The sequence below is a fragment of the Bubalus bubalis genome, chromosome 19, assembly GCF_019923935.1.
Source record: "Bubalus bubalis isolate 160015118507 breed Murrah chromosome 19, NDDB_SH_1, whole genome shotgun sequence".
Classification (NCBI taxonomy): Eukaryota; Metazoa; Chordata; class Mammalia; order Artiodactyla; family Bovidae; genus Bubalus; species Bubalus bubalis.
The window spans coordinates 38,117,388-38,176,520 of NC_059175.1; the positions used below are offsets into that span (position 1 = coordinate 38,117,388).

At 40.0% G+C, this 59,133-nt stretch overlaps 1 protein-coding gene across 4 annotated transcripts; it reads right to left on the minus strand.

Annotated features, from left to right (window-relative positions):
* Nucleotides 1-333: 333 nt before the first annotated feature.
* Nucleotides 334-36,426, minus strand: IL7R (interleukin 7 receptor). Of its 4 annotated transcripts, none has more exons than XM_025270614.2 (8): nt 36,284-36,426; nt 26,959-27,097; nt 14,956-15,113; nt 9,427-9,584; nt 7,200-7,368; nt 5,415-5,508; nt 4,424-4,499; nt 334-4,018 (listed from the first exon to the last, which is right to left on the minus strand). In XM_025270614.2, exons 2-8 carry the CDS (start codon nt 27,006-27,008, stop codon nt 3,515-3,517), a joined length of 1,209 nt encoding a protein of 402 aa, XP_025126399.1. In that variant the 5' UTR covers nt 27,009-27,097; nt 36,284-36,426; the 3' UTR covers nt 334-3,514. The 4 variants fall into 4 exon arrangements, with proteins under 4 accessions (XP_025126399.1, XP_006074960.1, XP_025126398.1 ...); XM_006074898.3 differs by lacking the exon at nt 36,284-36,426 and adding an exon at nt 31,923-32,082; XM_025270613.2 differs by lacking the exon at nt 36,284-36,426 and adding an exon at nt 31,923-32,062 and having other exon boundaries at nt 26,959-27,113.
* Between the last annotated feature and the right edge of the window lie 22,707 nt (nt 36,427-59,133).

Here is a 59,133-nt window from a genome sequence, read left to right on the forward strand (position 1 = left end):
GGCATCAGATGTCATGAGCTTTGTTTTCTGAATGTTGAGCTTTAAGCCAACATTTTCACTCTCTTCTTTCACTTTCATCAAGAGGCTTTTTAGTTCCTCTTCACTTTCTGCCATAAGGGTGGTGTCATCTGCATATTTGAGGTTATTGCAGATCCTCAACAAATTGCTAATTCATTAATTTACAAATGAATGGCTTAACTGATGAAAAAAGTTTCCTATGAAAACCCCAGGCCATAAAATGACAGCAAATAAGTCTCCAGTGGCTGAGGAGAAGTGTGGCCCATTCTAGTTAGCCTTCTATTCCTATTTCAGGAAGACAAGGGCAGACACAGAGAATTCTGTAGCATTTAATTAAACACATGATTGTAACACACATTGGATACATGTAATATACTTAGCAGCTCTGCAGAATGTTTGTAATGCATGTGGAAGTACACAGTCAAATCAGAGACTTTCAGTGTAGTGAACAATGGATATTTCATAGAATACCTTTAAAGAAAAACCACTAGACTGGCAGAAATGCCATCCAATCTGCATCATTCTAGCTATCTGATCACATATGCTCACCATCTTCCTGGCCAGTTCCAAGTCTTGTAGTCTCTCTTGAAATGCTCTAAAAACACAAGTACGTACATCAGAAACAGGCCACACCTGACTTTTCTGAAGCCAATTTCCCTGAAAATCAGAATGAAGGTAAAATGTCTGTTGAATAAGCCAGGGTCTTCTAGCTTCAGATATGGTTTAATTTAATTTAATTTAATTGACCAATTTTGCTGCCTAATTATCAATTCTCATTTCATGCTGTAAAAACTAACACTTTACATCTCTGATTTTTACACTGTCTCTGACCAGGAGTTTTTCTGTCTTAATGAAATCCCAAAGAGGGTTGGTCAGAGCAAATTTGTCATCTTACATTATACATTGTCCCTGAGTACATAATCAAGCATTAGCAGCAGTTATGATTATAAGAGTATGATACATAGATTTTATATAACTCTGGTAACAGAGACATTCACACACTGAATTCAAATGATAATCTACATCAAACAACATTAAAACATTTTAAAGCTGGAGGGAACTTGATCTTCCTTGAGACCTATCCCTTTCTTTCTTTGAGAGGTGATTTATTTACATGAGGGATACAAAATTAGGCCTTCCAGTCCTGACTTGACATGTAAGGTTGAGTAACTTACCTGTCCTGTCCATGTACCAGTTTTCACATAAGGCAAGATAATGATAATAAGTAAATAGGACCTCTGTGACTAAGGTGCAAGAGGGCTAGCTTGTGAGGTTTCCTGTGATAACCTGTTCCTTGAGACTTGGTTCACATTTCTCCAGAAGGTAAAGACCCCACATCTACCTGTTGGCAAATGTCTCCTGCTCACATGCCAGGCAGATTCTGCTTTTCCTCCACACAGATGGGCACCACTTCTTGTGGCATTTTCCCTGAAAATGTGCCTTCCAACATGGCACTTTAAACATACCTCCATTACAGCATTTTGTGTTATTATAACCACTCATTTTTTTAAGCTACCTTTTATTAGGTATTTAACAGCAGGGTCCCAATCTTGTCTTTGATCACTGTGGCTGGCAGAGAGCAAGCTTTCCATAAATACATACCAAGAAAACTAAATGGATAATGCTTATGGAAGTGCTTTGAAAAATCACAAAAGCACTGAGAAAATCTAAGGGATTATGGGACTATAGTCACTACTACTGATTCAGAGAAAAGGCCTTGGAAGGCACAATTGTGCACTGATCTGATTATCATTAGGGATCTAAGCCAAAGATAAGGTCTATTAGTCCACTATTTAAAACTCCCTTCAGAGACATCACAAAATAAAACCAACACAAAAATTAAAAAAAATTAAAAACACTTAGTCTCCTACCCAAACAAACTGAAAACAGAACAACAACAACAAAAAAGCAAAATGTAAACAACAACAAGGACCAACTCCCAAACAACAACATTGATCTTAGACCGGTGTCCTTCTTGGTCTGTGTACACCCAGCGTCAGTGTTGTGTTGGTGGTAGTCTAGGGATCTGTTAAAAGGGATCAACTGCACTCCCCTGAGCTGAGAGTGCTCTGCTGTCTTGGCTTGATACAGTCTCTAATTATTTATCTGGACCAAGAAATGCAAGAGGACACACATCATATATTCTCTAAACCTTCAAGAACATGGCCACAATTGGCTCATGTGCAGCATGGGCTTGTAATTCCTTCTCCCTGAAGTTTTTGGCAACATTCATACTGGTAGAAATTGGGGACAGCAGATGTATTTGGGTTGGGGAGTCTCTATACACAGAGGAGAGTTTGCCCAGGCTTGTTGCTCAAATACACCAGTGTTCAGAGTCAGTAAGAGGTTCTTCCATTATCAAAGGAGGCCATTGGGTGGGAGGAACAAGAGGGTCCTAACAGTAAGTAACAATAGAAATTCTGGGCTTCTAGTTGATTCTCTTTTAAGCACTTGTTAAGAAAAATGGAATAAAATGGGCTTTGTAGCTTTTTGTAGACATGGCCAGTTGTGGTGCTTCATACATCATGAGACCATTCCTCCCCACCATCTTCCTTGTAGCTCTTTTAGTTCCAGAGACCATAGGTCCCCATTTTCCTGGGACATTTCAGTTTACAATTATTGTCCTGGAGTGATAACTTACAACTTTCCTTTTCACTTGCAAAAGTGACCCAGTTTGGACAATACATTATACCAGGGGTCCCTGACCTCCATAATCTAATGCTTGATGATCTGAAGTGGAGCTGATGTGATCATAACAGAAATAAAGTGCAAAATAAGTGCAATGCACTTGAATCATCCTGAAACCATTCCCACCCCCACCGCATCATCCTTGGACAAACTGTCTTCCATGAATCCAGTTTCTGGTGCCAAAGAGGTTGGAGACAACCACATTATAGAGTGACCAGGATCTAGGTGAAGCTTGGCACTGGAGAGTAGGACAGTCCCTGACGGAGGAAGGCATGTGACTTGGAAGAGACTCCAGTTAGACTCCTGGGCAGCAAATCTTGATTCTACCTCTTGCTGAGTGGGGAACATGGACAGATTAATTTAAGCCACAGTTGCATCATCTGTGACACAGGGAATGATGCTAATTGAGCTCACTTCCCAGGAGTACTCTGAGGATGCAGAGAGACAAGATGTGCAGAGCGTGTAGCACAGGACTGTGGACATAGTGAGTCCTGATCATGGTATCTAACACTCTGTTCTCCGTTCCCTCTTTCTTCCCTTGCTCCCTTTCTGTCCTCCCCAACCCTCTGTCATTTCCTCCATCCTTTCTTTCCCTCTTTCCCTTTTTTCCTTTCTGAAAGAAATGAATCATTGCATTGCCTGAAGCAGAATGCCCCTGTCTCCTGCCTCCTACCACAGAAGTGCTGCTTCAGAATCCTGTGACCACATAGAGGGGTCACATTCAATTTGTTTGTTTGTGCTGTGGGGGAGAGTGGGACTCAGTTATCTTCATTCATCATGATGGTTCTGATCTTGGGTTTCTTACAACTCACTGGTTTTGGTAGAAGCTGGACATGGTGACATAGGCTTCTTCTTGACTTGATCCCAAGGAAGTGAGGATGGGCTGCCCCTGGGCAACAGGGTTCAATGTCAGGATTCCGGGTTGGAATGGAAATGGAGGGGGCAGGGAGCTGTTTGTAGTTCCAGGTCCGAGGAGCAGGTCCTGGTACACTAGAGGTCTACTCTTGCCACCTTCCCTGCCATTAGGAGACCTGGAGGAGAGGAGCCCAGGGGCATCACACACACTGGCATTCCCAGCCAGGCATCTGAATGGTGACTCTCCTCTGAAAATTTTAGGGGTAATGCCTGCTTGCTCGGAGGGCCAGCTGGGACCCTGCATCCCGGCTCTGAACCTCTGCTTCTCACTCTCCTCTGGCTGTGGAGGAAGAGGGTCTTGCAGGAAGCCTTCTGCTTCATCTTTAGCTTGAATGCCATCCACCTTATGAATCTGGCAGTCCAGGAAACTTTCAGGATTGAAACTCACATTCAAATTCTGCATCAAAAAAGAGAGAAGACATTAAGACTGCACCAGACAGATATATCACCAAATGATCTGTTCAGGAAAAGAGCTAAAGAACTTTCTGACAAGGGTTTGACATGGAATGTCAGAGAACTACCCACGTTCTAGCTGCCTCTGCCTCTGGAGGTGTTGTGACATTTCAGCATCTAAAGTGACCACTTGCCATGCCCTCCATCCCTGGGGGAGCCCAGGAAATTCTGAGACTTGTATTGCATTTTAGCTTCCTACTTCCAGAAACCAGCTGCTGGCATCATCTGAGGGACCCTAGTTATGTGATGCACGAAAGACCAGCACCTGAAGTCAGCCTGTCCGCATCCTACAATGTCATTCTTGGCTATTGGCTTTTGACAGAGTGACAGAAGTATCAGAAGCACTCACTTTTTTCGGTTTCTTGCACAGTTGTTCCAGAGTCTTCTTATGATCAGGGAGACTGGGCCATATAATAGGCTTAATTCTGAAATAAGAGGACATTGACAATAAAATGAAGGAGTAGGGAGCAGACACATGAATCTTCCCACTTATTCTGAGCTAGCAGTCAGAAGAACAGATTTTTTCCCTTGGCTCTGCCACACTATGTGGATGACCTTGGACAAATGACCTGCTTTCTCTGGGCCTCAGTGTCACATTGGTCCATGGAGAGGTTGGACCAGAGACCGTGGTCACTGATCTACTCTGTGAACAAGACAACAATGATATACCCCTGGGAATGAGCCCCAGAGAAAAGGGACAATGAGACTCAGCAATGGTGTAGCTATGAAAGTAAAATATGATCTGCTCATCTACTTTCCACAATAGGCATTGTCATTTTACTCTTCTCTTCACTGGCAGCAACTCCTCTGTGCTGATTTTGGTGGAAGAGAGACATATTTTCTAAGTTGCCCAGGGAAATTGCTTTAGGTTGGTACTTTCCAAACTGGAGTATCTTGGGGATGTGTGACACTCTGAGGACATCTTGCCAAGACATTAATAACCTGATGGGTTGTGTCTAAATGATGAAACAAGCATGGCCTTCTCATGGGGCAGAAGGCAAAAGGGCCTTGAGTTTGTGTGCTGAAGACTTCAAAAACATCTGCCTTTCCCAGGGTGCCTTCACTTGCACAAGCATTCTGGAGGGATGGCTCTTAGTCTCTTAGGACACTTTAGTGGAAAAGTTTGAGGGGAGGGCTTGTCTTGTGTTCAGTTGATATATTTTTACCTCTTGTGAAATTAACTATGGAAATTCACCAGTGCCTGAGGACGAGGATGGGTACTGTAATTCCTGAAATACCTTATTTCCCTTTGTAGTTTTCTTACCCATAAACAGGATTAGAGCTCTGTCTGAAATCCCAAATAACCATAAACACTCTCTTGATTAGTAAGAGAAATTCACCTTTTTTTCCATAACACACAGGCCAGAGTGACCATCAGAGCCACAGAGAAGAAGCTCAGAATGCTGATAGTTAGTAACACAGGATCCGTCTCCCCTGGAAGGCAAGGACAAATCTTGGTTAGTAGTTGTTAAGCATGTGATGGGGAAGACTTTCAGGATGCTTTGAATTTATTGAATAACTTGAGCCCATTTAATATTTCTTAAAAGTTGCTTTTCAGTAAAGAGGATGATGTACTAGCTTTTATGGGGGAATTTTAGCTTCAGTAAGTGGCACTGTTGCTGAAATTCAGCCTCTGTTTACTGGTGCTGAATAGAAACACGGAGTGTTTTGGGTGAATTAGAAAAGATAGATTTTATTGTTTTGCCAGGCAAATGGGGTCACAGTGGGCTAATGCCCTCAAGACTATGTGACCTGCCTTGAATGGGAGAATGAGAAGTCTTATAGTATTCAAAGAGCAGAACATGATCAGCTTGTGGACATTCTTCTGATTGGTTGGTGATGAGGTAATGGGGAGTCAGCATCACAACCTTCTGGTTCCAATCAGTCTAGGATCTATGTTCTGGAAGTTGGCAGTTTTCATCTGGTGGAGATCTGTTTCCTGTTAAAAAACAACTTGGGAATGTGTGTCAGGTCTTTACCTGTATCTTTCAGGAAACTGTGAGTTGCCAATTCTGCTGTGTGGTGGATTTGTAACCTAAATTGTTTCCAGTTCACCAGTTCAGTGGCTTCCCAGGTGGCTCAGTGGTAAAGAATCTGCCTGCCAATGCAGGAGACATGGGTTCAATCCCTGTGTTGGGAAGATTCCCTGAGGAGGAAATGGCTACCCACTCTAGTATTCTTGCCTGGAAAATCCTATGGACAGAGGCGCCTGGCGGGTTACAGTCCATAGGTTCACAAAGAGTGGGACACGACTGAGCGTTCATGCACATCCCAGCCCAACAGCTATTTTATGTTTCTACATCTTTACATGTGCCAATTGTTAACTCTTGAGTCAGTCTTTTACTTCAAAAGACAAGGACACAGGGGCTTGTACACGGTTTCAGCACTGACTTAGGTGACCAGGTCCAGAACAGCTGTTACTTGAAATTTAAAAGGGACTCAGCATTAAAGATAGAAGCACCCCCTGCCTGACTCCCACCATCATGAGAAAGAAGCTACAAGCAAGGGATAATAAGGGGATGCTCTTCCCTACAGTGGCTTCAGAAATTCCCAGGGTGATGAGAGGAGGCTAGTATGGCAGAGTGGTTCCGCTCACCCACCAAAGGGAAGGTATATGGGGGGGGGGTGCTTTGGGTCCCCAGTGGTCTGCCTGAGCTGTGTTCTTTGGTTCTTGTGGATGTTCTCAGTTCTTAGACCCCTGGGATATCTTCATTCTTCTAGAAAAAGAGGCATGGGAAAGCCACATCAGCCTACCAGTCTGCCATCTGCAAAGGTATTCCCTAGAAGGGCCTTAGAGATATGGGGCATTGGGATCCCAGTCTGAACTGGTAAAACTAGAGGCAGTGGTGGTGTTTTTGTTCAGAACAAGAGGCTCCCAGGAGCTCCTAGGCACAGTAGAGTCCTGACAGCCTGTATCAGCTGAGCAGCTACTAACAGTCCTACTCCCACTCTGTCTGCATTCTTCACAAAGGGGCAAAGACGGCAAGTCATTTTTCAAAGAAAGTGTAAGAATGCCCTCTGGGAGTCCTAACTTGTGGGTTCATTTCATGTTTCTGGCTCTCACTGTCGCTCACACACTTTGACAGGTAAAGTACCAGGGGGAACAAGTTCTAGTCATGTCTCACCTGTGCCATTGGTCTCCGGAGTTCTAAAGTGGAAACTTGGACTCCATTCACTCCAGAAGCCTTCAAAATAGTTGGCGTAAGGGATGGACCGAACTTTAATCTCATACATGGCATTGGGTTGTAGTTTTCTCTGTAGGAGTGTCAGCTTGGTACTGGTTAAATTCACACGCTGAGGAGCAAAAAAGGCACTACATTTTTAAGGTAGAAAAAGAGGCGCTGGCCATGTCTCCCAAATCATTTCGAGCTGAGTGTCTTATGTCATGTGGGCACTCTCTTGAGGCTGTCTCACATTAGTTAGACAAGGGCTCTGATGTGGTGGGGTCAGCAGCAGAACTGGGGCAGAGCGAGCATGTGAGCTCACAAATGATGCTGCAGGTGGTCAAGGAGGGCAGTGAGGCAATGGGTCTCTATATCTTTATTCAGGTGAGTTGGGCTCTCCCACTCAGGTATCAGTCACTCCCAGGCTCCCACCTTACTTTCTACACTCCAGTATCTTCTTTTTCTTTCTCTCCCTTTTCATATCCCAAGGAGAGATGAAAGGGAATGGTAAGATTAGTGAGCAAGAATCATTTTCCTCTGGAGAGATGTAATTTTTCATCATGAACAAATACAGAGACACAGTCTTTCCAACACCTCCTATCATCCTTAAGAGGAAAAAGTGCTCTATCAATTTGATGGGGACGAAGTAATGCCCATTGTTATTTACTTTTATATTTATTGGATTGTTAGTTTTTTTTATACTGATTTAAATTATATATTTCCTATTTCATGAGACATTTCCAATTTTCTTACTAATTTTTCTATCCTTATTTGTCCTTTTCTCAATATTTTATAAGACATCTTTATATTTTTAAGAATACTAACCATCTGTCAGTTGTATGTGTGGTAATTTAAACCTAATTTCTAATTTACTTTACAATTTTGATTATTGTATGTGCTGATATTTATAAACACTTATTTTTATGTAGTTACATGTTTCCATGTTGTGCTTTCTTTTACTGCTTTTATGCTTAGAATGTTCTTCTTCATCTTAGGATTATATAAACATTTATCTGTAAACTTTTTAGCCTGTTTGGAGTTTCACTTTTACATGATTTCTTTAAATCATCTTCTATTTTAATTTTTTTGTTATATGGGGCAAGTTAAGCATTAAACTTAATTTTTCCCAGTTAACTGATCGTCCTGGTACCATTTATTCAGAATTATTCCTTTCTCTGCTTTCCCACTGATGCAATTTTCAGATAAACGCCAGAAGGGGACAGGCTCGAGGGCTCCTACTAGTTTGTGTGTGTATGTGTCAATGGAGAAAGAAGGAGGTCTGGGGTGGGCATTACACTTATGTAAGTAGCTTATAGTATCAAATTGCAAACACAAAAGACTGATCATGGCCTGAGAAAAGAAAATAGTATGGATAAGTAGGATCTCTTCCCCCCTGAGAAAGCAACTGTTATCTGTCTTTTGTCAGTGTGGTACAAAAAGGATGAGAGTTAAGCCAGTGACTCCAGAGGAACCTGAAGGCCTGAGATCTTCTAATTCTCTTCCATTTTCTCCTCAATACAGATTGTGGAGCCAGTCAGACCATTCCAACTGCAGCGACCCATGGAGTCTAAATAACCCTCCAGCTTATAAGGATGAAAATTAAGCTGTTACTTCAAGAATTTAAGAACTCAGACTTGAGAAAATTGAAGGACATATTGCATCTCCTCTCCTACTTACTTCAGGCTGTTTCCACAACTCCATCAAACCAGATTGTGGCTACAACGTGGTGACTTGTCTTTCTTTTTATTTTTTTGCCTGGTTTGCCTGTAAGAGTTGTGCTAAATGTGATTCTTTTTCAGGCTCCCAAATAGAGAGGATGAATGTGGTCTCAATACATAATGGTTAATCGTTAAGAAAAATTATAAAGACAAAAAATAGGGCAAAAAAAAAATGAGAGCTAGGACAAGAATGAGCCAGAGAAGATTCAGGTTTTGTGAAGCCTAAACCTTTTACACTTTGGGGATATTTTTTAAATAAAAGGTTCATTTCAAGCATAAAATTTCTAGGGACCTTTCTCAGGAAAAGGTACCTCTGAGATTGTAAAATACATAGCATTAAGAAGTTCCTATTTTATAGTTTTATATATTTTATAGTTTTATGTACTTGATACATATAACTTACTTATTAAGATACTTTTATAAACATCTGCATAAATTTTACAATGCATAAATGTAATTGACCTACATACCATCCAATTATTTTCATTTTTTTCCTGACGGTAGGCTACCTCATGTATTAATACTTTCACATACTTCTTCTGCAAGTGTGATGTATTAAATGTCACCACAAAGTCATTAGCTCCCTCACGATAGACGACTCTGACGTCAAAAGGAGCCTCAGGTTTAACTGGAAAGGAAAAAGAAATAAGGTCATTCTATAGGGTAATCAAGGAAACAATTAAAATTTTTAAAGTTCATCTACTCTGAAAATCACATTCCTTTCTTGGGTCAGTAAAAAACATTTCTTATTCTTCCCGGTTCAAAGCATGACTCCCTTGCAGTTGGGTGTGAAGGATGTGGGTGGAAGTGATGTGTACCATCCCCCATCCTGATCCAGAAACCCCACATGCATGACTACCTGCTGGATCCCCCTCCGCTACTTGGCGTCATAGGTGGAAGAGAGTGGAGCCACAGGATGAAGGAATCCTGAATGTCGCTTGAAGGAGCACCTCTCACAGGTTAGAAACACCCATTTTGGCTCTCACATCAGCAAGAAAAAAACTCTATTGGAGAAATCTGTTTTAGGGCTTATTAGTTACAGTTGCTGGTACTGATTTTACACTAAAACACGTTCTCTTCCCCTTTTGAGTACTAGAGAACTTGTTACCAACTACCCCAAAGCAGGAGTATTTGAACTTTGAGTATTTATTATTCCAATGAAACTGGGGGCCTTATACACCTAATCTCAGCTACATGGAAGCTGGGTGTTTGCATCCCAGCCCTGGCTCATAACTTTCAGTGTGACTTCAGGCTGCCCACTCCTTCAGTCTTGTTTGCATTAGCTCTAAGTTCCTCTCTGGCTTCTTCCTTCTGCATACCTGCCTAGGATCACAGGCATTAGATATGAAATGTTGTTGGAGGAAGAGGTATTATTTCAGGCTGAACAAATTCTGAGAAAAGTACTGAAATCCTAGGAGTGCATGTGTGTCATGCTACCTCCCACCCTTGACGTGGGGCTTCCCTATCTTGACCTCTTTGCTGGTCTTTCACCAATGCCTGGGAAATTAGTTGTCTAGGGATGGGACAGCTACTTGTTTGCATGGCTGATTTCAGACAGAGCTTGGGGGTTGCACAGGTTAAAATCTAACCTAAACTTATTGCTCATGAGAGAGTGTGTGTTCATCACAATTTCACTCAGTAGATTGAGCTGGATTTCAGGCTATGTGAGCTGGGCTTTAAGACTGACTTACTGACCCATTAAATGAGCTCACATGTTGAAGTTTAACTCTCTTGTCATAATCACTTGCTTGAAGTGGTGGTTGCCTAAGTGTTTCCAGCCTTGATTCCCCTAGACGTACTGAAAAAGAGGAAGTGGTTCTTTCTTTACCCTTGGATATCTTGTGCAAGAGCAAGCTTACCCTTTTTTACCCTCAGAGGTACTATAAAAAGGCAAGATACCCCAAAGGGAAGCAGGAGGAAAGGTAGTGGGTATAGAGAAACAGGCCAACAGAGAAGACTGTCAGCCCCCTGACACCAGCCAAGCCAGTTCCTTCTTGCCATTCAAGGCAGTGATTAAAAGTCACATTCTCAACAAAACCTCTGATACCGAATTCCTTGCCTCATTCCCATCTCCCAAGGCCTCTCAGTAATGGAAGAATTGAGGGAAGAACAGACCAATGTTGATTATACACATACTCAGTGTCAAGTTTACTTACACCATCTCCTGTCAATGATTACTCAAAGCCACTATTGCTCAGTCGTGTCCGACTCTTTGCGACCCCATGGACTGTAGCCTACCAGGTTCCTCCATCCACGGGATTTTCCAAGCAAGAGTACTGGAGTGGCTTGCCATTTCCTTCTCCAGGGGATCTTCCTGACCCAGGGATTGAATCCAGGTCTCCCACATTGTAGGCAGATGCTTTACCGTCTGAGCCACTGGGAAATACCCAAAGCCACTATACTGATGAGGAAACTAAGAGGTTAATTAGCTCCAATAAGAAGTTCCAGGCCCCAGTTCAGATGAGTTGAAGGAGAGTGTTAGTCATTCAGTCATGTCCGACTTTTTGCAACTCCATGGATTGTAGCCATCAGACAGCTTCTCTGTCCATGGAATTCTTCAGGCAAGAATACTAGAGTGGGTAGCCATTCCCTTCTCCAGGTGATTTTCCTGGTGCAGGAATCCAACCCAAGTCTGCTAGGGTGTAAATCTAAATCTGTTTCTTTCTGAGTCTCTCTCTCCTTCAGTTGATTTATTTTTAATAAATTTTTATTTATTTATTTTTTACAGTAGTTCCTTATTGATTATCTATTTTAAATAAAGTAGTGTGTACATGTCAATCCCAACCTCCCAATCTATTCTTCCTCCTCACACTTCCCACCTGGTGACCATAAATCTATTCTCTAAGTTCATTCTGTGAGTCTCTTTCTGTTTTGTAAATAAGTTCATTTGTATGGAGAACAGTATGGAGGTTCCTTCAAAAAGCTAAAAATAGAGCTACCATATGAGCCAGCAATCCCACTCCTGGGCATACATCCAGAGAAAAGCATTTTGAAAGGATACATACACCCCAGTGTTAATTGCAGCATCGTTTATAATCAAGACATGGAAGCAATCTAAATGTCCATTGACAGATGAATGGATAAAGATGTGATATATATACACAATGGAATATTACTCAGCCATTAAAAAGAGTGAAATAATGCCATTTGCAGCAACACAGATGGACCTGGAGATGATCATACTAAGCGAAGTAAGTCAAACAGAGAAAGACAAATGCATGATAACACTTATATGTGGAATCTAAAAAAAAAATTGATACAAATGAACTTGCTTTCCTTCATTTAGCTTTCATTTCTGTGCCTCACTCTCTCCCACCGGCTTGCTCAGGCTCTCCCACACAGGTCTGCTTCTAGCCTCAAGGATGCATTTGAGCAAATTAGAAAAAGGTGTTCATTCCTCAAGCACCATTTAAAAAACTTCATTTATTCTTGACACAACCTGAACTATTATATCAATTTACCTTGACAAGAAAAGGGGAGAAATAGAAAACTGCCCCTCCAGACTTACTGGGGGCTCACACCCAGAGAAGGGAGTATAAGTGACAGGGCAGCTGGCTTCTGGGGAGCTGGGCTCTGTGGAGTAATCAGAAGCATCCAATTTCAGCTTAGTTAAATGACAGTTCTAGTAATGAGATGTCACATTAGGAACCAGAAGAAGATGCTACGGGGAGACATGTCTTCACCACCACTCATCCTTGCCCCGCTGTGCTTTCTGAAGCCCCGAGGTGCTCATACCACCCCTTCACAGACCCATGCTACCAGTGGGGTGCACATGCTGTCTCTGCCCTGGACCCTCAGAGGAGGCAACTGGTCAGGTTTGCTGTCTCCTGGGTGGCATGGAATGTGGACTTCTAAAAGTGCTGGGTATATGAAATTTGGGGGCTTCCCAGGGGACAGGGTGCCATCAGGAGCCTGGGAGTGTGCCCTGAGTGTTCACAGGCTCTAGCTCTAAGAGGCCTGTGAGTCCTATGAGCTGGGTGGGTTTCTGTAGGAAAGGGCTCTCCTCTGGGGTTCCAGGACTCTGACACAGGACAGAGTCTCTGCCCTCTCTGCCTGCTCTCTGGGAATGAACATGGATTTTCAGTGTAAATGGTGAACCTTTAGATATAGTGCCCTGTGCACAAACCGAACATCCATCCATAGAGGCCGAGCCTCCAAACGACCAAAATGCAACTTGCTTGTGTCCCATACTCAGAGACACCCAGTCATGCCACCCATCTGAGGCACTCACACTGGTTGTGTCTACAGCCTCTTTTCTACTCTACTTCTGCTTTTTCACAAGATGCTTGTTCACACATGAAACTTCTGTGTTCACTCTTTACCATCTTCCATCTTAGTGGTACAAAGCTGAGAACTAGGCTCCAAGTTTCTCTTTGTCGTCTCTAATGAGTATTACTCCCTTACCTTAATTTTCTTTCAGAAGGGTGAAGGGAGGGGTTGCAAATAGGGAGAGAGAGAGCCATAGTATTTAAAACCAGCAAAAATAAATAAATAAATAAAAAGGCACCCTTCAATCACTTTGAATAGTTTCCCCCTACATGTGTTGTTTCACTGGTCAATCTCCACAAGCAGAATGAATACAAGAAGTTAGGATTCCATTGCACCAACATATCAAAACTGGCTTAGACATTTCCCCTCCACCAGGGTATCTCCAAGGTTTTGAAGAAGAACCTTAGTCAACAGTGTCATAAATCTGTAAGTAATGGGAAAAAAACTTTTTGTGTCTATACTCCCAATCTATCAGATTGATTTGTTTGGTAACTGAATGGAGAATTGGTAATTAATACTGATGTAACTTGGCTTCCAGGTGGTTTTGTGGTAAAGAGTCTGCCTACCAATGAAGTAGGCATGAGTATGACCTCTAGGTCAGGAAGACTCCCTGGAGAAGGAAATGGCACTCCATCTATGGGATTTCCCAGGCAAGAATACTGGAGTGGGTTGCCGCTTCCTTTTCTGGGGAATCTTCCCTGACCCAGGAATTGAACCGCTGTCTCCTGCTTGGAAGGAGGATTCTTTACCATGCGCCGCCTTGGAAACTCCTTTAAAGACATGACTAACATTTCAACCAGTAGACTGAGTAAAATGGATTACTCTCTAAGATCTGGTAGCCCTTATTCAATCAGATGAAGGCATTAAAAGTGAAGACTGAGATTCCCTGTAGAAGAAGCAATTCTGTCCTAAGAATGTAACATAGAATCACTACTTGAGGTTCAAGACTTCCTGGTCTGCCCTCTGGAATTTCAGCTCTTTCCTGTCCTCTGAAATATCCACTCTTGCTTGAATTTTTAGCCTTCTTGGTCACCCTATAGGCTTTAGACCTTCCAGATCCTACAACCATGATGGTTGATTCCTTAAAATAAATTTATTTTTCTCATCTCTCCCCACCTCCCTCTATCCTATTGTTTCAGTTTCCTCTGGAGAATTCTAATATGAAAGACATATTTTTATGTATGGCTGAATCCCTTCACTGTTCACCGGAAACTATCACAACATTGTTAATCAGCAATACTCCACTGAAAAATAAAAAGTTCTTTTTTTTTTTTTTTTTTTTGAAAAGGTATATTTACTTAAAAAAAACTACTTGGTAATTTAGCTAAACACATTCAGAATATAGTAGGCATATGGGAGAAGATTACAGGGAATTCAGGAAAAGGTAAAGTGAGGTAGCAAAGGATGTGAGTCAGTAAAGTACTGGAGGCCCAGCTCCAGCTAGACACTTCAAACAGATGAACGCTTCCTGCAGGCTGTGAGTGCCAGTCACCCTTTTTCATAGTTGAATTTGAAGACCCTCAGAGTTCTCTCACAGTAAGAATTAATAACATCAGCTTCAAACTTTCATTTCTCTTAAAAATTATGTGCATTAAAGAATTTGATCTTTTCTATTGTAAACAGTTTTCATGGTTTGTTCACTTTTAACATCCCAAAACTTTAGACACAGATATCTATCTGTCTTCAGATATCAGAAAAATGACAATATATCCCCATGTACAACTTCTTACCTATCTTGACTATGTTCACTTTTCTGCAAGTCATGTTCTTTTTTTCAAGCTTCACACATATTTTACTGTCTCCAATCAGTAAGAATTTCTTTGTCTTGAGGAAATACCTCTCTTGCAGTTTATTAAAATTCAGGCAATCTACATCCAAAAGCGCCCCACTGTAAAAACAAAAAAGGAATTTGTCTTAATTCAAGTATTACTGTATAGAATGGAATAGTGTCACATCTACATTTCAGTTGTGTGGCTTTAAATTTGTCCATAGAGTAGATCCACATTTGAGAGTTGTTCAGTTCAGTTTAGTTCAGTTGCTCAGTCATGTCTGACTCTTTGTGACCCCATGGGCTGCAGCACACCAGTCCTCCCTGTATATCACCAACTCCCAGAGTTTACTCAAACTCATGTCCATTGAGTCGGTGATGCCATCCAACCACTTCATCCTCTGTCATCCCCTTCTCCTCCTGCCTTCAGTCCTTCCCAGCATCCGGGTCTTTTCAAATGAGTCAGTTCTTTGTATCAGGTGGCCAAAGTATTGGAGTTTCAGCTTTAGCATCAGTCCTTCCAGTGAACACCCAGGACTGGTCTCCTTTAGGATGGACTGGTTGGATCTCCTTGCAGTCCAAGTGTCTCTCAAGAGTCTTCTCCAACACCACAGTTGAAAAGCATCAATTCTTCAGTGCTCAGCTTTCTTTATAGTCAAACTCTTGCATCCATACATGACTACTGGAAAAACCATAGCCTTGATTAGATGGACATTTGTTGACAAAGTAATGTCTCTGCTTTTTAATATGTTGTTTGAGAGAGAGAGAATTAAAGTAAAATAGCTTTTTGCTGCCATTCTAATGTGCTCATTTACTCAAGCTCTAGATGTAAGTGAACCTGAAATAGTCAAACATGTACATGAAAATAATGAAACATTCTTAACTTTTAGACTTGATTATTAGAAGATAAATAGTTTGTTTAGGTGGGAAGCTAATTTCTTTCTTTCTTTCTTTTTTTTTTTTGATGTTCTGCAGAAATATATTGAAAAAAAATAATGCATGTAAAGAAATATTGACAAAAAAGTTTAAATTAATCTAAAGGATTATATACAAGAAACCATATACACTACAGGGATTTCCCTGATGGTCCAGTGGTTAAGAGTCTGTCTTCCAATGCCAGGGATGCAGATTCAGTCCCTGTTGGAGGAACTAGTAATAGGCTCCCACATGCCCTGGGGCAGCTGGACCCTCGTGCCAAAAGTACTGAGGCTGCACATCACAACTAAGGCCCAGTGCAGTCATAAAATAAAATGTGTGTGTGTGTAAATCGCTCAGTCATGTCTGACACTTTGCAACCCCATAGACTGTAGCCCGCCAGGCTCCTCTGTCCGTGGGATTCTCCAGGCAAGAATACTGGAGTGGGTTGCCATTTCCTCCTCCAGGGAATCTTCTTGACCCAGGGATTGAACCCAGGTCTCCCAGATTGCAGGCAGAATCTTTACTGTCTGATCCACCAGGGAAAAACAACCCTGCCCCCCACCTACCCCGCATATAAGTAAATATTAAAAAAATACACTTAATAGGTAATTTTGGAATTTTTATAGGTAATTTTGGCTGAGTTCCACTTTTAATTGATCAGCAAATTGTTAAATCAACTCTTCTCCCTATTCTTCTTGGATTAAATGCTCTAGGAACTGAATTTTGTCACTTCTGTGACCTCCTATTCCCTAAAAGATCAGACTTTCAGGAAATGCAAGAAAAGACAATGTTGCCTACAATGCAGCTCCATCTAAAGCTCCAAATTGTACTCTTTCAAAAAATTCTTCCAGGGATGGAACCCACATCTCCTGTGTCTCCTACACTGCAGGCAAATTCTTTACTACTGAGCCATCAGGGAAGCCTACATGTACACCCTGCTGTATTAAAAATAGACAACCAGCAAGGACTTACAGTATAGCATGTGGAACTCTGCTCAGTGTTATGTGGCAGGCTGGATGGGAGTGGATTTTGGGGAAAATGAATACATATGTATGTAAGACTGAGTCCCTTTGCTGTTTATTACTGAGCTATCACTGTTTATTAATCAGCTAATTATTGAACAAATGTATAACTTTAGTGGAGAAGTGGAAACTAGAAAAGAAAGCAAAATGAAAATACTATAATTGACAAGTACAAATTTAAAGTTTTAAAGGATGGCCTTAATAGCAGATAGAAGATGGCAGAAGCAGAGGTTGGTGAAGTTGAAGATAGATCAATAGAAAATATTCAGTCTGAAACAACAGAAACAAAGTCTTGTTGACCTGTGAGACAATATCAAGGGGAAAAATAAATATGCAATTAGAGTTTCAGAACAAAAAGAGAGAAAGAATTTGGCTGAAAAATACTTAAAGAAATAATATTCCCAAATTTCCAAAATGTTGGAAAGCATATCAACTTCTGGGCTTAAAAAACTCAGCCAATTCAAGCAGAGTAAGTACAAAGGAAACCATACCTAGGTACATCATGGTAAAATGACTGAAAAGCAAAGGCAAATAAATCTTGAAAACATGCAGAGAAGTAGATCACTTCTCATCAGAAATTATGTGACCCAGAAGACATTGGAATAATATATTTAAGACTCTGGAAGGGGGAAAGTTGTCTGCTTTGAATCCTTATAATATAAAATATTCTTCAATAATGAAGGCAAAATAAGGATATTTCTAGCTATATAAAAGTTGAGATAAGTTGTTTTAGGAAGTTCCTTAGACCAAAGGGAAATAATACTAGGTGGAATTTCAGATCTATAGGAAGCAATTGCTGCTGCTCCTGCTAAGTCGCTTCAGTCGTGTCTGACTCTGTGCGACCCCATAGACAGCAGCCCACCAGGCTCCCCTGTCCCCAGGATTCTCCAGGCAAGAACCCTGGAGTGGGTTGCCATTTCCTTCTCCAATGCATGAAAGTGAAAGTGAAGTCGCTCAGTTGTGTCCGACTCTTTGCGATCCCATGGACTGCAGCCCACCAGGCTCCTCCGTAGGTGTACCATAATAAATATAAAAAACACTACCTATTTTCTTTTCATAAATTCTTTAGAGATAAAGATTGTTCAGGACTTCCTTGGCAGTCCAGTGGTTAAGACTCTGTGCTCCCAATGCCAGAGGGACAGGTTCAATCCCTGGTCAGGGAACTAAGATCCTGCATGCCACACAGTGTGACCAAAAAAAAAAAAGAAAAAGATTTTTAGAGAAGGGGATGACAGAGGATGAGATGGCTGGATGGCATCACTGACTCGATGGACGTGAGTCTCAGTGAACTCCGGGAGTTGGTGATGGACAGGGAGGCCTGGCGTGCTGCGATTCATGGGGTGGCAAAGAGTCGGACACGACTGAGTGACTGATCTGATCTGATCTAATCTGATTGTGAAATTAACAATATATATAGATATAAAATATATGACAGTAGTACAGAGGCTAGAAAGTGCTAAGTACAATTGTATTGTTCCAAGTTCCTTATATTTTTCATGAAATGGTATATTAATTCTAAACTCTGATAAGAAATGGTTGAATATTGCAACACCTAATCTAAAAAGAAACAGTGCCCAAATGTGAAAATAAGGAAGACTTAGAATGTTTCAATAGTTCCATTTCTTTCAAAGAAGTTAAATTGATTACTAATAAGTTTTCCTACAAAGAAAATTTTATGTCCAGATAAAACTGGTGAATTCTATCTTAAATGCCAATCTTACACAAATTCTCTCAGAAAATTGAGGAGAAATGAACCTTTCCCAACTTGTTTTATGAAGTTAGCTCAAGTCTGGTACCAAAAGCTGGCAAAAATATTACAGAAAAGAAATTTACAAATTAATATTCCCCATTTAAATGTTAATATATTGATGTTAACACATAATGATAAAGTAGGATGCATTGCAGGAAATCAAGGTAGGGTCAACAATCAAAGATTGATCAATATGATTCACCACATGAACAGAATAAAAAACATAAATAATCTGATCATCTCAGTTGGTGTAGAAAAAGCATATGACAAAATTCAACATCCATTTACAACTAAACTCTCAGTAGACACTTCCTCAATCTGATAAGGGGTATTTCCCTTATCAGACGGTGGCTTAGACGGTAAAGCGTCTGCCTACAATGCGGGAGACCTGGGTTCGATCCCTGGTCAGGAAGATCCCCTGGAGAAGGAAATAGCAAGCCATTCCAGTACTCTTGCCTGGAAAATCCCATGGATGGAGGAACCTGGTAGGCTACAGTCCATGGGGTCGCAAAGAGTCGGACACAACTGAGCGACTTCACTTCACTTATGGTTAAGAACACACTTGGTGGTGAACTAGTTAACAGTTTTCTCCTAAGATAAGGACAAAGCAGGAATATCTATTTTTCCTACTTTTATTCAACAGTATACTGGAGGTTCTAACCAGTGCATAAGGTAAGAGAAACAAATAAAAATAATTAGTTTGGAAAGAAAGAAAATGAAATTTTCTTTATTTTCAGACATGTTTGTTCACATGGAAAACTATAAAGATATTCCAACACAATTACAGGAACTAATATAGTGATTTCATTAAGGTCAGTTTATAAAAGTCAATCTTATTACTATAGACTAGTGTCCAAAAATTGGAAAATAAATTAAAAAAATAACAGCTCCACTTATGATAGCAATGAAACATAAAATGGTTAGAAATAAAATTAATAAAAGATGTTTAAGGCCTTTCCAAAGGAAATTACAAAATATTCCTGAGAGCTATTAAAGGAAATCTAAACAGAGAGCTACATTCATGGATTAGCAAATTGAGTGCTGAAAAGATGAAAGTTTCCCCCAAATTGGTATATATAATTTTAAAAATTGGGGAGCTTATTCTAAAATCTATGTGGAAACACAAAGAACTCAGAATAGCCAAATAACACTGAAAAAAAGTGGAACAAAGATGAAGAACTCAGAGGCTTGATTTCAAACTTACTATAAGGTTATGACCATCAAGACAGCTTAACACTGTCACAAGGATAGAAATATTGATCAATGGAAAATATAATGTTCTGAAATAGACTCAGACATATAAGGTTAATTGATTTTAAATACATGCACCCAATGAATTCAGTGGAAACAAATCTCTTCAGCAGATAGTCCTGGAACAATTGAGCAAATATGTGGAAAATATGAACCTCAATTTCACAAAAATTAATTAGGTATGGAGTATAGTTTTAAATATAAAGACTAAAATTATGAACTGTTTAGAAGAAAACATGAGAAAATATCTTCCTAACTTTGAGGGTAGACATAAATATAGTCATAACACAAAACACTAAATATAAAAAAGAAAAATAAAATAAATTGGGATGCATCAAATGAAAATCTTTTGCTTATTAAAATATGCCATTAATAAAATGAAATGGGAATAGCAGATTCATTGATAACAATTCATTAATAAAATGAAATAGCAGAAAATAGTTGTAGTACATATATCTAACATCATAATTGTATGTAGAGCATATGAAGAATTCACACCCAAGGGACAAATAATTCAATGAAAAAAGACAAAAGTCTAACAGATATTTGCCAAAAGAATATATATAAATGGCCAACAGTACATGAAAAAGTGGTCAACGTTATTTGTCATTTGCAAAATGTAATAAAATCATGAGATACTATTTTAAAGTCAAATATTGTGAATGATGTGCAGTTCTCATACATTGAGAGCAGGAGAGTAGAATGATATAACTACTTTGGAAAACTTGTTGGGCAGTTTCTTATAAAGGTAAATACACATCCACCTAGTGATACAGTAATTCCACTCCGAGGTTTTTACTTCAAAGAAGTGAAAATTTATATTAAACTGATTTGTGAAAGAATGTTAATGATAACTTAAAAAAGAATAACCTCAAACTTGAGAAAACTCAAATGTCCATCAAAAAACAAAGCATTAAAAATTTGTGATAGATTTGTTGGAGTATAGCTGATTAAGGATGTTGTGTTGATTTCAGGTGTACAATGAAGTGATTTGGTTATACATATACATGCATCTAGGGCTTTCCAGTGGCTCAGCAGTAAAGAATCTGCCTGTCAGTGTAAGAGACACGGGTTTGATCCCTGGGTCAGGATGATCCTCTGGAGGAAGTCATTGCAACCCACTCTAGTATTCTTGCCTGGGAAATCCCATGAATAGAGGAGTCTGGGAGCCAGAAAGGACTTAGCAGCTAAACAACAACAAAAACTACAACAACGTACATGTATCTATTCTTTTCCAAATTCTTTCCCACTTAGGTTGTTACATAATATTGAACAGAGTTCCCTGTGCTATACAGTAGGTCTTTGTTGGTTATCCATTTCTTTTTTTAAAAAATTTTTTAAATTTACAATATTTTATTGGTTTTGCCATATATCAACATGAATCCGCCACAGGTATACACGTGTTCCCAATCCTGAACCCTGTATAGTATAGAACAGTCTTTTGGACTCTGTGGGAGAGGGGGAGGGTGGGATGATTTGGGAGAATGGTTATCCTTTTAAAATATAGCAGTGTGTACGTGTCAATCCCAAACTTCCTAACTATCCCTCTCCTCAACCCTTCCTCCCTGCTAACTGTTTATAGAGAGACATTTGCTTAACTTATATATTTAGGTAAAGAAATAAAATATCACAATCTAACTTTGATCAATAATTTGTAAAGATGGATGAGGACAAGAGTAAAAGTTCCAAAAAAAAATCTATGGAATATTTGAACAGTGGAATTAATACTCAGCAATTGGAAAGATGAGCTATGAGATAAGCATAAACATGGATAAATCTCAAAAACATTTTGTTGTGTGAAAGAAGTCAGACAGAAAAGAGGGAGCAGTGTATTATTTCATTTATAAGAACTATCAGAAACCAGCAAAACCAAAGGGTGATAGAATTCAAAACTGTGATTTCTCACAGGAGATGAGAGATTGAAAGGGGACATGATGCGTCCTTCTAGGGTGAAAGGAATTTTCTGCATCTCAACTGAGGTGATGGCAACATGTCATATATGTTTCTCAAAACTCATTTAGTATTTGTACATTTTACCATAGGTAAACTTTATCCCCCAAATGAACTGTAATCAAAAAAGAAAGTAAAATGAAATTAACAAACAACATAAAAATTAAAGAAGTAAAGCAGAGTATGTATTCTCACTGTAAAAATAAACAATGCAGAGTAAAAGGAAAATTACTCATTTCTCGTCTTTTCTTCAACCCCCAGCTTGATTCACATCTCTTGTGATAACCATGGTTACCAGTTTGTTTTCCCTACATGCCCTTTAAAACCAGCCACAGAGTCCTAAAAAGAAGTAAACTGGGTCAAATTGGAAGTGAGGATGGTGGAAGAAAATGGTTGGCTTCTGTGAAGAGAATTCTTCTCATTAATCGGATTTTTTTAGAAAAAAAACATGGAGAGTATATTCTCCAAAGGTCATTTGCTACCCACAATGTAGAATGTGTGTTGTTTTTCTGTGGTCAAATTGGATGTGTGTACACTTTTCTCTGCATATGCATATATAAGCCCTTTCCAGGATCATTCCTGAGCTCTCTAGCAGATGTCTGTGGAGTGTTCAGTTGCAGATCCGTAGCACCTAGGAATGTTTCAGTACTGTTGGACATTTGAGAAGAATCTAAAATGATATTCTCAATTCATTCTTGCTTTTCAAGAAATGTGAGTAATGAGCAACAACAATAAAGCATCACCACATGGCTGTCTTACAAGGCTGCGCTGCTGCTAAGTTGCTTCAGTCGTGTCCAACTCTGCGCGACTCCATAGACGGCAGCCCACCAGGCTCCGCCGTCCCTGGGATTCTCCAAGCAAGAATACTGGAGTGGGTTGCCATTTCCTTCTCCAATGCATGAAAGTGAAAAGTGAAAGTGAAGTCGCTCAGTCGTGTCCGACTCTTAGCGACCCCTCCAGGATGGGCACCCTTTAAGGGCCCTGAGCACTAGGACCTGCTCTTTGTGGAGGAGAAGCCATGACAGGGGACGAGGAGGCAACTGTGGTCTAGAACAGGCAGCCTCATTTCGTGCCACTGACCCTGGCTTCAGGTGACCAGAGGAAACTCAGTGTCTCCCATGAGTGGCTCAACTCGAGTCAATCCAATTCATTTCCATTCACTTAATTAAATTAAAACAACTTACTTGGTGCTAAGTGTGTATTGCTAGGATTAGGAAGGTTCTAGGACTACACTCCCCAACACAATGGCCACAGCCCCTCATGTGGATGTTGAATCTTTGAAATATGGCTTGTCTAAATTGAGATGTGCTCCAAATAGGAAATATCAAATTTTGAAGATGCAGATATTCAAAATACCTCATGAATATTTATGTTCATACTGTTCATATTTTTTGTTCATATAGGTTGAAATGTACTATTTTGGCAATATTACATTAAATAAGACATTATTAAAATTAATTTTCACCTTTTTTTTTTAAACGTGGCTACTAGACAATTTAAATTACATATATCACTCCCACATATGTGGGTCATATTATATTTCTGTTGGATAGAGCTGTTTAGGGTATTTTGGTGGGGAGAAAAAATCACTACAGGTGCCCAAGTAGACCCATAGGCTAGCAAAATTGGCCCCGTGGAGGACATCAACCCTAAAGTACTTACGCAAATTCCTTTTTTCTGAAAATAGAGACTGCTGGGGACCACAGGATTATTCACCTCAATGCCACTTTCCTCAATCTCCCACAAACTTGTGTAGTTTAGTGTTAAACACATTTCTCTTGTTGGTGCAAACAGGCATTTACATGGAAATACTAAAAACAAACCACAGAAGTTATTCCTCATTTGGTCCTAAAAGACAGAATCTTCTTAAAAGTTAGTATGGTTTAGAAAGGACTAGATTAACAACACTTGACAGATATTGCTAGTTAAGTCAGGAATATGAGGTAGCCTGGGTTGGATGTAGCCTGTGATGTTGGTGGTAATTGATGAAAAAAAAAATGACATATTTGAAGTGGTATCTGTAGGTGGCACATGGGAGTGACTGTGGTGCCTTCACGAATGTGGAAATAAAGGGAATACAATTACCTTCTGAGAGCTGCCTGTGAAAATTATGCAAACAACTAAAAAGCAGGGGCCCAAATTTACATGCCTATGGTGTCCACGTGGGTAATAAAAATGAGAACAGTGGGCTAACTTCAGGACTGAGATTTAATTCCCCATCTATAGAAGCCATCAGAATTCTGTTCAGTTGATTTTTGCTGTCTGGGACCAGTATTACCAAGTCTGATTTTCAAAGAGATACCTAGATTTTTAAAGGCTAGCAACTAAATTAAAAAAGAAAATTAACCACTTTGAGATCTGAATCAAATAACTCTGGTTTTATCAATAAAATCAACCAACAGATTTCCTTTGTTTTGCTTCTATATTTACTGAACCTTTGGATCACATGTTTAAATGAATATCCCATGACACAAAATTAAATACCATTTACAGGCACCAACCATCCACTGTGAACGGTTGTTGTGATCAGACTTTAAATGTAATTCTCGGGTCACAGAGCTAGTTATTGGGTTATTGGTTGTATTGATTATTGGGATGACAACTTCCCTGCCTGTTTCTGGAGCTTCAGCTTTGTCACTGCCAGTACCTGGGAGCCGGTCAGGGTGCTGGTGAACAAAAAGTTTCTAGGCCCCCCAGTGAGAATGGATTTATACTGATGTATGATCTACTGCCCTTTCTGTCACCTCCCCTCAAAGACTTGAGCGTGGGATGAATATTTAGGTCACCACAAGAGTTGCATTTATCCATGTAAAGTTGTCACTTGGCATGCTGGTCATTTGCCTCTGTGATTTTGGCTAGTCCATCTCCGAGAGATGGATCCACATGTTGAACATGAAATTATTGGTTTCTAAGTCTGGGAGTCTGGTGGCCAGATCAGGCAGGTGGTAAGTGCTTGTTGGAAAATGACCCTGGTGAGCCCTCTGGGAAACATCTGGTTTCCATCAAAAATCCCACCTGTGTAAAGACTTCAGCAGAACTCAGTTTTCAGTGATTTCCAATTTCTTTCTGTATAAATTTATATTCACAGAAAAAAAGGAAAAGCTTGCATAAAGCAATTTTGGGGGAAAGAAGTCCAAATTTAGCAGCAAATTCAATACTATTTAAGGGGGCTTTAACTTGAGCTACAGCCCCCAGGTGGCCCTAAGTGGTAAAAAAAAAAAAAAAAAAAAAATCCTGCCAATGCAGGAGACATAAGAGATGCAGGTTCGATCCCTGGGTCGAGAAGATCCCCTGGAGGAGAGCACGGCAACCCATTCCAGTATTCTTGTCTGGAGAATCCCAGGAGGAGCCTGGTGGGCTATAGTCCATAGAATCACAAAGAGTCAGGTATGGCTGAAATGACTTAACACACACTTAACTTGAGCTACACGGCTGCTCAGAATCCAGGAGTTGCACGAATCTTCCCCTCAAGGTGTGGCTAACTTTGGGAAAATGACTGCCCTCCAGAAGCATCTCAGCCTACTAAGGGCTTCATACTTACTTTTTAACATGGAAAACATGTCTTAAAACAATCCCTTTCCAATGGAAATATCTGAATCCAACCTAGCAACCCAAACAGAGGCTACGGACAGGTTAAAATATGACAGGCGAAATCAAGAGACCGGTGAAAGGAAGTGGGGAAGTTTGTTCAAGTGGCCAAGGAAGTGGTCAGACACTGTTATGAGTGAAAGTGGACAGAAGGTCAACCCCCGTCTCGCCAAATAAAACCACTGCCGTTTACCACCCAGCTGGCTGGAGAGGCAGAGCAGACCTCTGTGTCAGAGGGGGTTTTGCCCACAAAAATGATGTGCATCTTTTGAATGAGTTGTTCAGCAGCTTTAGTGGAGTGTACTTGTTGCAAAGACTTTGGACATTGTAGGTTCCTCTTCTCTAGATGTATGTTATTCCTGGAAAGCATGTGATAGAAGTGAACTGACAGAGGCAGACTGAGAACACACTATGGCACTCAAGTTCAAGGTCATATTTATCCAAAGATCTTAGCAGGAGACATTGCATGCACAGAGGCAGGGAATTAACATAAGACATGGGATCCAGGGCTTGTCAAGACCATGTATTGTGGGAGATTGGCTGTCTATGGAATATAAGAAGCCCTCTTTTACTACTGGTAGATTTTGACTCATTTTCCTTACTACACAACTAACTAAAATTAGGTCATCTGATATGAATTTGGAAATAGCCACAAGTCAGAATTTCATGACAGAGTATTTTTTTTTTCAAGTGATCAGAGATAGTAACTATTGGCAACAAGAGATGTTTTGTGGAAGAGGGAGAAGATAAGTTCTCTGAGCTCTTTACTAAACTTTCAAATCTGCTAAGAGACTTTCTCTTTCTTTTTACCTTTGTTAGTGGCTCCGTGAAACCCAGAGTCAATTTCTTCCTGTGGATTTTTAGAAAACTGGTATCGGCAACTGGCTGGGAGGCCGTTGGGTCTAGATTCACAGAGTTTTGACTTAGTGCCTCTTTTTCATTACTTATTACATACTGGATATATCATCTAATTAAATAATTGAAGTATTAAATTATTTAACCATCACATCTCCCTATGAGGTGGTATTTAACAGGTGAAGAAACAAAGGAATAGATAAGCTACACAACTTACTCTAGGTTAAAAAGCTAGTTAAGTGCTCGTGTTAGGATCAGAAACCAGGCACCCACCCAGGAGTATGGCTTGAAGACACTAGATTGTTCCATGTTGGGCAAAGAGCCTTTAGGGGAGGAGTGAACCAGGACAATCAGAATTTAAATTCTGCCATGAAGTCAGGAGGGATGTGGGACCTCCCACATCCACACCATCATTTGGCTGTAGCAGTGAGGACCTGAAAGATGAGCTCCTGAGTGTTTCTTTGCTTGAGTCTCTTGGTGAAAGACAAGGACTTTGAGGAAGTTTTTGGAATTTACTCGATTTTAATATTTGATAATTAGCCCCCACACTCTCCTTCGCAGCTGTTGCTGTGCAGTATACGAAAGAGAGATGGAGGATTTCTAAGCACCCATTGAAGGCACCATTCCTCACCATATTTCAAATTCCAGATTGGTGCTGTTGATGTCCGAGTCATCAAACATGCAGGTCAGCAGGTGCTGGAGTCCATCCACTTCCAGCTGACTGTAGCACGAGAATGAGTAGTCATCCAGTTCTGCATCGTCAAAATCTCCTGGCAAGGAACAAACCTACAGATGTGAATGAAGCCAACAAATGCCTCCTTGTGCAATCTGAACTGGTGTTGCTGAAATGGCAGCCTTTCACGGCAGACATGAAGGAGTGGTGACTGTTTGTCTAAAGAAGGAAAGCCCGAGGGCAGAGGCAAGAAATAGGACTTCAAAAATAAATAAATAAATAAATAAAAGCAAACAAAATGACAAAACTCAAACAAAGCTTAATGAGCACAGATTTTTTCCTAATAGAAAAAAGTCATCACAATTGATAAATAGTCTCCAAAGATTTATAAATATCTTGCTATTGGGCAAGTGCATTGGAAATCTAGAATGAGACACTAAATGCATCCTTTCTTTTATATAACGAGTATTTCTTTTGTTAGTCTATACATTTAAATGAGACACTCTATTATTTATGTGCCACCTAATCTAACATTGTACTTTATTACTAATCTTCCTTTATTGCCTCCCAAAAATTGTTTTTGAATGAATGAAAGATGATAGCTATCTTGCAGTGAGAAGTTCACGTATTAAAACAGTAGCTTTCCCTTACCTAAACAGATATCCCACCTAAAAGTCCCATTGATTTTTCCCATTGTGTGAATATCTATTTAAAGCCACTTGTCTTAAGCTACTAACTGAGGCAAAGAGGATCAGAAAAAATTACATCACAGGACTCAGACCTGGTGGAGCTTCCCATGAATCTTAAAGATACTACTTCTGTGCTAGTATATCCTCCTTTTAGAGATATTGTGTTTTATGAATATGAGCAAAATTCTAGAAGCATGTGGGAAACCAGAATTTTTATGCCATTGCTTTTGGAAAGTATTGTCTTTCAGAAATAGTATTTGATTTCTTAAGATAGATTGATGCCCCTAAGATTAAATATATATATTTGTGTGTATATTTAATAGTATTTGATAAAGAAAAATATGTCATCAAAGATACTCCATCTGGGATCTGAGAAAATCCAGAGTAACCAAAGCCATTCTTGGAGAGATTGAGTGTGAGCTATGACTGCTTCAAGGTCCATTGATACTGAAATTACTTTGGCCACTGATACTAGAAAATTGAAGCTCTAGGGGTTGGGGACTCCCTTGGAGAAGGGCATGGCAACCCACTCCAGTATTCTTGCCTGGAGAATCCCCATGGACAGAGGAGCCTGGTGGGGTCGCAAAAAGTCAGACATGACTGAGCTACTAAGCACAATACAACACAGCACTGGCTTTAAATAGGACAGAGAATATACTGAAAATTAAACCCCAACTGAGTATCCTGAAGGCCATGGGATTACAGACAGAACCCTCTTTACTTCAACAACCCAGTAGTTCTTTGTGAAAATTAGTAAAGCTGGTTGTGAGTGAACCAACCAGTTGAGAGAAAGGTCAGTTCAACAAATCTTGAAGAGCCGCACCTAGGTAAGAGCTGCAGGCACTGCTCTTTCTGACTATACCTAGAGTCCATCGAGCTCACAATTCTGCCACCAGCAGACTTCTGATGCTGAGAAAGATCTTAGGCAGGAGGAGAAGGGGATGACAGAGGATGAGATGGTTAGATGGTATCACCCACTTAAAGGACATTAGTTTGAGCAAGCTACAGGAGTTGGTGATGGACAGGGCAGTCTGGCGTGCTGCAGACCATGGGGTCGCAAAGAGTTGGACATGACTAAGTGACTGAACTGAACTGTATTTCAGCTGGACATGGCCCTCTTTTTAATGGCAGTTTTAAATAATGAGGGGCAGTCCACTATTTGGGGCTTCCATGTCAAAATATATTTGCTCCTAATATTACAGAGTGAGGTCCAGTCCCCTAATTGCTGGCACCTTTCTTGATGGAATGATTCTGGGTGGCTTTAGCCTGCCCTTATCTGGCAGTACTCATGCACTCTAAATATTTTCTCTTCCTTAGAATATCTACCAATCTAGTACAATAGAACCTACATTACTCTTTGGATTCAGACATTTGTGGGTCAACTTTGTCTCCAAAACTCTTTAACTCTTAAGGCAGAGAGAGCAGACTTTAGTAGATTCTGGGTATCAACAGAACAAAGCACTCCTGCTACCCTTAGCCATCCAATCTGGCAAAGCAAATTTACTGTATATTCTTATACATTCTATAAAGCAGTGACCACTTACAATAGCCAAGACATGGAAACAATCTAAAGGTCCATTGACAGTTGAATTGATAAAAAACATGTAGTATGTATATATATGTGTATGTGTGTGTGTGTGTGTGTGTGTGTGTGTGTGTGTATATATATATATATATATACATATATATATATAATGGAATATTACTCAGCCATGAAAAAGAATGAAATAATTGGTATTATTTGCTGCAACATGGATGGACGTAGAGACTATCATACTAAGATAAGTAAGTCAGACAGAGAAAAATAAATATCATATGATATTGCTTATATGTAGAATCTAAAAAAAATGATACAAATGAAATTATTTACAAAATAAAAATAGATTCACAGACATAGAAAACAAACTTACCTAATTTACCAAAGGGTGGAAGGTGAGGTGGGAAGCAGATAAATTAGGAGTTTGGGATTAACGTATACATACTACTATATATAACATAGGTAAATAATAAAACCCTACTGTAAAGCACAGGGAACTATACTCAATATCTTGTAATAATCTATAATGCAAAAGAATCTGAAAAAGACATATACATATGTGTGTGTGTGTCTCTCTATATATGTATAACTGAATCACTTTGCTGTATACTTGAAACTAACACAACATTGTAAATTAATGATACTTCCATGAAAGAGAAAAAAGTAGTGGTCATGCAGTTAAAATGGCTTTGTTTTGAGAAATAGCTCATTGGTTGTTTAGCAGGTTCTGAGCTCATTGATTCTGAGCCAAAGTTGCTTTGTAAACAAGGAAAGTCCCCTCAATAACCTGCAAAATTGCATGGCATTTTACAGAAAGAATGTCATATCTGCTCTCAGCTTAATTAAGAGTTATATACACAGTGGTTAAGACCTCCAGCACCAGAGCTGGACAGATGTGGATTTAAATCCTGGCTGTTTCACTGTGTAGCTGTGATCCTTCATCAGATCCTCTCTAAGCTTCAGGGTTCTGATATTTAAATTCGTGTTATTATGAGGAATCACTGAGTACAAAGATCTTGCTTAGAACACAGAAAACACTCAATAAGGGCTAGCTAAGACTATTATCACATTCTTTGAGAAATAAAGAAAAGGTGAAAAAAAAAAAGAATTCTAATTCAAAGGATATACATGAAATCTTTGGGGGTTCCTTTGAAAAAGAGTGTTTTGTCAAAGGTATTATTATGACCACAGCTTTGAAATTACATAGAGCTTATGAACAGTGAGTTTTAAAAAATGCTTACTATAAAAATTAGAATTTTTGAAATATGTATTACAGACAAGACAATGTGGTTTAGAAGTTTTCCTACTGGAAGGGCTTAGTTGATTAAAAGTATAAATGATTTGGATTTTTAAAAAGTATCTTCTCTTGATAACTCTTATGCTTATCAGAGAACTAACTTATCTTTAACAAAGAGCAGTTGATTATTTTGAATTCCTGACACCTCAAACCGAGAAGTATTTTGATGTAATCATGTGGATGGGTGGTTACAGATCTCTTAAAAAATACCCTGAAATTTAAAAAGTTGAAGTGAAAACTCAGCTTTCAATTAGAATCCTTAATTTGTTTTTAAAATAAAATGACCACTGTGTTGGGTAGGGAAGCAGAAGGGATATATTATATTCCAAAGGGTAAGATTTATGTGTTACCTGCCAAGCATCTATTTGTACAGACACAAGACAACATTTACCATGAAATAATTATCATCCCCCACAAAGTGATTCATTCACAGTCACACTATAAAAAATGTCAACCCTCTGACAATTCCATTAATGAAAATATGCTAGGGATTTCCTTCCTTAGTGATTACATGACTTAAGCTATCTAAGCTGAGTCATTAGGCTGACGTGCTTGATATCTTCACTAGGCAAATACTTTTTAAATCTTAAAGTGAAAGCATTTAATTTTCAGGAACAAATTGGTGGTCCAAGTTTCCAGGTGGCTCCTCTGGGCCACTTCACCTTTGCGTAATTTCAGTTGTAATTACAATAGATTTACAAAGTAGACAGCATCTGCCTCTAGGTACTAAGTATTTAAGGATTTTAAAGATAATTATTATATGATGATAAATTCATTGGCTGGATACAGTTAAACATATTTCAAAGAGAATTCATTCAGATCTTACCCCTATTCAGTTATTCACTAAGAATACCACATGATCACACCAAAACTAAAGTATTTTGAAGAAATTTTCAAATATTTGTTAAATGTCTACTATGTTCTAGATACTGGAGTAGGTGCTGAGAAAACAGCAAAGGTAAGTGCAGACAAAGTGGTTGTTTCTAGATATTATTTTATCTTGAAAGTGGTGTTTTTGGAGCCTCCTAAAAAGCTAAAGCAAAACAAAATGAGCTTCTTTTCTTGGCAAGGTAAAGTTACCTTGAAGGTTCTCTAACAAGCATAACCATTGTGTCTCTATGGGTGTTCTTTTTGTAAGATTAGAGGCATCAACAAATATTTAAGATTCACATTGGGAGAGTCAAGTGCATCCCTTGACAATTCTAAGCCTTTATAGGCCACTTGCAGTGTTGGCCCCAGGCCCTCTGTCCTGGTGGTTAGAACAGGCAAAATGGTGGTAAGCCCTCAAATTCCCTTAAATTTAATCCAGTGCCCCATTCCAGTCTATTAGGGATCTGAGCAACTGAAATAGATGCTAGGAATCATCTGAAATCCTGAAGAAAAATCAGAAATGACTCACCATTCTCTGCATAGCCACTTTCTCCAGAAACAGCTTGAAGTAAATAGAAAAGCGTACCCAAAGCAGTACTTAGAAGTGTCATTCTGAGAGAAACAGAGGAGACAGCAAGCGCGTGAGCCTATGCGTAGGAATGAATGAGAGAGAGAGAGAGAGCAACTTAAATCTACAGCTTTAGGACTTTATACTTGTTTAACCACAGGGGGGAAGTAGGGGGGAAGTCTAAACAGAAGAAAAGAAGGCAAGTGCCAGAAACAGGAAGTGTGAGTACAAGTATTGCTGTTGTAAAAGAAGCAGAGGAAAGGAAGGGATGGAGGCTTTCAGAGGCTGGCACCTCTTTGGCATCCCTGGCTGCCCGCAAATGTACTGGCCTTATTTCAGATGGAGGTGGTGAATTCAAATCAAGGCTTGAACTATCTTAGATCCACTTTAAAAGAATCATGAGACAAAAATCTAAACAGACAAAGTTTATCAATTGCTTGTCTGAGTGAGTGTTGCTGTAAAGGAAGATTGTGCACTTAATGAAGCCATTTACTGAGGGTATATTTTAAATTGTCTCCCTCCCATCTCTGAACATACATGATAGAGTTCCACAAGCACTGTCACTTTTCTGTTGTGTTTTTTTGTGTGTGTATTTCTGGTGGTTACTTATGCCTCATCCATCGTAGTAGGCACTTGATAATTATTTGTTTAATGTAGAAGTTGCCAAGCTATGGCCCAGGAGCCAAATTTGGCCCACTACTTTTTCTTGTGGTGGGCTTCCCTGGTGGCTCGGATGGTAAAGAATCAGCCTGCTATGCAGGAGACCTGGGTCCGATCCCTGAGTTGGAAAGATCCCCTGGAGAAGGGAATGGCAAGCCACTCCAGTATTTTTGCCTGGAGAATTCCATGTACAGAGGAGCTTGGTGGGCTACAGTCCGTGGGGTCACAAAGAGTTGGATACGACTGAGCAACTAACACATACACTTGGTCTTGTAAGTAAAGTTGTGTTGATACATGGTTGCTTTGTTATTGTATCATCACAGTAAAGTCACTGAGACAGAAACTGTACATCACACAAAGTGTAAAATCTTCACTGTCTGGCTCTTTACAGAAAAAATCTGCCGACCCTTTGTTTAATGGATTAAACAGTTTTCTCTTTGTATTTAAAATAGGATTCTATTTGTGAAAATCTGATAGCCACACAGCTTTTCAAGAATATAAGGTATATGCATGCCACACTGGTACCAACATATATAGGACAGGATTCTGAGACAATGATAGAAGTCTTTCAGACTCTCCTTAAACTAGTTTGTCCATAAAAATTGTCCTCAACACAGCCTCATGGTTAAAACAGTGATATTTGTCAAGCCTGGCTGTGTGCATGCTAAGTCGCTTCAGCATCCAACTCTTTGCTATGGACTGTAGTCTGCCAGGCTCCTCTGTCCATGGACTTCTCTAGGCAAGAATACTAGAGAGGGTTACCATGCCCTGCTCCAGGGGACCCTCCTGACCCAGGGATCGAACCCACAACTCCTATGTTGCGGGAAGATTCTTTACTGCTGAGTCACCAGGGAAGCCCAAGCCTGGATGACTTCTTAGTAATTGTTGGATGCTCTTCCACATCATTGGTGTTCACAGTCATAGGTAGATAGCAGTTCTGTCATCAACATACTTTTACTTATGTCTGTGGATAATCTAACCTGGATTCTGGCCCTGAAATACCACTGTCTTGATTCACCTTTTTTTTTTTTTTTTTAGAAAAATCCATAAGACTGTGAATATAGGATGACAATTACAGAAATGCTGAATGGACAGTGACATAAACTTCTGTTCAATTCACTGTTATTGAGTAACATCGGTCCTATGAACCTGTAAGAATGCTATGGGAAAGTGGGAAAGTGTTAGTCACTCAGTCGTATCGGACTCTTTGAGGCACCATGGACTGTAACCCGCCAGGCTCCTCTGTCAATGGGACTTTCTAGGCAAGAATACTGGAGTGGCCATTTCTTCCTCCAGGGACTCTTCTCAACCCAGAAATTGAACCCAGGCCGCCTGCATTGCAGGCAGATTCTTTACTTTCTGAGCCACCAGGGAAGCCCCAAGAATGGCTATAGTAACCAAGATGAATAATATCCCTTGTCCCAGTGTAAAACAGTCTTAGAAAGCCACATGAATTAGCTTGTCTTATTGTTACAGGTGGGCTTCCCTGGTGGTTCAGTTAGTAAAGAATCTGCCTGCAATGCAGGAGGCCTGGGTTTGATCCCTGGGTTAGGAAGATCCCCTGGAGAAGGGCATGGCAACCCACTCCAGTATTCTTGCCTGGAGAATCCCCGTGGACAGAGGAGCCTGGCGGGCTACAGTCCATGGGGTCGAAAAGAGTCGGACAAGACTGAGCGACTAAGCACATTATTACAGGTACTGTGGCAAACTCGTAAGAGGTGAAAAGAAGAGGTGGGGCATTTGTGCTAGTCCCTGGAAGCTCCTCTTCAGAGTTGAGGCAGACCCAGTGCCAGACATGGGGAGCCTTGTTCATAACGTCATACAATGGATTACAAATTCAAAGAACATTTTAAAGCAAGAAGCCAACTGAATGGGACACAATCTACCTCCTCCATCTGCTGAGGCCTTCTTTTGACATTTTCCACACATCTTCCATGAAGAGTGACATAAATAAACGGTGACAATTTTGTGCATCAAATGATAATTTGTATTCTCACTTCTGATTTTTCTTTGAATGCTCAGTTAGACAATTATAAGCCTGATTGCATGTTGGGCTGAACATCCTTTCAAGAAAGCTGCAATTATAAATTTCCATGAACTAAGTGTTCAAAGAGAAATCACAAATTATAGCCATCCAGCAACACAGACCTCGTGAACTGCTCACAGGCTGTCACTCCATGGGTGAGTAATTGGGTCATGTCTCTTTAAATTCTCTTGTTTATCATTCAAGTGGACTATCATTTTGATTGTATCTCTTTCCTTTAGTTGTGAAGATGTAAAAGAACAAAGTCAAGACACAATATTTTGGTACAGCATGTGCTAGTTGGCTCAGGGGATTTCCACGGGTATACTTACTCTCTTCGGGTGGGGCAGGAGATGCTGAAGGACCTCAGACAGAAACCTATATTAAATGTGGGGAGCTCAAAGATGAGAAGCTTCACTTGTCCCTCTAGAGATTCTGGGGGAGCAGTGGTGCCTTCCCTACTTTCTTTACCCAGATCTCGCTGCTCCTTTAGAAATTTAAGAAAGCTAAGTTTCTAAGAAACTTAGAAAACCCCTTGCTCCACCTACCACCTAAAAAGAGACATTTACTCTATTTCTTGTCATTATTGGCTATGGGAGAAGTGAAGAGATGAGAACAGCAAAAATGGAAAGATGCTCAGGGCACCGGAGCCTCTGACCATGGAATCAGGATCTGAGCAAGCAGTCCTTTGATGGGGCAGCTTGATTGGAGCCGACATTTTCTCCTTCTCGTCTCTCATCATTTCTTCTCGTCGCGTCCTTTCTCTTCCTTCTTATGTTGTCTTCCTCTAGCTTCTTGAGTTCCCTATGATGTGGTGAATCATAGCAAAGGTGTTTTATTTTTTTCTCAAATACAAGCAGAATAGTGACTTTGTAAGACTCCCAGGATCAGTTGATCCTGTCTCTCCTTTCTTTCTTTTTTTGTGATCGTTCAGACCATTTGTAAAACTGACAAAGCACATGGATAAGATTTTCTTATATTTTCACACTGTAGTAAGTTATATGCCCTTTGTGTATAACTGGTTAGAGTCGTAAAGAGCTCAGAGAACTGACCTTCTAGCAAGATTGAAATTTGTGTTCCAGTTGGAGTGGTGTGCACTCTTGGATTGTTCATTGTTTTTCACTTGGTACAAGTTCCTTTAGGAAATCCCATGTTTTCTCTGTTTCCATGATTAATAAGGATAAAGATGCTCCTGGGAAAATTCAGGCTGAGATCTTAACTTCTTGTTAATCTTCACTATCTCAACTCTTCTTTTATGAACAGAAATTTTATTTCTATCCTTGACAGAAGTTATAGAGTTAGTGGACAGACATCAATGTATTGCCTCTTTCAATACCCTTGGGAAACAACTGTTTCAAGACCAAAAGTATTTCTCTGAGTCAGTTTTTAAATGAAGCCTATAAAATAGCCCCTTAAACACTTAGTAATTTGTCCCAAATGAGAAAAATGTAAAATTCATTCATCTTGAGATTGAATATTAAAGGACAATAAAGTGAAATAACAGCAACAATAGTAATAATAGATAGTACATTGCTATAGAGATATACTGGCTAAAATCTGTTGTTGAAAAAATACTCAAAAAGTCCCCAAAGACATTCTCTGAGATCTGTATTAACCTCCCCCTCTCACTGTCACTTACCTTCTTTGATTAATGATTAGATTTTATCCGTAAGGTGGAAAGCAACCATGGGGCCTGCCTTCTGCCAGAAAAGAGACATCCAGGCCAGCTCAGTAGAGTGACTGGGGAGCCCCGAGCACTATGGGAAAAGAGAAAGGAAAACACCCAAGTGTATCAAGTAGGCGAAGATGGCTGTGGGGAAGTCTCACTTTGCTCCCCTCCTGAGCAAATCCTCTTTAGCATTTATCAGCATGTGCTGAGTCAGGCCCCAGGCTTCTAAGGGGGAGTCCCAGCACTGTGAAGTTTCATTTCCAGGAGTACAATATTTTCCTTGTTGTGGCTCTTCTTTCATTTCCCTTTCCTCCTTACCCCATGTCTTCAGCCTCATGCCTTGCTGTCGCTTGTGTTCTTTCTGGGCAGAGATGACATGCCAGAGCTGTTGTATCTTTACAAGGTTTTAGTCTTTGTCTTTGGAAGCAACAAAAAGGAAATATTGGAGTGCCAGTTGGTCACCCTTTGTTAAAGATGTTTCTGTCAGAAATAGTGTCTGATAGCAGGAGGTGCCCAAATTTCAATAAAAGTGTGAACAAGAGTGTTGAGCCTTCAGGAAAGTGGGACGCTGTCTGGCTATGGCTATAGGCTCTAGAGCTTCCATGGGCAGCTGCCAAGTTGTAGGTCTATCTACAGCCTCTGGTCTCTCCCAGGCCCTTCTGGAGACGGTCCTTGCATGCTCCTACTCATAACTGTCAGGCACAACACCTCTGCTGTGTTTTGGAGAAAAATCAGGATTGACACATCCTAGGCTGTGACTCGTGACCTTGCACAGATTTCTTTGCCTTGGGGTTAGCTCCTACCACCCCACAAAACACTTTTGGATGGACTGCTGTGCTGATGGCCATACCTGCCTCTAAACTCAGGCAACTGGGAGAATTAGCAAGAGCCCTCAATTCTACATCCCATGCTTCACCTATTCTTTTAGATCCCAGCACCTCCAATAACTGCTAGCAGAATAGGCAAAGTCCGCATGAAAAGTGACCCTGACTGATACTATTCATGGAATTGCCACAGAGAGGCAGCACAGTTCCCACATGATGTGACCCTTGGCCAAGTTTTTTAAGGGGTGTTCCTGGTGGCTTAGTGGTAAAGAATCTGCCTACAATACAAGAGGTATAGGAGACCTGGGTTTGATCCTTGGGTTGGGAAGATTCCCTAGAGGAAGACATGGCAACCCACTCCAGTACTCTTGTCTGGAGAACCCCATGGATAAAGGAGCCTGGTGGGCTATAGTACATGGAGTCGCAAAGAATCAGACACAACTGAGTGGCTAACACACTTTTATCTTTAGCTTCAAGAGAAAAGGGAAAATGTAGCCTGCAAAGGGGTAACTATGTCCTCAAGTAAAACTGGAGATTATGTTAGTAAAATGAAGAGGATGAGAATGACTGTTGGGGAAAACAAGTAGCCTGTGCAAGAGCTGTACACTTAGTAGTTTTGCAAAATTGTGCTCGAGGAAGAACACATGTAGTAGTATCTTTCTCCACCTGTGGGATATGGGGTAGGCATCCCATCTTGGGATGAAAGGATTCTAAATGACCTATCAGATGAGTGGGCTTAGATCTGGGCAGGGCAGAGCTTGCACTTGGTCCTTAAGGAAATAAAACTTTTAAGGCTTATATAAGGCCATTTCCTCTAATTTCCAATTTCTGATATCAAGAGACTTCAAAGAGAATCAGAAGTCTAAAGCCAGGGTTCCACATCTGCGTACTCCACGAATCTCCTAAAACTGGAAGTGGTCAAAGGTCTTTTCTTTTGTTAGAATCTCAGTGTGAGTGATTCAGAACTTTAAATTCCCCCACATTGGCCCAGAAGGGAATTCCATACTGAAGCAGTTGAGCTGTCATCATGGGGACCCTGGACTGTGAGAGACTGAGCAGCCATGTCTGAGACTCTTGATTTGGGTTTCTGTGTACTGAGATCCTGCAGGATCTTGGCTGGATCTTTCCCTTCCATTTTGGCAGGTGAGGGGAGTGCAAGGGACAAGAGTGCAACTCACGCATTGAATGTGTGTGCTGGTCCTACCTTCCCTGCTCAGGAGAAGATGGCAGAAGACAGCCCTTTCTTATTCCAGCCCCATGACTGGAGGGAGGTTGGCCCTGCTCCTGGGGAAGCTTCCCATGATTTTCTCCATTGTAAATGCTGCCTATGTCTTTTCCAAAGCAACTGTCTTCCTCTCTACAAGTAGCATAAACTATTCTCCAACTCTGCTCAAGTCCTGTGCTGTCTTAGCTAAACTCTCTTCCCTGCCGGAAGCAGAAGGGAGGGGATTCCTTTCTGTTAAATGTAGAATAATAAAGGATCACGGGCAGGCAGGGAACTAGTTTATATCAATGCACGTCTTGTACTTGCTTTTTCACTCAAAGAGGGCAGATTCCTAGGCCAAGTGGTAGAATCTAGAGGAGATCAGATGGCAAGTGATGGAAACCAGGGCTGCAAAGTGTTCATCTTTATCTAGGGCCTCCTTACCAGGAGCTCCAGACCTCCATCTCTCCACTCTGGTGTCTCTGCAGACCACATAACTCAGAGCTCTGCCATCTGTTGTTCCCATGGGTCCAATGAAGAGTTTACTTCAACACAGCAGGTGGTCTGACTTTTCTCCCAAAAAAGTTTCAGGTAATTGCAAAGTCCCAAGAAGAAGAAAAGTACAACTTTGAATATTGAAAAGAGACTAGAAATAGGGAAAAGAGAATCCCCCTCTGGAAAAGAAAACCCTCTTACAGTATTGGTTGGAATATAAATGGATACAGCCACTATGGAGAATAGTATGGAGGTTCCATAAAAAACTAAAAATAGAGCAAACATATGATCCAGCAATTCTATTTCTGGGCATATAGCAGAGAAAACCATAATTCAAAAAATACATGCACCCCAATGTTCATTGTAGCACTGTTTACAATAGATAGGACATGGAAGCAACCTAAACGTCCATCAACAGAGGAATGGATAGAGAAGATGTGGTACATATCTACAATGGAATATTACTCAGCCACAAAAAGGAATGAAATTGTGTCATTTGCAGAGATGTGGATGGACCTAGAGACTCTCATACAGAGTGAGGTAAGTCAGAAAGAGAAAACAAGTATCATAAGTTAACACATTTATGTGGGATCTAGAAAAATGGTGTAGATGAACTTACTTTCAGAGCAAAAATAGAGACAGACATAGAGAACAAATGTATGGATACCAAGGAGGGAATAAAGATGGGATGAATTGGGAGACTGGGATTGACATATATACATTACTATGTATAAAATAGATAACTAATGAGAACCTACTGTACAGTAGGAAACTCTACTCAATGTTCTGTGGTGACCTAAATGGGAAAGAAATCAAAAAAAGAGGGAATATATGTATACATATAGATGATTCTCTTTGCTGTAAGCAGAAACAAACACAGCATTGTAATGTAACTATTCTACAATACAAGAAAAAAAGAAAGTCTCTCTCTTATATCCTCACCATGAACCTATACTTGAAGAACGGACAAAAATAATGTCAGAGTGCCCTGAGACAGAATGGCAACCTTCCTCCTGCACAAAAGACTGTTTTATAGTATTGTTCTCTGTGTAGGATATAAAGGAGTTCTACTGCTTAAAATTTAAAAATCTTTGAATTCTAGTAAATAGTGCATGTGCTTGGAATCCTACTTGGGTTCTGATTCTGTCCCTGGCAGTCCTGTCCACCTGCACTTGCCTAATCTGCAAAATGGGACAATAGTATCTGATTCTGAGGGTTGCTCTGTTGTTGAAGTACATGGTTCCCTGCCTGTTACACAAGTATCCCATGCATGTAAGTTTTTTCCACCATTTGCTTTAGTCAAGAAGGTAACAAACGTGGCAAATGATACTGTAAAATGTTAAACCATGTGTCTTTCCCCCATTGACTTAAAAAAAAGCTTTTTAGTTTATATTTGAGTATAACTGATTAACAATGTTGTGATCATTTCGGGTGGACAGCAAAGGGACTCAGGCATACATATACACATATACATTCTCCCCCAATCCAGGCTGCCACATGACCTTGAGCAGAGTTCCCTGTGCCATACAGTAGGACCTTTTTGGTTATCCATTTTAAATATATCAATGTGTACATGTTGGTCCCCAACTCCCTAACTGTCTCATCCCCCCATTCTTCCCCTGACAACCATAAGTTTGTTCTCTAAGTCTGTGAGTCTGTTTCTGTTTTGCAGATAATTTCGTTTGCATCATTTCTTTTTAGATTCTGTATATAAGGGATGTCATACAATATTTCTTCCTCTCTGTCTGACTTTACTCAGTATGACAATCTCTAGGTCCACCCATGTTGCAGCAAATGGCATCATTTCATTCTTTTTAATGTTTGATTAATATTCCATGGTATCTATGTACCACAAGTTCTTTATCCATTCATCTGTTGATGGACATTTAGGTTGCTTTCATGTCTTGGTTATTGTAAATAGTGCTGCAATGAACATTTTCCCCATTAACTTTTAGCCCTTCCTCCCACAGTTCTCCAAGTGAAAATTGTGATACTAGAAAACAGAGACTTTAAATTCCTGGTTTTCCATTTCATAAGCCACATTCCAAAGACAGGAAAGATTTGGAACAACTGTCAGGCAAGACACTTCTCCTCTCCCACTCTCATCCTAAGCCAATCCACTTCTCTCTCTGTCTCTCAACTAAATAAAGGGAATCTAACTGGAAAGGGGGAGGAAAAAAGACTGAAATATAAAGAGTTGTATGCTGATGAACACTTAGGAGAAAAAGCCTAGAATCCCAACACCTCCCTGCACTGGGCTATAAGTACAAGGAGAAGGAGAAGCAGGCTTGGGGGATGTAAGAGCAAAGGGAAACTATGCTGCAATTCTCACTTGCATGCTGGAATTTGGACCACCTCATAGGTTTCCCTAAACCATCAGGGGGTTGGGGAAGAGAGTAGAGATGGGTGCCAAGGGTGCCAATGCAGAAAGGCTTGAGCTTGTCTCAGGTTCTCTGTGTGTCCCAAAGTCCCAGGAAGAGCCTGAGATTTCTCTCAGCATTTCTGATATAAAACTGAGATGCTCTGGGGTGAAGGACTACTGTCCACAGATTTCATGAGCATGGAAATGTTGGGGACCAGGTAGGATCTCAGACACCTCTGCAGATGCCACTGGGAGAGATAACCTGCATGATATCTGCGTAAAATAACACATTCTAGAAGATGCCAGAGAGAGGAAAGATGCTTTTGGAGGACCATGGGCTCAAGGGCTACTCCTCTGATGACATGACAATCCAAAACTATCAATGTCAAACCCCAGACAAAACTAAAAGTCAGTCATAGAAGAAGAGCAGGGAAAAGAGAAAATCCAAAATGAAAATCCAAAATGAATCTAGCTGAACAGTAGAATTTCAAAACTGGAAGTGGGACACTGTGTGTTTAGGAGACTATTTACATGGGTCCTTTCTTATTAGAGAGAAGTAAAATAAAGGAAGTCTATTTTAAGTTTAAATGCTTGTCTAAAGAATTGGCTTCAGCAAATCAAGGGGAGATTTTATAGGTGGAGCTCTTTTAACTGCTGTAAGAAGACGATTTTGGATGTTACTTAAAACTGTTTTGGTTCAGTGAGACCTTCTGGCGAGCAAGAGATTCCTGATGAGCTCCACTGAGCATTGTATGCTGTGCTGATTCTACTGCAGCTGGTCATTGTTTCTATCCATGTGAAGCCACAAAGAATGCCTTGATATTCACGAGATGTTTATTTTTGTAACTCAATTTTATTTTTTTTTCTTACTTTTCTTTGTAGTTTTCAGTTTAAAAGTTTTATACTCTTTTGTTGTTGTTGTTGTTGTTGTTCTTATTTTTATTCCAGAGTATTTTAATGTCTTTGATGGTCTTGTACATCAAAGGCACATCTTCTTAATTTCCTTTTCATATTGTTAATTGCTTAATTGTAAAAATACAATTGCTTTCAGAATATTGATTGCATATCCTGCAATCTGTTTGAACTCATTAGCTATTATAGTTAATTTTTTTCTTGTGGATTTCTAAAGATTTGATACCCAAAAAATCATATCATTGATATATAGATGATTTTACTTTTCTCTTTCTAGTCTGAAATGCTTTTATTTCTTTTATTTTACTAATTGCCTAAGTTAAAATTTCCAGTTCAATGCTGAATAGAACTGAAGAGAGTGGACATCCTTGTTTTGTTCCCAACTATAGATAGAAAGCATTCAGTCTTATATGATTAAACATGACCTTAATTATGGCTTTTTCATAAATAACCTTTATTAGGTTGAGTAATTTTCTTCTGATTGATACTTTGTTGAGTATTTTAATCATGAAAGCAAGTTGTTCTTTGTCAAATGCTTTTTTTTTTTTTAAATTATTGAGGTGATTATGTGTATTTTGTCTTTTATTTTACTAATATAATATATTATTTTTATTAAACCAAACTTGCATTCCTTGATCATGGCCTAAATATGGGGCTGGATTCAAGTTTGCTAGTATTTTGCTAAGGAATTTTGCATACATATTCATACAAAATGTTGTCTGTAATTTTCTTGCAATGTATTTGTTTGGTTTTGGTGTAGGGTAATACTGACATCATAGAATAAATTGAAAAATCTTCCATCCTCTTCTGTTTGAGGGGAGTAGTTTGTGAAGAGTTAACATTAAATCTTTAAATGTTTGGTGGAATTTATCAGTGAAGGCTTAAATTTACTATTTAAGACTGGGCTTTTCATTGTGGGAAGTTTTAAAATTACTAATTCAATCTCTTGTTTAGGGTTGTTCAGATTTTCTATTTCTTCTTGAGTCAGTTTTGGTATTTTGCATCTTTCTAGAAATTTGTCCACGATCTACATTATCTAATTTATTGGCATACAGCTGTTTATAGCATTCCCCTTATAATTCTTTTTGTTGTTCTAAGATCAATAGTGATGTCTCCGATTTCATTCCTGATTTTAGTACTCTGAATTTTTCCTGGTCTATTTAAAAGTCTGTGTAAATTTTGTTGATCTTGTCAAATGTTTTTCTAATTTACCATATATATATATATTTTAAGAGAATAGTTGAGAGGAGAAAAGAGGAGAGGATATTCTGTAAAGCTCCATTCTCATATTGACTAGATAAAGTATTACTAACAAGAGAGTCATAGTTTAATATTCTACTCTGATTAGCTAGAATCACAGCACAAATACAGGAAGAGATGAGTCATAGTTAAGATGATGTGATTTGAAGAATTATATATTGTTCATGGGACTCCAGTGAGATTGATTGAAAATCTCTCTTTTCACATTATGTGATAAAGCTCACAGATGTTCATAGAAAATGGGGGTCTCTCTTTCAAACTGCATTTTTTTCATGGTGGCCACAAGCATGCTGGAAAGCATACTGGACTGATAAGCCCCTGACGTGTTCTCTTTGGGCCTGAGAAATTGGACAGGATTAGTGTGTGGTTGAGAGAATGGTGGCTTGCTCTCTAGGGGCTTGGTCACAGGCATGGTGATCCCATGTGGCTGAGAACCAGGTATTAGTATTGGTGGACAGCTGACTTGCTCTGTTTTCCTTTAAAAAATAAATGGCTGCTGTGTGTATAAGAGAAAACATGGGTATGGATGTGGAGAACTTAAGTAGCTAGAGAAGAGAAGAGGATGAGTGATGAAGAACAGACAGAGACACACTGAGCTGATGTGACAACCACCATATGGCAGAGACCTTTGGATTAATTGAGAGTCTTAGGCTATGCTATGGCATTTTGTAGCATATAATAGCTCTGCTCCAAATTCCTAATAAATCTGCAGTAAAATTTATTTTTTCTATTCTTTTTCAAAATATTTTGCCATTTAGATTATTACAGAATATTGAGCAGAGTTCCCTGTGCTATACAGTAGATCCTTGTTGGTTATCTATTTTAAATATAGCAATGTGTACGTGTCAATTTTAAACTCCCAGTCTATCCCTCCCCTCACCTTCCCCCACTGATAACCAGAAGTTCATTCTCGAAGTCTGTGAGTCTTTTTCTCTTTTGTAGATAAATTCATTTGTATCACTTTTTTTTTTTTTAAGATTCTGCATATAAATGAAAGCATATGACATCTGTCATATGATCTGTCTTTCTCTGTCTGACTTACTTCACTTTTACTGTGGTGTGTGAGAGTGTGTGTATGTAATACTGCTAGGTTTAGACTGGCTGGCAGGAACAAAGTTATAAGAGTATCTGATGGCTTTCACAGAGCTCTAGGCCTCTGTGGAGATCCTCAGCAGACCTGGGAAGAGTGTAGCACCAGCACCACCTGCTTCCTCTATAATTAGTACAGGTCCCCTGTTAGTTTCTTTGATACAAAAAAAACTGTACCAAAATACTGTAAAAACTGGAACTCCTTTTACAACGTGAAGAGAAAATTTCACTCTTAAGAGCTTTTGACTGAAAACAAGGAAGTAGATGATCTCTAAAGTCATTGCTGTAGAGTTACAGAAAAAATGTGAACACATTAAAGAAAGAAATCAGAAGATACATCTGAGCTTTTGAATTTTCTAGCACTTTTGTTATTAGCAATAGTAAGGGAGAAACAGAGGGGGGCAGTGAACACTCAAGAGAGACAATCTAAAGTCTTAAAGAGGTGAAATTTATTTCTGCGACTTATTTATCCTGTGCCTCCATTCTTTGGACTCCCTTCTTGTCTAGTTGAAGCTTTGGCACTGCCTAGATCTTTCCATCTGCCTTCCTTTGCATCTTGTTATTCAACATGAAACTCAGGAGGCACAGCAGTATCAATAATCTGATAAACTGATCCAAGAAGGTAAGACTAAGCTGTCTGCTCTTCTTTTGACTGGAGTGTTTAATACGTTCTGTCCTAGGCTGTGTGCAAAGAGAGGGAACCGACTGTAATAACAACCTTGTATAACAGATGTTTCCCATAACTGACTCTTCAGATTAACCAATGGTCTTTGCAAACACATACTGTAAATACATAACATTCCTCTATAAACACATACTTGGGGCACACTGTCCACTCCAGAAACCCTGCTTTGATCAGCAGCGCTGTTTATTTACTGAAGATAAATCGTATTTGTCTGCCACTTTGTTTGTGTCAGATGTACTTGTTGTAATTACACAGATTAGTTAGAATGCTACATAAACTGATGGACTATTAATGTAATATACAAACAGTTATTTCTAGGAAGACACATTTGGATTATTTGAAAAAGAACTTTATTCATCCATTGTATTGAAGTATTTGGGTCAAATTAGGTGTGAGACAACTAATAATGATTGCAAGGAAAATTCATAAACATTTAACCACATTCTTCACTCAGTTTCACAAGTAACATTAGTGTATTAGTCCATTTAAAAGAAATATAAACTCAAAATTATTGGATGAAGCCTTGGGTGTGTATGTGGAAAACAACAATGAACTCCAATAGTGAAACTGCGCAACTCAGATTGGGTCTTGAACCCATTGTCTCTTAATTGAAGTCACACACTGGTCTCAGGACTTAAGGAAGCTCAAGTTCTTTGTGTCTCATCACAGAAAGAATTCAGTGAGAGATAAAGTCATAGGTAAGAAGTAGATTTATTTAGAAAGATACACATTCCACAGACAGAATGTGGTCTATCTCAAAAAGCAAGACAGCCTTGGAAGAAACACACTCTGTAGACAGAGTGTGGGCCAGCTCAGAAGGTGAGAGGCCCCCAAATATGGGTGGTTACTTTTATGGGCTGGATAATTTCATAGGCTAATGAGTGGGAGAATTATCCCAACTATTTTGGAGAAGAGGTAGGGATTTCCAGGAATTGGGCCACCACCCACTTTTTGGTCTTTCATAGTTAGCCTTGGAATTGTCATGGTGATGGGGGGGTGTGTGTCATTTAGCACAGTGTAATATTACAATGAGTGTGTAATGAGTCTCAGTGGTCCACTGGAAGTAGAATCTCCTGCAATCTTGGACCTGGTTGGTTCTAACCAGTTTATGTTGTATCTTCAATAGGTGGGTCAAACTTTTAAAAGCTGTGCTCTGTCCTCTTCCCTTCTGTTTCAGTAAGAGGACACATACAAAAGAAAAAAAAAGCCCTTAGTCTTATATCAAGATATTGGTAAATGGATACATATTAATTTAAATTAAAAAAGTTTAGATTATGGATTTTAAGTAATTCTACTCTCTATTATTTTTGAAACTGAACAGGACACTAGGGGTACCTCTTGGGTACAAATACTTTCCTTGTCTCATTTCTTGTTTGTAGGAAATAGTCTCTTTTAGCCTCTGAGAATTTTGCTGAGTTCCAAAGGGCAGATTCAAACAGCTTCTAATTAGGATAGTGAAGGGGTGCAAAAACAAAGGAGGAACAGTCAAGGAAAAAAAAAAGCAGAGTCCTGATTCCTTCTCAAGGAATATGCATAACACTATATCCTTGAATGTACCCAAAGTATATTTATAGGAACAGTATATCTTTTAATATATCCAAAGTATATCTATAGGAACTAATGCCTTTACCTGGGTGGAGGATAGTAATTACATGCTGAGACCCTAGACTGGCTGGAACCAGAAAATTGATGATTGAGATTTCTGAAGCACCTCCCTGTTGTTTCACCACCAACCAATCAGAAGAAAGTCATGTCCCATGCAGCTCTCACCTCAAATTTTTCCTATACAAATTCTTCCCCTAAAACCATCAGAGTTCAGGTTTTTTGAGCACAAGCCACCCATGCTCCTTGCTTGACTTTGCAATAAACCTTTCTCTGCTCTAACCTCTGACATTTCAGTTTGTTTCGCCTCTCTGTGCGTCAGGTACACAAATTTGCCTTTGATAACAGATGCAACATTTGAGCATTGTCTCCTAGTGAACCTGACCCCACAATGTTGGAGGAGACAGGTAGCCAGGGAAGAAGGAACAAAGTTGCTCCGTGTCAGGGAGGGTATGAATTAAGCAGTCTTCACGATGGTCTGCTTTTATTTCAACACTTCATGGTAGACAAATATTTCCTACATTTATCTTTCCTTCTTATATGAGTTTTTATTTGCCTTTCACTTGGCAAAATAAAGATATTTTTGAATTGTCAAACTGTTGGTTTTTATGAACGTAAATAGAGTTTTTTCCCCTATAGTGTTCCCATCAATTTTGGTTCACTGTTGCGCAGAACATTTTCTCCGTTTTGGTCATTGAGGTGATAGTTCATCACTGTGTTTCACATTCACAATGAGCAGAGAAATGGGATCCAGAAGTATATTTCACTATACTCATAGTTATTTGGAAATTTTAAATTTCTTCACCTGGAAAGTTTAATAAAAAATTTAATTAGTGAAAAAGAATGTAGGAAGTATGTACTTAATGCTAACCACCAACTCCATTCAACTTGAATAGTTTCATTTCTTCAAAGTTTAGTCATAAGGCATCACTTTCAGTCTTTCTCTGATTAACACTGAAAAAAGAAACTGGTACCGCTACTCCTTTCCCTCAACTTTCTAGGTAGATGTTTTGCAATTACAAGAAGTGTTTGTTTATGAAGTATTTAAGGGGCTGACTGTGATGCAAAGTAAGAATCCTTTATGAATGCTAGCAGACAGGAATCACTAAGACAATAATTGAGGGTGGAGAATCATGAGGGACTTTTATCAAAAGAAAAGTCTGAAAGTTCTGAAAAGTGAGTGGAAAGAACTCCAGGCAGGAGAGAGAAATATAGCTGATAGTAGGAAAACTACCAGTGAAAAAGCAATTCCCTGATTGGTGACATTGCAATGAGGGAAGGGCAACTCTTAGCAGGCTTGCAAATAGCAATGAGAGCCAAATTAGCATGTGCCTATGCACCAGGCTGTGATCCTATATCATCTTCCTTGTCATCAGCATGATCATTGCTAGTATGTGCTAAGCACCTTATTTGATCTCATTTAATCTTTACAGCCTTATTTAGCAGGGGACTGGGACTTTGAGATGTTAAATAACCTTCCGGGACCACACTGCTATTTTTAGGAGAATGCAAATCTGTATGATTTCAAACCCATTCTACTAATATGTCCCAAAGTACACAATTTAGAGATGTGGTATACCTTGGAATGAGCCAAACTCTAAAAGTTGGTTTAGACCTAGAAAGATTGTGAAAACCAACCCAGTAAGAGAAAGCTGAATTCTATCTCAGAGAAATAGACTCCATAAGCTTCTTTGACTCCAATGCCAGACAGTCCTTTTGTACTGGGCAGAAACACTCTTTGATTGTCCCTCTGTTGCATTCCCATTGCCCCCTAAGTGCTCATGGTAATGGGGAGTAACGACCTGTTTATTGGTCAGTGTCCTTTAGTAAGTGGGAAGTTTCTGGAAAAAAAAAAAAAAAAAACTTGATGCCATGTCCATTTCCATAGCACCATCATAGTATCTGGTACACGACTTGTACTCAATAAACATTAACAAGAAAATGCATTGGTGAATATCTGTAGTTTTTGTTGTGGAGCAGGAGTCCCAGAATTGTATCCATGTGGAACTTCATTAGAAATCTTCTAGTTTAATTCCTTATGAAAAGTTCCCTGAGTAACGAAAGCTCTTGAACGTTAAGCTCATTCCTTCATGCAGTAGTTTAGGCTCATTTTCTTTTGTTGAAGTCAGTAAACATCAAGAATTGCTACTCATCGGTTTTCAGAGCAGCCTTCACATATATGAAGAAAGGACGCACAAATCTTAAATCCTTTGTATTTTTATTGCTGTGTCATCTGCATTAGGGGCTTCCCTAGTGGCTTAGTGGTTAAAAAACCTACTGTCCAATGCAGGAGCCCCAGGAGACGCAGATTTGATCCCTGGGTCGGGAAGATCTCCTGGAGGAAGAAATGGCAATCCATCCCAGTATTCTTGTCCGGAGAACCCCATGGACAGAGGAGCCTGGCGGGCTATAGTCCACGGGGTCGCAAACAGTCGGAAATGAGTGAGTGACTGAGCATGCACACACACACATCTCCATTAGCTCTCTGAATGGTCTTTTAATGTCTCTACAAATCCTTCTGCCTGGATTAAGATCACAGAATGGGATTTGGAATGTCAGCAAATGCCCATTAGCCCTGAGTCTCTTGAAAGTCCTTCCATATTTGCTATAATCTGAAAAAATACTCCTATATCTTCCATGAGGGCAAATGCATATGTTGATATTATTTCAATGAAATAAATAGAAAAGAACAATTTTTCATTTTTTTTTCAGGGAAAAACTGTTTTTTTATATGAAGACTTTAATATTAAAATAAATGGATTGACTTTGAGTTTAAAAAGAAATTTGTTAACCAACCCAATTCAGTATACCCTCTCATTATTTCAATCAATAAAAGCAAGTCATAATCTTAAACATGTTTTTGCTCTTCTTTCTTTCTCTTTGGTCCCTTTCCTGCCTTTTTTTTTTTTTTTTTTTTTGCAGATAACACACAATTAACTTCTCTGATTGGCTACAACTATTCCTGCCTTGTTATCTTGCTATGAGTTACTAAGTAAGTTGCTACATTAAAAAAGCAAAATCTCAACCATTGCTGGCAGCATCTTGATTTACCAACACGGTTGCTGAACAACAACAAAAGGTGTTCAGGTAGGAAGTTTTAGAGACTTTAGGTTTTCCTGTTTACGTAGTTTAGACAACAGTTCTATCCTGACACATCGGCTTTTATTTTTGTGATGTACCAGCAGTTGATTTGAAGTAGTGGCATGCTATGAGCCTGAGTTCAAAGATATGGATTTGATCTTGTTTACCAAGCAATGAAAACAATAAAAATCCTGAGCCAATTTTGAGTTGAAATGAAAATGATTCTCCACACTTCACTTCTGCTTGGTTTTTGAAGCCCAGTTAATCCTAAACCATTTATCTTGTAGACTCGCTACCTTTTCAGCTGTTAACCAGCATCTCTCTTAAGTCAGCAGCTTGGGCCAGAACCACGTTAATACCAAGTTTTGCTTACGGATACAAATTGTTCTTGAACAAACTGCGGGAACAAAGAGTTTGTTTAATCTGACACTCTGCTTGTGGTTTATAGGTGTTAGAAACATTTTCCCCAATAAGGGAACACCCAAAATACATGTAAAAAACACTCTGGCAATTATATAATAAAAATGAATGGATAGATGATTTATCTGGGTAATTCTAGAATTTACAAACACTAGACCCTCCAAAAGCTAAATCTAGTACCATTTTGAGTTGTATTTCCATGTGGCCTAAGTAGAGATTATTTTATGTGCTGCAGTGTTCCGGATCAAAATAGTGATATTCAGGCAATATCTGACATGATACTAAAAAAATAAAAAAAACCAAAAATACTGCCATGTAATTTGATCAAGTCCTGCAAGCAGCTTTTTAATACTTGGATTAAATAAATTTGTTTTGCTATGAGTCATCCTTCCAGCAAGATGAATTAAACTGGCCAGTTAAAAGGAGGTAAGAGCTGTCTATAGGAGCAATTTGGTTCCTAAGGATAATTCTTAATGAATCATTAAGAATACACAAGGAGGAAAAAGAAAACACAGAAAAGATGTTGACATCTGAATAGCTGAGTAGAAGAGGCTTTGATAGTAGCATTTTCTGTCAGTTTGCTTCTGTCTGATTGAAGAGGCAATTCCATAATGATTTTAATCCACGTGCCCTGTAAGTGTTCCAGAGAAGCCTTACATAATTGTAAAGAGGTCAGCCAGTGACGATAAGTGAAACGCACAGGTACGACCCACTGCCATCAAAGTAGCTCAGGCCAGTATCCTGCTGATAAGCAGGAGCTCAGCTCTCACAACAAAAATCTATGTAATGTTTGAAAACAAGGAGGAATAAAATTAGAGTTATATAGCTCTTCTTCCACAGTGATGCAGCATGAGTTGTAATCCAGTCAATGAATTTGGGTTGAATGACCTGGCCAGTAAGGCTTCAAGCCAAGATGGAAAGAGAGAGACAACCATAGTAACAGAAAAATTACCTTTAAAGGAAAATATCTTTAGTGTGGCACCAAATACTTCAGAATGTTGGTCAATTATGTAAGCTAGAAGGATGTTTAATGAGGTGCTATCAATAAATAAAATATTTCCTAGGTTAATATTTTTAAAAGAAAAAACCAAAAATCCTGAGATGGTATAATTAAGAGAACCACTAATTTTACAAATATTTACAATTGCTTTAGAACCAAAAACATTCATATGTGAATTTGGAATTAATTATTGCAATTCACCAAATCTAGATGACATTATTTGGAAGGTTCATGCCAATTTCATAGATGTTAACTTGTGGGAAAAAAGTTAATCTTTTAAAAACTGTCCTTTGATTAGGAAGCACTTTTGTCCCCCCAGTTACTGTAAATGTTTGTCTTTAATATTTGTGAACTATAGAATGGTACTGCTTGGAGAATATCATATTTCTTATTCTTGTCCTTAATTCAGAGAAGATGCCATATTAATTCATACAAATTACTATGTACCATGCCATGAAGTTGTAAGATAAGGGGCACTCAAGTTGTAAAAGCACATGACTCATATGTGTCAAATATTATGTCTTATTAAGAGTTGTCCCTCTCAATCTGTGGATCACCCTATTGTCCCCTGAAATACTGTTGGGCTGCATTTCCAGGAACTAGCAACAGGTCTAGAACTCCGAATTCCCAATTGACTTTAATGTTCTAAAGGTGATGGGGAAGAGTCAGAGTGGGACTTTGTCTCCCTGGTAACTTCTTAATCTATCAAGGCTAATGCTCTGTGAGAAGGAGTGGTCCCAGATACTTACCGCATGGGGGTAGTTAGTATGTGGCTGGAAGGGAAAGTTATAATGAGTCAGAGGCTATGGTTCTTCCAGTTGCCTTGCCGCTGGCCCCCATCATCTCATTCAGACAAGTGTGGGGACTCTTTGTCCACATGATGTTTCCCATGGATGGACGGAAGGCCCCAAAGGTATGTGCCAAGGAAGACTAAATGTTTACCGATGGTAGGTATCTGAAGCCCTCAGAATATCAACTTTCGAAGACTTGCCTTAACAATCTATAAGTAAATAGTATGCTACCCATCGGCACTACTGTGAGAACAGTTAATGCAGGTGACAAGGAAGACAATCTTTGTCCTAATCTTTTACTTCATGAAGGAAACTTCTCAGAAAAATAAGAAAGCAGAGAGAAGATGTTTTAGATGTCTGGATGTCTAGATGTCTTAGTACTTTTCAATTTGCTATAAAACTAAACATTTAGGGTGCTAATAACTGAATGTATCAGATTACATATTTGTTTAGGTGTAGTGGTTTTTCATTAAAAAAATGTTTTGCTTATTTTATTTTGGCTGGATTGAACCTTTGCTGCAGCATAGTCTCAGTAGTTGCTGCACATGGGCTTAGTTGCCCCAGGGCATGAGGGATCTTAGTTCGCTGACCAGGGATGGAACCCGGGTCCCTTGCATTAGAAGGTAGATTCTTAACCACTAGACCACCAGAGAAGTCCAGGTTTAATGTTTTTGCCATTGAAATTAAATTAAAATGTGTTCTGCATTTTGGAAGGATGAAGGGACTAGAACTCTATATGTTGCTTCATTTCTGAAACGGTTAAAGCATTGCCCTGGATTCTAAAACCAGGACTGTGGCTTGGAAACAATCTTTGATATTATCTGAAAATCTTCAAAACAAAATGCAAGTGTGGCCGTATTTTTTTTTTTTTCTAGCTGATCTGCCATATGCTTGTTTTAGGTGTCTGTCTGATTGCACTCAGATGTGGGTAAGTGGTGGGGAGGAAAAAATAATGTTTCTTAACTCTGAGGATAAAAAGACCTGAAATTAGATGCACTTCACATACTTTGGTAATCTGCCCCACATTCTGCGCCATGATGTGGGATATATATTGCTAATTCGGTGATTATTTCTTTCGGGGAAAACAAACTTTGAAAACAGCAAGTTACAGATAAGTGACAACTGCTGAGCTCTATGAAGAGAACCTGATGATACTGCTCGGTGAAGACTTCAAGGGGATTTGATCGGTTATGGAGCCTACCCTTCAGAGCGATTGATTTTGGGAATCCCAAATCACATCATCTCTGGTCATTATTGACATATCAATCATCACTATGATGTTTTCTTTTTTTCTGCTGGAAGCAACCAAACTGGAAAGTACCATGTAAACATCAGCGAGCTAAGAAAAGCTTCTTGAACATTTGTATGAAAGTCATTTTGAAGTAATTAAGACAAGAAGACCAAGTTCTAAGTATATCAGAGACTCCTATTTTATAATTTATTCCTTCTTGGCTAGAGCCTCAGAATGGCATTGTTGGGTTGAAGACTTCTAATACTCCTAATTTTAATAAATGCTGTCAGATCTATTTACAAAAAGTAATTCATGTTTCTTACCAGGATATATTAGAGTCAGTATGTTTTAAATACTTGCTATTCAATGTGTGATCCAAGGACCAGCAGCCTTGGCATTACCTTAAAAGTTGTTAGAAGTGCAGAATCTTAGCCCTACTCAAGTCTGACTCAGTCAGAATCTGCATTGTATTAAGATCCCTGGGTGATTCATATATACTTGACCATTTGAAAATTTCCGTTTTTAATCACTTGCAATCTGTGTTAAATTGACAGGGGTTGTATTGATGAAATATCTTCTCTGGAAGGAGAATTAAGAAATTGGTAATGGTAATTGACTCTTGGGTGGGGCATTGTGGGACTGGCATAGAGAACTGAGATGGAAACTTGTTCATCACCATACAGTCTCATAAGCTTTGAACTTTTCCATGTGCATGTATTATCTAAATGAAGAATATTTAAGAACACCCTCTTACAAATTTAACGGCTACTTTCCACCCACAAATCTCCAGGGAGATGGTTGCCCAGTGGTTCCACGTTTATTCCTCACACACTCCTGCTGACTTTGTCATGTTAGTGGCCTCCAGTTTAACGCATGATGGAAAAGAAAAACTTTCCAAGCCACACAACTTGCTTTTTGAGGATATGAAAATGTAATGATGTCAGTGGGGGTTTATCTGACAAGGGAAACCTCGACAGGGCAGACAGTGAGTCAGTGTCATGGGGGTACCTTTGAACTTTTTCTGTAACATCCCCATAGTCTGAACTGTGATCATCACCCCAGTGTTCATGTTGCAATAGTATACAATTCCCCCACAAGAGAAAATTGCACTTAAAGTGTTGTGACTGATTTAACTTCTTGAAATACAAGAATTCTTGGGTTTCTTGTAAATCAGAGAGCTGGCAAGCTAGTTTGGAACATCTCAGTTTCAGAGTTCACACTGAATCTGCTGGCACCTGGATGCCTGCAGGTTTCAAGGAGAATGGGAGGCAGCTTCATCTTGGGAGGTTAGAAATGGACCATCCTCACTGCCCTCTTGGTGCCTGGAATCTTCTTGTGGCAAGAATCCCCTTTTCCCTCAATGATCCATTGTATATAGTGCAATGTGTTTTTGGGAAATGTTTCATACAGGCTACAGTGAAAATATATGGAAGTGCTAAACAGACTCTGAAGGTTAAAATAAATCAATCTTTTAAATCTAGTTTCTCCAGATTTTCTCACCTTGTGGGTCTAACTGGCTTTATAATAAGAATGGTAATTTAAAGTTCTCTGGCCCTTGAATACACCTACTCTTAGGACCACCAGCCTCCTGAACAATGTTGCCCAGGTATTTTGGAGAACTTTTGGGAGGGTGGTGGTGGTTTTTACATATGCTCACAAGTAAACCAGGTGAGCCGCCAAAAATTTTCCATTTCTTAATTTTCACTGACTTTGGTCCCTTCCTCTGAGCATCACTACTCTTTTCAGGAATTTCTTTCTTTCATTTTTTTTTTTGCAGACAGTAAGTCCAGAAGGCTTCCCTCATGGCTCGGTTGCTAAAGAATCTACCTGCAATGCAGGAGACCCCAATTTGATTGCTGGGTCAGGAAGATCCACTGGAGAAGGGATAGGCTACCCACTCTAGTATTCTGGCCTGGAGAATTCAATGGACTAGAGTCCATGGGGTCACAAAGAGTTGGACACAACTGAGCGACTTTCACTTTCACAGTAAGTCCCCTACATATGCACAAATTCTGTTCTGAGAGTGCATTCGTAAGTTCAATTTGTTTGTACGTTTGACAAAGTTAGCCTGGGTACCAACTAACACAATTGGCTATATAATTATGTACTTTAATAAGTTTATAATACTTTTCACACAAATAATATAAATGGAAAACAAACAGAAAAAATAAAACATTTTTTAATCTTGGAGTACAGTACCTTTAAAAGTACAGTCATATAGTACAACAGCTGGCATACAAGGGCTGGCACACATGTTTGAATCTTTGAAAGTTTGCATCTTTGAAAGTTTGCAACTTGAAGGTTCGTAGGTAGGGGACTTACTGTATCTCCTTTCTCCTAGTGGGCATCTGTCTCCAGACGTATTTGGGACACTGGAGTCCTGGCAAGTGTGGGGAGTGGGAGGGGTTGAGGCTGCAGTGTTTTCTTCTGGATGGGAGCAAAGAACTTAGTCTTCTTTTGGTGTTATTCTCCCTTAGAGGCCCTGTGTCCCAGGGTTCTTGTGAAATAGCCCTTTTAGCTTGTCCTTACAGTTCCCTCTGTCTTGAGTTCGTGGCCATTTCATTGTTATTGAATCTAGTTTCTCTAGCTCTTTCTATGTTCCAGGTACATTTTTGCCTTAGGAATTTATCTTCTGCCAATGGGTTTCTGCCTCCCAGAAACCCAAGTTTATATTGGGGTTCCTGCTTTATCCTCAGTGGAAACTCTATGTTTCCTCGTGAGAAACAATGGTTTATTACCAGGACCTTTCTGAGATTTGGCATCTAAATAAGAGGTTTCCATGGCCAAACAGATGCCACCTACTTAATTCTCTAGGAGCTTCTGGGATAAGGGGCCATCCAGCTGTTCAGTTCTGGGTTCCATGGGAAGGCCAGTTCTTCCTACTCTTCAGCCACTTCTCTTGCCCTCTCTAGCATGGAAGTGGAGATGTTCCATCCTGTGTGGGAGAGAACTGCCTCACTGCCTCACAGAGAAGCTCAGGGAGAAGAGACTGTGCTCCGTCCTCCTGGCCCATGGTGCTTCAGAGCTGCTGCTGCGTGTTCAGCTCAGCGGTGGGGATGTTTGGTGTTGGTGGGTGGATGCGTGGGTGCTGGGGTGGAGGTGAGGAACCAGAGGATGGGAGGAGAATGGGGGGAGTACCTTTGCCCACAGCGCCCCTAAAATTCATAATGAGCTTTTCAAAGGATAAGTTTTATTTTTATACAGTATTATTTAATTTCCTCAAAGAGTGAAGGTGGTGGCAATAAAAGGGGACAGGCTGACATGGTAGGCATGGAGAATACATCTCCTGACCCTGCTCTTCTGTCTTTGGGAATTTCTGTGAAAAGAAGGGGGTGCCTTACAAAGTGAGTCTGCAGCCAGTTTCGGGAGAGACCCACAAGCTGTGGTTTCCGGAACGACAGTGTGATCACAATTGATACCTGCGTTGTAGTAATCACCACTTCAGTGGCCTTGCCTGTTCCTAGACATAGGGGGAGGGGTGGCGACAGGAAGCGGTGTTGGTTCTTCCATCTAGATTTAGTCTTGCAGGTGAAGTTGAGAGTTAGGTAAGAGGTGCATGGCTAAACCACCCCCTAATCAAAGGAACTTGTGGGCAAATGCTGGGGAAGATGGCTGGAGGCTTTGTGTGCTTCTTCTCAGACCTGCCCTAGTTCACCACCTCCAGGTCTCTTCAAGGCTCAGCCTCATTTATCTCATGCATGTTTCTCCTCCACCATTCCATGTCTAGCATGGATAGGAGATGCAGGCAATAAGAAGATGGGCTGCAGAGAGGGTTGTACCTCTGATCTCAGTCTAGCCCTGCACGCCTAGCTCAAGACTTGCAGAAGGACCAGCTGGAGAACCTTGGTTGCTTACTGTCTTCCTCCTTCAGATTATTTTATCTTTTCATCCACATGGTTGGAGTGTCCACACAAGCTGGGTGGGACCATGTCAAGGCGGCTGTGTATGGTTGGGCAGTTTCTGCACTGTGAAAATGCAACCAGCTGAGAGAGAATGGGGCCTGGGCTCTATTAGCCCTGAACTAGGCCTGCCATGAAGCTGTGTCAGGCTGCAGGAAGGGATGTCTCCTGCATGGTGCCTGGTGGAGAGTCAGATAAAGGTGCTGTCACGAGTTAGCGGTGGCCCTGGGTGCAGGGTTTAATGGAAACTGTGAAGCATTGAGTTTGGCAGCAACCTCCATTCTTGCTGCCACAACCAATCCTCTGATGCGCTTGAAGAGACTGCCCCTAGGAATCCTGATGGTGGAAAGCTGAGGCCACGGACCACACACATGGCCCACGAGGGTAATCATTCAGCTTATACAAAATTGGCCCACACAATGTTTTAAACTATTTGAATTAACAGTCAATATTTACAATGCAAGAGATTTTGCATGCGGATTGGAATTCCTGCCTTCCCATGGCACAGCCAGGGGACATGTGGTTGCAGGCAGTTAGGGTGTGACAGTCCTCACCGTGCCCCATGGGCTCTCCAGCACTGAGGATGAGACTTCACTGATGCTTATCATAGTACTTGTGCTCTGTTTTCTTGTAGTAGAATTAAGAGACAAGTGAAATCTACCCTGGGCTGTCTTCGAAAAGTGGGAACATTAAAGGTAGACTAAGAAGCCACTTTCAAAAAATTCTGTTGACGTACTTTTTAGATACCTGCCAAGTCCCTCGGGCATTTGTGATTGCACCCTGCACTGTCATGTGAAATCATCTCATAAACACATAGTAGAAAAAATTGGAGAAGTTCCCCGAAAGCCCATGCTCCTTCATTGGGCTGTTACGTTAAGCGCCTAGGCCGACAGAAGCAGCTTGGCTTATCGTGACTCCTCTTCAGTGGAGTTTAGGTTGGGAGGTGTGTTTGGGGGATTTACCTGTGACTCTGATGGCAGTTGGATGGCATCACCGACCGGATACACATGAGTTTGAGCAAGCTCTGGGAGTTGCTGATGGACAGGGAAGCTTGGCATGCTGCAGTCCATGGAGTTGCAGAGTCAGACACAACTGAGTGACTGAACTGAGCTGACCTGTCCCTCTGCCCTCAGTGTTTGTCAGGATGGAGGGTTTTCACCCTCTTGCTGAGCTGCGGGGCTAGCTGATGAGTGGAACACACAAGTCCAGGTCAAGTGTCAGATAGAAAGATACTGTGGTCAGATATATGGAATCTAAATGGTGGGGCGGGGAAGGACAGAGAAAATTCAAACACAGGCAAGACAAGCCAGGTGGCCACAAAAAAGTCAGGTATCTAGGTCAATGGTGTCAGATTTCATAAGCCAAGTCCCCTGATGGCCAAGTTCTGTTTGTAGGGAGGCGATGCTCAAAGGGCAGAGGGCTGAAGAGACCAGTCCTTAGCTGAGGGGACCACTGGGAATTTGACACCCGTGTTCATACCTTGTGTTGCCTCTACCTGACCCACACATGGCAGAAAAGTAGTGTGGTCCAAGGGTCAAGGGCAAAGACCCTGAAAACTGATTCCTTCCCTGCCAGGTAGGAATCCTAGCCTCTTAGCTATGTGAGTTCTGTGAGCTCCTTATCCTCTTTGCCCTTTATTTTTCCTGTTTTATAATGAGGATAGGTACATATCTATTTTATAAGGTTACCTATAGAAGAGAATTGAGTTAATTCTTAGAAAGTGCTTAGAAGAGTGGCTGGCACATGTCAAATACCCAAAAAGTACTTATTACTACCAGCTTGCTGTCTTTCCCACCTACCTTAGGAAAATGCAATATTCAGAAACATGGTTATCAGCTTGGAGGAAGTCACACTCTGAAGGAAATGAGAGCAGTGTATATTTAGAGTCACTCCATTCAGAAAGGAGTTGTGAAGTTCTCCTGGAGAGTGAGAAGCTAGGAGATGGCTTCCTATTCGGGGCACTCT

What these genes read in the sequence shown, in the direction of transcription:
- IL7R (XM_006074898.3), bottom strand. Translation starts at nt 32,004, where the DNA reads ATGACACTTCTAAGTACTGCTTTGGGTACGCTTTTCTATTTACTTCAA. An exon ending in AAGTGGCTATGCAGAGAATG is followed by an intron (nt 27,098 to 31,922) that starts GTGAGTCATTTC and finishes GTTCCTTGCCAG; the next exon opens with GAGATTTTGACGATGCAGAA. An exon ending in AGTGAACATAGTCAAGATAG is followed by an intron (nt 9,585 to 14,955) that starts GTAAGAAGTTGT and finishes TTTCCTTTCCAG; the next exon opens with TTAAACCTGAGGCTCCTTTT.